General features: G+C 40.5%; 4 protein-coding genes and 1 long non-coding RNA gene across 7 annotated transcripts in view; 1 reads left to right on the top strand and 4 right to left on the bottom strand.

Moving 5' to 3' along the window:
• The window catches only part of crtac1b (cartilage acidic protein 1b), a 21,343-nt gene extending 10,970 nt beyond the window's left edge, over positions 1–10,373 (bottom strand). The window contains exons 1-5 of one of the 2 annotated variants that reach the window (XM_067610099.1): positions 9,827–10,373; positions 6,456–6,646; positions 5,097–5,293; positions 4,595–4,731; positions 1,608–1,764 (exon numbers count right to left, since the gene is read on the bottom strand). In XM_067610099.1, the coding sequence (XP_067466200.1) occupies positions 1,608–1,764; positions 4,595–4,731; positions 5,097–5,293; positions 6,456–6,640 (676 nt within the window). In that variant the 5' untranslated portion in view covers positions 6,641–6,646; positions 9,827–10,373. Of the gene's footprint in view, positions 1–1,607; positions 1,765–4,594; positions 4,732–5,096; positions 5,294–6,455; positions 7,858–9,826 lie in introns of those variants that run through there. The other variant, XM_067610100.1, reaches the window with a different exon arrangement.
• A 12,754-nt stretch (positions 10,374–23,127) lies between these two features.
• Positions 23,128–46,335, bottom strand: loxl4 (lysyl oxidase-like 4). The gene is made up of 15 exons (XM_067610095.1): positions 46,259–46,335; positions 44,713–45,048; positions 43,466–43,767; positions 43,154–43,368; positions 36,405–36,443; positions 36,100–36,313; positions 35,816–35,993; positions 31,778–31,932; positions 31,517–31,684; positions 30,882–31,044; positions 30,543–30,786; positions 29,400–29,515; positions 28,948–29,084; positions 26,101–26,212; positions 23,128–26,011 (listed from the first exon to the last, which is right to left on the bottom strand). The coding sequence occupies exons 2-15, from the start codon at positions 45,026–45,028 to the stop codon at positions 25,941–25,943; spliced, it is 2,430 nt and encodes an 809-aa protein (XP_067466196.1). The 5' UTR covers positions 45,029–45,048; positions 46,259–46,335; the 3' UTR covers positions 23,128–25,940.
• LOC137197032 (uncharacterized) lies at positions 44,928–67,696 on the top strand. Its single transcript, XR_010931342.1, has 3 exons — positions 44,928–45,017; positions 47,674–47,802; positions 67,617–67,696. It is a non-coding gene; the product is annotated as an uncharacterized lncRNA (long non-coding RNA).
• On the bottom strand, positions 49,297–60,062 carry zgc:123010 (uncharacterized protein LOC641500 homolog). Of its 2 annotated transcripts, none has more exons than XM_067610092.1 (16): positions 59,859–60,062; positions 56,676–56,758; positions 56,492–56,572; positions 56,304–56,360; positions 56,010–56,219; positions 54,601–54,714; positions 54,037–54,082; positions 53,743–53,833; positions 53,497–53,638; positions 53,264–53,368; positions 53,000–53,093; positions 52,799–52,832; positions 52,522–52,599; positions 52,226–52,328; positions 52,012–52,133; positions 49,297–51,906 (listed from the first exon to the last, which is right to left on the bottom strand). In XM_067610092.1, exons 1-16 carry the CDS (start codon positions 59,914–59,916, stop codon positions 51,771–51,773), a joined length of 1,554 nt encoding a protein of 517 aa, XP_067466193.1. In that variant the 5' UTR covers positions 59,917–60,062; the 3' UTR covers positions 49,297–51,770. The 2 variants fall into 2 exon arrangements, with proteins under 2 accessions (XP_067466193.1, XP_067466194.1); XM_067610093.1 differs by having other exon boundaries at positions 52,522–52,596.
• On the bottom strand, positions 61,134–70,833 carry pyroxd2 (pyridine nucleotide-disulphide oxidoreductase domain 2). Its single transcript, XM_067610096.1, has 16 exons — positions 70,634–70,833; positions 70,119–70,138; positions 67,677–67,770; positions 66,478–66,551; positions 66,177–66,332; positions 65,843–65,996; positions 65,682–65,743; positions 65,499–65,596; positions 65,246–65,387; positions 64,996–65,130; positions 64,851–64,923; positions 63,695–63,848; positions 62,826–62,977; positions 62,412–62,518; positions 61,912–62,032; positions 61,134–61,676 (listed from the first exon to the last, which is right to left on the bottom strand). Exons 1-16 carry the CDS (start codon positions 70,761–70,763, stop codon positions 61,606–61,608), a joined length of 1,743 nt encoding a protein of 580 aa, XP_067466197.1. The 5' UTR covers positions 70,764–70,833; the 3' UTR covers positions 61,134–61,605.
• Positions 70,834–71,633: the final 800 nt, after the last annotated feature.

Here is a 71,633-nt window from a genome sequence, read left to right as displayed (position 1 = left end):
CTGATTAACGGCGGTTTGATGACAAAGCCATCTACCGTTTATCACTCACAGCAGTTCTGGCCCCGGCTCACTCTGCCCCCCTGGTGGATCAGATGACATCCTGCATGTTGGAGGATGATGAAGATTGATTTTGCTACACTCAAATACAAAGTTATCACCCATTACCAAAGCTTACTTGGACAACATCAAGGACTTTTCAATGACTGGTTACAATAAAGCATCATAGAGCTTTCTTTTTTTTTTTACTCATGATTGTCTCTCTTATCAAAGACACAACAAATCATGGTGAAACTGCTCATATTGTCATTTATTGTTGTTCTTTTTCTTCAGTACCAAATCAGGTATCACATGTTTTTTCTATAAAGATGTGAAATGTTTATTCGAGCAAGGAAAGGCGCTGAGGCATGTTGAGGAATTTAAGGGCTATTTTTGAAGTAAAAAGAAAATCAATTTCAAGGTCATCTATTCAGTTTCAAAAGCATTTAAATGGCAACTTCAGTCTTCAATCTTTTTTTCCCCACAAGAAGAAATTATTTTTGCAGCAGAACAGCTTAAAAAAAACCAATGAAAACACATTAAACATAAGACAGTAAAAGGCATTAAAAGGGTGAATACTATAGACACAAAAGAAATTACAGTAGAAGGTCAATGTGGAAAAAAAATGGCGGTGAATAAGCATAAGTTAAGGTCCAAGGCTGTGTGGGGTTTATTTGAATTAAATGTGTGTGGAATGCATAAAAAATGACATGTCACATAATTTTGAGAAGCTTGTATCTCTTACTAGAGAGGAAAATGTAAAACTCCGTAAAAAGAGGATGTTGTGGATTGAAGATAGATTTATTTGTGTTCTTTCTCAACTAAAATAGGCCACTCCATCAGTGCTGTCCAGCTCATTTCTTTTTTGCACATTTAAATCCTCATACCAACAAATCACTGAGTTAGTCATAACCAATTTTAAGACAAATCTGCAAAATAACAGCATCCTGTCAATGTTAAACCATTTAAATTCTGCAGAAAACACAGTTTCTGTTGCACTTTCTCTCATAAACTCTTCACAGACTGACTGTGAGGGCTAGTTGTACATAAAGAACACAGAGCTATAGTGGCATCCGCATACTTGGACTCCATATCACGGAGTCTGGGGGAACCATGGTAGGCTGTGATAGATGCCATCTCTGGACCGTTGAGCTGGTCTGATGTATGTGTGCGTCGCCCTTCCCCTTCTCTTCCCTGTGACTTTGACTGGAGTAAACAGCTGACAGAGCCAAAAGAGCCCACTAACACTCTCTTTCTTCTCTCACGCTAACACTCATCGCACTCTCTTTCTTTCTTTCGCTTTCTCTTTTTTTTTCTTGCCTGGCACCACTCCAACTCTCTCTTACTCACCTCCCGTCTCTCTTACCCTCTCCTTTACTAGAGTCCTATATTTCAGACTCTGTGGGTACAACAAGCACATGCTCCCCTGCAGATGTCTGTATAAATCAGACTGGGGAACCAGTAGTGCGGGGTGATCATAAAGCGATCGTCTGCATCACCCACCCACACACACACACACACACACACACACAAAGTAATTTCTTCACAAATAAAAAGCCACTCACACCTACCAGTGAACTTGTTGACTCCAGCCTGTTCTGCCACATTGGAGAGGGCAATGACGCCTTGTGAGAGGTCGCTCGCAGTCTCATCCATTTCTATGAGTGCGTGGTCACCCACGTTGCCACTGGCATAGTTAGCTATGTAGATAGCATAACGGCCTGTACCCTGGGGGAACAATTACATTTGTTATTACACTTTATAAAAGTAGAGTCATAAGAAACCAGAAACATTGTCAGAAAAAACTTTTAAATGATCTATTCACCCAAATTACAAAAAAGCACTTTCTCACTGAGTCAGTGGTATCTAGCCGTGTCTTGCCCTTGTTTTGAGATATTTGTTTCTGAGATTTCTGCTGCCACCCCAACACAATGGAGGACAGTTTATGATGTATGATGACAATTTCATTTGTGGTGTTCACAGAATTGAAAAAAATAGAGTTTAAAGAATTCAGCAGCAACATTTCTGTCCAGAAACAATTTCTTTGTTGCTCTGTATAATCCACAGATGTCAGTGTCAATAGATTTCATTGGAACTATTTTCAACCAAAGAAATAGTCCCCATGAAAACTGTGTAAACAGGCCACATTGTTTATGGAAAAACAAATTGCTGTTTTTCTTTTTTATGTAATTCTTCCAGTGTTGTTAGCACCATAAACAACATTTTATTCATCTCCATTGTATTGGACTGGAGGCAGAAATCTCAGAAGCAGATATATCAAAACATGGACACATAAGACCAAAATGATTTACATGGCTCCATATCATTAGCAATAACTGAGGAAATATGTTTTTTGTCATTTAGTGAACTGATTCCTTAGAGGATTAGGCTGGTGATATTTTATATTCTTCTTAAATGTCATGAAAAGACCAAAACCAACAATGTGTCAATGCGCCTCTTAGTACTTTCTGACTTTCTCAGTCTGTGGCTCTAAGCCACATATGTTCCTACTGAAGATATAAAAATGTGTATTTTTTCATTTTGAAAGGATAAATCATTTCCTAAAACAGCTGGGCACTGTAGTAAATGTTACTCAAACACAAGTAAATAGTGTATTTGTTGGGGACTATTTCAGCTGCAGATTTGGTGAGTATTTTTGGCTTCAGGATGATATATTTAGGATTGGCTCAAACTATAGTGCTCATGTTCATCATAATGAAGGAACATGTCACCTAGTGCAGCCATGATGTTCATTCATGTATTTGTAGTAGTGTTTGAAAAGCAGTAAAGCTATATCATAGTTTCACCTTTTCCTAATCAAACAGTTTCTTTCTCCTTTATCTCCCCTTACCCTGTTTCCTACCCTTTACCCCCTCTTCCTCAGCCTCTCCCCCTACTCCTTTCTCTGCCTCCCTTTGGAGATTAATTTCACACTCCATTATCAGTCAGAGTCCCTGCAGACACAAACTCACAGACGGAACCACGCTAATAGACTACACACTTGATTTCAATGAGCTCTCCTACCAGGCCCAACATATTTCAATCAATACCACATAATAACACATGCAAAGGGACACACATACACGCCGTTTCACCATTTGTGTTAACCTTACTATATTTATACAACACGTGAAACGTAAATGAGACCGGTTGATGTAAATGTCATCAAGCATCACGTTATTGCTCGCCGAGGTGGGAGGAGTGGGTACACACACACACACACACACGCACACACACTCAGTACTTGACAAAATGAGACTGAACTAAAATAAAAAAGGAACTGAAGGCCACTGGCAGTTACTTAACAAACTTAAAAGTCAACGATTTTTCAATAAGTCTTCACCCAAGGCTAATTTCTGTCAGTGGAATTGGCGCTGCGAGTAGTGTGACGTGTATGCCTGCAAAGTGCATGCAGGGATATAGTACTGCATGCCCTTTACATCAGCTATCACTGAGAAGGGCTGAATAGAAGAAATGCTAGTGGCCATCGTGATTTCTTTCATTTTTTAAGAAATTGTGTATTTTCTCTTTCATCACAGGTATTTCAATTAGTCTCTAAACCCTCTGAAATCCACTTTTTTTCTGAAATCTCCAGCCTGCCTGCCAGTGCAAGGCGAACCTATCTATCACTTCAATGTGAGACCTCTCAATATGTCACCTTCATCAGTTTGTGTAAGACTTATGGGACGTCGCTTTCAAGGAGAATAGGAGAAAAGGTTGGATGACTAATTATCCCTCTTTTAAAGTGATAACACTTTATTTATGAGTAAACAAGACCAAACACATTAGTTACGTCACCGATTTCACAACTTGCCGATCCGGTTTTGGCCTCTGTTGTTGCTCCGAATGTGTTCTAGTAAAACTTGTTCAGTAATAGGAAAATGTATTCACTTTCTCCACTGGAGCTACCATGGAAGAATACACATCAGGGTTTTGGCTTGCTCTGAAAGTATTATGCCATTAAAAGTAGATATCTTTCCAATCGGTTTGGCAGCTGCACAACCTATCAGTGCTCACTGAGATGGGACTGTGGTTTTAAAAAAAAAATCCATTGTAAATCCCTACTGTCCTCGCCCCACTATTACCTTCTTTATCCCTGTACCCTGATTGGAAGTGAGAACAGCATGCGTGTGTGTGAGATAAGAGACAAAGAAAGAGTGCAGGTGAATCAGTCAGTGAGAGAAAAAAACCAGAGTAAAGGAGGTGGAAAAGGTGGAAGAAAACAATGGAAAAGGGACTGAAAGAGAAAGAGAAAATGCTACTGGCAGAAAAGCAGTAGTGTGCAGTCATCACTCCTCCCCTCGTATGCTGTTCTATAAAACAAACGAGCCCTGGCTTCTGTAATTACACTGGTGCGATGGACAGAAGAGAGAAAATGGCACACCATTCCCCCAAATGAACTGTCATAGCACATGCTGAGAAGGGCGGCGTAGGCAGGGCATGAGTTATCACTGGTAAACAAACAGAAGCACCCATGCATGTACGCACAAGACACTCTGGGGAGTTTGTGCGTGTGGATATACATATACTGTAGTGTACGTGCGCCTGTGTGTAGTACCTTTCTGTCCACACAGGCCACTGAGCGCCCAGCCATACGGTTGGCTACATCTCTGTGTTCGTTAATGTCATCATTCAGCAGATCTTCAAAGCGTCCATTACGGAACTTAAACAGCTTGTCAGAATACGTAGCCCGACCTTGATGCAGAGAGAGTTCAGGAGAGGCAAAGATTGCGAGGAGAGAAGAGAGGTATTATGCAACCACAAGAACCGTGGGTGACAGGAAACAGTGGAGCGGGCTTCTGCGGCTGAAAGTGAGAAATGTGATACAGGAGTTTTTTGTAAAAATGATAGAGGTGAGGTGTAGCGGTTTTGGCAGTGTGCGCTCTGTAGCTCTCAGATTGATTAATAGCAGCACAAAGCCTATCTGTTATCTGATGAAGATGAGATAAGCTTAATATCTGCATACTGATTCACTGTCTCTGTGCGAGAAAAGAGGTGTAACCCCTGCGTGTGTGTGTCTGAGTGTGTGTGTGTGTGTGTGTGTCCAGCTTGTACTGTACCAGAGAAGGCGTTATTGGTGTTAAGGACATAAATCTCCTCCCGACCATCTCCGTCGATGTCACACGCTGTCACTCCGATGGCGTTGCCTTGACGGTCTCTCAGGGCGTAAAACGGGGAGCTGCGGTTGTCAACAGCTATGTTGACGAGCCTCCTCCTCTGCTTGTCGTACTTCAGCACCAGGTTTGGGCCGTTGTAGCTGTCAGCGGGGAGCAAAATCAAGCAGATACATCTCTATTATATAAGACTGTCAGAAGGATCTTTGAAGCCTAGATTATGCAGTGCTATTTTTTTAACTGGTGATGCTGCCTAAAAATCCTGAAAACAATGTTTATGTCGCTGCATTTGTATATGAACTTACTCAAGATTCAGTTCTTCTCAAAATAGTGCAAAACAGGAGCAACAGCTTAATTTTTAGTAATCAAAAATCATTTGAATGTTGCACGTTTGGATATACAGTACAAAACCCTTTGAAACTCTATTTGATTCTTTTTATACAGTCTGACAACGAAAGTTAGAGTGACGTGGAGAAAATGCCATAAAAAGGACATAAAATCAGATCTATCAACACTTCAAACACTCCTCTCTTGTCTGTCTGTTAACCTGAGTGCCATACAATCTAATTATGAATGAAGTCTCTGTTAAAATACAAAATATTTGGACCACAGTGATGACTTGTCTCACATGCATCTATTGTGTGTAAGACACCTCAATAATAGTATAACAGGAATTCAAATAATGATAATTTTAACATGCTTTACTTTAGAGCTGAAGGTCAACAACTTCACCGTAATATAAACTAAAACTCTACATGATAAGATTATTCTAATCCTCAATGAAATCACATCCTCTGTGAGGTTTCTTGATGCCCTCTTGTCCAATATACCTGCTGAAAAGGATGTCTTAGCGAAATGACATTTATGAAGCAGGGTCATTTACGTCCATCTATATTCTGTTAAGCATTGAGAAATTCATTGCTGCTTCATTGGATAGAGGCAGGCTTGCCAAACTGTTCCCATCAATGGCGCTCTATCCAATCACATCCATTTTCATCAGTTGAGTGAGCCTCGGGGCACCCTTACCGTCACTCGTCTTTAAGACTTTTGCCTTTGTCTTCAACCTTTAGTTCAGAAAAATGACAGCGCAGTTTTTATTTTAGTTTCCAATTTAGAGTTAGATATCACTCATCAGTTAATTATGTGTAATGGAAAAATTAAACAGTGATTGTAACACTGTGAGGACAGTAAAGGGGACATTGTGGATTTAGGAGCAATTCACAAAGCTGAAATGATTCTAACTTTGTTTAACGCTGTAGGATTTTTACACAACCTGTCTCCCCCGTCTTTCTCTCCCTTTCTCACCCAGCTACAAACATCTCCAGGTCTCCGTCCCCGTCCACATCAGTGACAGCCACGCCGTAGTTGAGCTGACTGGGGTTGTTGTCGTAGTCGGGAGGAAGGACGGTCTTGGTTATAGCTGAGAACATGGGCTCTGATCGCTGAGCCGAGGAGAGCGCGGGCAGGAACAAAACCAACCACAACAACATCCTCACCTAAAGGGAAAAACACACCGTTTGCAACAGCAATACTGTATATAATGCTGTATATCTCATTTGCATCTTGTACTAGTACTGCAACTAACTTGTATTAGTGCTGCAAAGTTAACCGCCTTTTCTTTCTCAAATTTCAAAATTCACATGTGCAGCAAAAGTGCAGCAATGACTTTAGTTTGAACTAAAAAGTAGAACAATGCAACTGCAGAAAAGCACACACTCTACCACACCGACAGTTTCACACACAATATCCTTCAGCTGAATTACAGCACACATTTGTCCCGGCACTTCAGGCAAACGAGAATCAAATAAAAACTATAAGTCATACATTTGCAAACTGCAACACATGCCCGTGTTGCTAATTCTCCGAATCCATTGTGGGCCAAACATCAACGGATCATTGGCAGAGATTTCTGCTATACTCAGACATAAAGATGAAGATATACCACCGCAATCATCAGCGTTCTGCAGGGTTAGATCTGAACAACCCATCACATGCAGACAGGCTGAGGAATTACAGGACAGAAAATCCATACATGGAGCAGGGCGTTAGCCAAAGGCCAAGTGAACACAGGGGGGAAACCAATATGACTCGATATAACAGACCTGAGGAGCTGTTTCCTCTGGGACAGTGACCAACCCTAAATTGAAAAAGCTTTTTTTGGATGAAAGGACTGTGTGATGTAGAATCGTTCTTTTAGTGGTCAGTAGATAAAAGGTGAACACAAAGGAATTGATCCAATCGACTTGTGAAGTGCAGGCAGGTGGAGGCAGGGCTTCTGATGCTCAAACTGTGAGGAGAGAAGAGACACAACCCTGAGAGAAGAAAGGAAAGAGGAAGGTCACCTCTTTAAGGCTGAAATAAAACACTCATCACTAACAGCACTGAAAAACTTTAAACACACACACACACACACACACACTTAATGGCGTTTACAAGCTGACAACTTGATTTGCTCAGCCGGTGGATTTATGAACGCAGCCTTCGTCATAGTACTCATTCCATCTGTAATGCCACTGAGCCATTCCCATCTCCGCTTCCACACTGCTGCAGATTCTGCCTTTCTGCTGAGTGTCCAGGTGATGTATGGCTCTTTAACATCTCTTTCAACAATTCAATTTAAGATAAAAACCGCATTGCTGTTTGAGTAATACTCTCAAAAGCACAGCAGCAGAGAAAGGAAGCACCTCCACTGACACCTGCAGAAATATAGCCGGGGCTGATGTTAGCTCCCCTGGCAGGCAGCGCGGTGATAACGCTGTTTGGAAAGCTGGTAGCGATGTAGACTGTGGCTGTTAGCAAGAAGGGTTAATTAACAACACTAGGGGCTCAAGATTAGGCAGTTTCTCCCCGTTAGAGCAGGATGTAATGACAAATGAGCGGAGCAGTTCCAGACCACAGAAGGCAGCTTTACAGACTTGCTCATATACTCTTTGGTAGATAGGAAAAGGAAACTTGAAATGAACAAAAGTAAAAAGAAAAGTGAGTTGGAAAAGGGTATAATCTCTAGGAATATCTTTTTATGTGAAGACACACTTAGGGAGTCAGTTTTAAATACAGTTTTAGAGGACAAAACTTACTTTTACATGGTGTGCGGCTGAACTGTAAAGCCCATACAAATGAGGATAAAATATAAGACAGCAGTACTGCACCAGTCCGTCCTGAAAACAGAGAAAAAGTAAAGGGTCCCCAATAATTCAACCCTACAAAGTAATAACCTGATAGAAGAGAAAGGTAGACAAAGGACAGATGAGTGCTTCAAACCATTGGGGAGCGCTATATGATAAAATGGTGGGCTACTATATTATCCAGTCAAGGACATACAGTACACTTGCCCCAGATTCACTGCAATAAAACTCCAGAAACAAGACACCCCAAGTAAAGTTACAATGTGATCTTTCCAGGCGCGAGACATTACAAAACTGTCACAAATTGCAGCACTCATCGGGGGGTTTTTTAGAATAGCATCTGCAGGGTCAACAACAATCTGCCCCACTATAATAGGAGGAGGCATCAAATAATATCGTTTGTAGTAAAACAGTCAAAGACCATGAAATAGCCCTGGAAATTTTTTGTTGTGTGAGGCAGAGAAATGTTTTCCATTTGGTTATTTATGTTGGCATTAAGAGGCCATTACCACAGCGTGCAACATCAGCATGTGCTTTCTGGAGCGTTCAAGCCCAGCTCTGATCCTGATAACACTGCGACAAAGAGCCAGCAACATCTTCAGTTTCAAAACACGCTTCCAGGAGCTCTTCCCTGTGAAGGACACCCCCACTGCAGAACACACACACACACACACACACACAAAGTGCTGTACTACTCCCATTGAATTACACTTAATATTCACTCTGAGCAATCAGCAATTACCTTTAATGTTTAGCACCAATTCATCCATCATTTACCACAGTGAATATCAGACTGTAAAACACCTCATCTCAACAGAGACACACAATACAACCGCTGACTATAAAACCTTGTGTGCTTCACAAAAAAAGTGACAAAAAACATTTTATACTTAATGGGGGAAACTTTATGATGGAGATAATTTGGATAGCTGTTTTTTAAGTGACACACAAGTCCCCCTATATCATACATACTACATGCCTTATTAAATTAATGATGTATAATAAAAGTGGTTGTCTGACTACCAATCAATCAGTCTACTTTTTTTGTATTTTTCAAACAGGAATTTAAATGCACAACTCTAAATGCAACTAATTACAACTCTAAATTTAAATGCACAAAATATTCAGAGCACAAAAGCAGAACGCAATTCATAAAAAAAGGACGAGTATAGTTTGTAACGCTAACAATAATTTCAAAAAAAGGATAATTGTTGCAATAAGTAACTGCGGTCATCTCCTCTTTTACTATCTGCTCATTGGCAATTACTTATTTTTAGGGAATCCACTTAGTGTGTGAAGTATTCGTGCCAGTTATTGCAGGTGAGGATAAAACAGCATCACCAGCCTGACTGCACCTGATTGAAAACTGATGAACAAGCGTCTTAATACTTGTGACTTGTGATTTATTGCGTTCAAATCAGGACGGAGATCAACTTTCTATCGGCTGTTTCTGCAGCAAATCCCAGCGGAGCGCTACAGTTAATCCTGAACCCAGAGCCAGACAGGCAGCAGCAGCAGCAGCAGCAGCAGCAAGTAAACTCAGGTACTCACAGATGCAGAGACGCTCCCAAACTCCCGACAAATCCTCCAGCGATTGACAGCGAGAGAGAGAGAAAGAGAGAGACAGTCGGCGGGTAATTTCGCTGAGGATACCGCAGTTATCTCAAGGGTTTTTCCCACTTATTCCCTTTACACAACTTCCAAAGGATTTGCTTTATGAAATCACTTGTGTGAGATTTGAGCCAATCACCGGGCAGCTTGATGAATATTTAAACGTGCGGCCAATAACGGAGCTGAGAGCGCGTGGGTGGGCGTGTCCCCAGGTGTTCATTATGATATGGCGGCGGGGCGCAGCTGGGATCAGCATGCGGAGTTTCATCGGTTCAGTTTGGATGCTCTGACTCCTGTCTCATGCATGTGCGACCGCATCCAGGATATCTGCCTTTTTTTTTTCTTTCCTTTTTTTTTTGTCTTGTTCTAAGTATTTTTGTGCACACGTGGACTGGTTTTAGTGTGCAGTTTGATTAATTAATAGTCAATAATCGTTTAATTTTTCCAATAATCTTATGCCCACAAGTTCACTTAGAAACTTAGTTTCTTTTTTTATTTGTTTGTTTTGTTTTTCTTTCTCAAAATGTATCATAAGAATAAGGAATAAGTAGTTGGTGGCTTAAATAAAAACCATCAAAGCAAAACTTAAATTTCGTGACAAGTATCTTCTCCAGTCTACTGCTGGCAGCCAGTAAAAAAAAGCCATAACTAGGAAATGGATGATTAAAGAACCCCCAACAAAATTAGAGTGGATAGGGACTGTAAAGGAAATTTACAGAATGGAAAGTTTGACTTTCTCTTTGAAACTTTATATGGATAAATTTGCTAATTATTGGATGAAATGGTTACTACCTCTTAACACAGCAGGGGATTAACAAGAAATTTAATTTATGCAAGTTTCCTACTCGTGCATGTACTCCATCACTTCTTTTTTCCTTCTGTGTAACACCATAAATGTAAGTGTTGAATTAGGGGAACTACATGTCAAGACTGATGTGTAAGGATCTGTTGCTTGTAGTTCAATGAACTCCACCCTCCTCCCACTGGAAATGAGGCCAATGTGAACTGTATGGAAACACATGGACAGTCGTGACCTTGACCCCCTGTGCGCTTCTCTGTGGTGCCTATCTGTTGTACCCCTCTCCTGGACATCTGTGTGGACTGACCCTTACTTGGATTCTCTTACCTTTTTTTAAGGACACATAGACATGTTCTCAGACAGGGAGATATGTCTTGAGACATTATAATTTGATATATTCTGGCTCTGTGTACCGGTTTTCTCTGAAATTAGTAGAGCTACCCTTAATGCTTCGCAGTCTTATAACCACTGTATATGTGATGTTGAACTGCACCCCGTAGACCCGTCTTGTTTTATGTCTGTGCCTGTTCTTGTTCATTCTAAAACTCAATAAAACATCAAAGCAATAGATGTCAGAGGTGTCACAAATTTGTACAATTTTAAAAATAGATTATTTCTATGGGCTTCACTGTAACCTCAGGTCAAACGACAGCAGGGTTTTTGTGGTTAATGCAGACGCAGCTGTGTGTTCTACATCTGGATTTAGCGGGTCACTGACGTGAACACCACCTGAATGATTATCAGTGCAGAAACTTTTATCATCAAGTCAGGTCAAATGCTCAGTTATAAATGTGAATATACTTATTCATGTAGACAAAAAAAGTACTTTAAGGTTTTGAGTTTGAGGTATCAATGACCTGACTGGAGGAAAAGAAAGTACTTAAAGTAATTAAATGTACACTTACAAATAAAATATCTAAAATTGCCTCTTTTACGTTATCTCAGGAGAACCAGAGGGCTGTTTCAGCTTTCTGTGGGGAATGAAAGGAATAAAGCAACAGCGTCACATTTGCCTTGAGTCTGAAGCATCAATAGCAACGATCCTCAAAAGTAAAAAATAATTCTGCTGAGTGATGAGCAAAAAGTTAGCGTTCTGTCTCAGTCACAAGACTCGGTGTGTGTGTGTGTGTGTGTGAGAGAGAGTTTGCAGGTTTACTGCTGCCAGATGTATAATTCTTATGTCATGCTCCACTGAGTCCAGCCTCCCAGAGACCCCCAATGAAATGAGTTGTGCGTGTGTGGTTGTGTGTGTGTGTGCAGCCTGCTGAAATGAGATGTTCACATCCCAAGGACGTCTCCCACCATAATTTAAACTCACTGGTGCTGGAAGACTTCAAACTGAAAGTGCTGAAGTCATAAACCAGTGCACTTCTGTCTTCACTGTTATTGTCTGTGATCTACTGGTGTAAATCCCCAGGCAGGTGGCCGTGAGTCAAACAATGTAAATACTACAGACAGAAACGTGAGCTTTTTCCATGTTATGATTACTGCATATTGGCTCCAGGCTATAAAATTAAGTTAAAGACCCAAACTCAACGCTGCTTTTATTTATTTTGATTGCTCTCCTGTTTCACTTTATCTGCACCGTTGGATTTACAGGTTGCAGAGTTCTTGGACACGGTCACAAAATAAAAAGGGATAGAGAGAAAGAGAAAATCCTCCAGGCTTGACATAGTGCAGCGCATGATACCTTCAGCTATTTACTCCCTGATCTACAGTCTCTCACAGCAGAGACCAGGGTGTTTTTATTTATGAGGGGACAAAGAGACATCTATCAGCACACAGCTGAAGCCAGTGACAGTGTATGTGTGACTTTGAGGCGGAGAGTGAATTGTATTCCTTCCCCCTTGGGGCTCACTGGGACAAATCCCAGACAAGATGTTGTGGTTTGAGACTGTCTCCATCAGCTACACGCACTTATCCAGTGATTCTCACCAACTCTCACACTTTCAGCGCCAAGGTCGTGCCACCCCTCCCTCCTTAGACGCAACGATCTTAAAATAGAGCTTCTTTAAGTGAAGATGAAGAATGTATAAAGCCCAAGGGACAGAACGGGGAAGGGAGGGGGCAGGACTCTTGCTTTTACTACGCTGTGAAAAAATGTCCCCTTTCCTCTTTAAGGGCTGTTGAAAGATGTATAGTGCTACAGCATCCTGATGAATCCCCTCCGCGGTGGATAGGAGAACACTTCTCATATCATTAAGCTTTAGTAATGGTCCCAATGCCGTGTCCCCCTGGCAGGATTGCCTGGCGTTCACTCCTATAGCTAACAGGCCTGCTGCATTGCTTGGTTAGATTTACCCCGGCTTCACTGCTGCTGCTGGGCTACCTCAGATAGAGTTGAGGAAGAGTCAGGGGTCTTTTCACATTGACTGTTGTCAATTCAAAATGTGAAGAGAAGCTGCTTTTCTTCAATTTAATATCATATTTGATGCTTTAATTACAAAGTGAAATGTATTCTTTTTTTTCTACCATTATAATAAGCAGCTCAGGCATTTGTTTGATAGAAAAAAAGGCAAATTTGTACAGATATGAGCCCTCATAGATAGTTAATGATTCATTAAAAGTGTGCCTCAGGGATTTAGTATTGTACTTTCATAAAGTTGGGAGACTTGCAAGATAAAAAAAAAAGAACAGTCATAATTGATCCCACACTTCCCATTATGCAAGTTATCCCCAGTCTGTAAGACAAGCTCTCTGTTAGAAATTTGAAGTCTCCAAGCCCATCTCAAAATTATAATAAATCTCAAGTAATTTTCTAAGACTTGATAAAACTCCTCCAGAAGACTATGACTAGTCTTTGTCTTCAGTCTTATTGTGCAAGGAGCAAAATTTGTTTTCAAAGCCTGAACATGTTTGTATCTGACATGAAAAACATACAGATGCAATACATTGGGCATCTGCTTATATGTACATATAGATACAGTATATACATGGTATTCAGCAGGGTGTATTTATGCCAGAAGGGATGAAACCTTACTGCTAAATTGGGCCCTCTTTTATTTTAAGAGTCCTGTATCTGTGTGAAATGTAGAATCAGTGGAGAGCCCCTTTAAATGTAACCAAAGATCCTTATATTGTGCACTTTTAAGAACTGCAACTCCTTCCTCTACTGTAGCTATTGAGGTTGGCAGATTGAAAAATATTCAGGAGGAAAATAGATTGTGTGAGTTGTGTGTTCTTAGGGGAAAAGGAAAGTGAATCTCATTTTCTTCTGTATTGGACATGCTGTTTTGTAGTATAATTTAAATCCCATCTTATGTCTATTTGTCTCAAAATATCACTTAAAACTTAACTCTAACTTATAATTAAATATACTTTTTGTCCCGGAAAACATACAGTTTTTTTCAGTTGAGCAGTTCATCTCCTGTTGTTTACGCTGTTACTGTTTTTATTCTGTGTCTGGTCTCCTGTTCAGAATGAAAACATTTGATTTTCTGTGTCGATGAACTCCAGCTCTGATCTTTGAACCTGTGCATTGAAACTATTCTACTGTACTTCAGCCTCCAGGGTGTGAGCACATGGGTTACAGCATGCGTTAGTGTGACTGCACTTGTCCCCAGCACACACACACACACACACACACACACACACACACACACACACACACACTCACATATACACACACATTCACATGCTGGGATATAGGTTTAGCCAGCAGGGTCCTTCATAGATCAGCCTCCCCTGACAGCTCTCTTAAATGTCCTTGGCAGCCCCCCAACCCCCAGCCCTCGTTCCCTCTCTGTTCCCGCACCTTTTCCACTCTGGCCGAGCCTCTGATGGATGCTGCCATATTTCTCTGCCTCTCTCCTCTGGAATGCTCCCATAACCACTGGGCCCTGTAATGCATGACACAATCTGTATATATCCCATTAAGTGTCACTTTGTGAATGAACCTGTTTCTCCACACTCAGTTCGCTTCACAGAATGACATACAGAGGATAGAGGCTGGAAGCTGACCAGCTCCTTTAAAGTAAAGATAAATGTCACTTGGACAAAGAGTTACCCTTTTAGACCTTCTCACAGCAAGTGTATCTTCTGTGACAACTGTTCAGTAACTTTGAATCTATGAGTTTTATTTACATGATCTGCTTCTGTAGCTGCAGTCCCAGCAAGTGTCAGTTTCCTCTTTACCATAGCAACAATTCATCTCTTATGTCCTCACAAGACTGTGAAGAATTACACTTGGAAAACAATATTTGTTTTCTCTTCACCCTCCACAGTCCCCAACTAATATTTGTTTGTTTTTTTTTTCTTACATCATGAGGTTTCGTACAGACTCTCTGCATTGCTATCAATCACATTTTTAATTTAATATATGAATATGTGATTTATGTTGCCCAGGCAGAAGATATAAATCTATTTTGCGGAGAGAGGGGGGGGGGCTAAGAGCGCTGATGTTCCCTTATTGATTGGCTGGCTTAATAGTGTTTGTTCTTTATAGCTGATCTCAGGAAATAAAGCAAATAAATAGTTGAGAATGAGTTCAGTCACTGCGATGCTCACGAGGATGAGGAGAGTGATGGCGTGAGGAAGAGGGAGTGGGAATAGAAAAAGAATCAAACAGCAGGAAAACATCTGAATGGCGGAGTCATCAGAAAACATAAAAGATAAACATTGTTGTTATATGCATATTTTAAATTTGAGGTGATGCAGACAGATGAATTCAGTTCATCTACACAGAAGGAATTAATTACTTCAATTCACTTTTCTATCCTTTGAGTCTAACTGTGAAACGAGGGCATGAAGTCACATGATGTTTCCATCACTTTCATAAGAAGCTGGGTCAGAGCTGAAGGCGGAGATAGTTCTGGTGACTGTGTTGAGCCACAATACACTTTGCTTCCAGGTATCGTTGTCCTTTGTGTGTTTAAAATGCTAACCTGTATTGACATGTTACCGCAGCGTCATAAGTGACAGAACATGATGTTTTCTTTGCCAACCCAGAAGCTGTAAGCCACATGGTTACATGTCAGTCTTAAGTCACATCTCATCTGCTAATGCGGTGTGTCAGGCCATTATTTGCTCTGAGTCTGTTTTACAATTCTCAGAGGATTTGTCAAATTGATTTGAAAACCAAACTGTGGTTATTGCACGGTACGAGAATCTATGGAGGAGTGATGAATAAAATGTGCCTTGACATGTCAAGTTAGGGGAAAGGAAAGAAATGACTTTAGGTGAAGTACTTGACTGAGTTATATAAATGCATTAAAACTCAGATTTCACTGCTTATCACAGGAACAAATAGGAATCTCCTCAGTTTCTCTGTAGCATAGGTGTTGCATAAGCATCCTGTGTCCAAACACTAAAAAGACCTCAGATCAGTGACTTCACCTTCTTCTAACTTGGTCGACACTGAGAGGAGGAGAGGAGAGCATAAATCCAGCCCATTAGCCCTCAGGTCTCCCAATGGCAGTTCCCGCCCCGTGGCTGATGTAAACCAAACTTCCTTTTCGAGAGATGAAGAAGCCTGTCAAGCGGCTGCAGCCACCTCGGCCCCTGTCACCCTCCCTCTGTGATGCTCCGGCATTAATAGCAAATCGATTCTAAATGAAGGACAAGGGAAACAAGTGATAAACAAAAAGATGCGTTCATCTCCGGCGGAGGGATGTGAAGAGGGAGATGCTTGAAACCAGTCATGTTTGTGGGAGATACAGGAGGTATTTTAAAAGCATAAGAACATTACAGACATCCCTGTCTTATCTGTTTAGCCACTAAGGATAAATGGCAACTTCAGTATTAGCTCAAGATTGAAAGCACATGTGGGTACATAATCCTCTAAAAGGTTGCATATTGTTGCTTTCTAATTAAACCAACTATCAAGCATTTGGGACATTGCAGAATGCAGAATCCCTGTAACGTCTGTACACATCTTTACTGCACTCTGCATCCTTGTTTGATTATTGTGTTGTTATGCTGTTCATCACTGGAGTTCTTGCCATTTGCCCAAAGTCTACAGGCTTCTCCAAATGACCTGATGATAAGAGTAATGAGCACAATTTCATCTCATCGTGCCTAATAGTGTATTGATCTCAGCTTGGGAGAAATGACTTCTGATCTTCTCCTTAGTTGGCCTGTGTCATAGTTAACGGCCTCAGACTTGTTACATTAGATCTCAGCCATTTAACACTGAATGCTAATGAATCAAAATGTCTTTTCTTCAAGCTGTAAGATGGAACATTAAAGTCACAGATTTTAACACATGTACTGTATGTCCCCTGGTGTGTAGCTGTAAAAAAAAACTTGTTGTAAAGCTGCCATCGCACTGACTACCAGTCAACCTCAGTCTTGTACTGCTTCTAACGCTGCCAAATGCTCAGTCAAGCACTATCCCTCCTCTTCTGTTTCTGTCTCCTCAGTGGGGTAATCAGCCATTCCCCTGCAAGGTAATTCCTGCTCAGGAGTGCATGTGGCCGACACTGCGGAAATTCATTTTTTGGTTTAATTTCAGGCCTATTGATCGTGGAGCGCTTTACGACTGCATGACATCCATAATCACAACAATGGTGTGACAGCACAGATAAATAATGTGGCAAAAGCACAGAGAGAAGGAGGGATGTAGGGATGAAAGGGAAACAGAATTGGAAAAAAAAAAGGAAGAGCTTGGTTCCACCTCTTACAGCATTCTGTATTAATTACTGAACTCCACCCTATTACACCCTCCCGACCTCAACCCCCTTCACCTGATTGATCTCCCCTCTGAGGCCATAAATTAGTTTTCTTCCCAAACTTATCTGAAATCTGTTTGTTTAAGCATCCATTAAAGGATAGGAGCCACTGCTCTACAGTAATTACCAAGGCTACTGTAATATCTATAATTATTATGATTAGTGGAGCAGAATTAAGTTACTACTATAGAAACCACAAGGGGCCAAAGCCACAGCGTAATTATGAGGTTTTGCATATACTAATGCTGTAGTCGAGAGCAAGTCGGGGGAATGTAGCTGTTAAATGAATACAAGTTGATTGAGGCAACAGTGGATGCATACTGAAAAGCAAAAACTATTGGAGCAAACATTTTATATTAAAAACTTAGGAAGATAAAATGAATCTGTCCTAGTGGAGCATGTTGACCAATATGCAACATGCCACCGGTCGTTTGGTTTAAAATCAGATATTTTCAGATTATTTTGTACCTTATATAAGGTATTTGTGGAAACATGAGGATACTCCCAGCATGCTGATGATTTTCTCCTCAGTAAGTGGAAACACCTATCTCAGACATTAGTAAGAGCCAGTGTTTGTGTGGGCTAAATATTAAATAGTGGTTTAGTCTAGCAGAGGTCACAGCAGGTCTTCTGCCCCAACAAGGTGTGTCCACATAACTGTGTTTATGTGTAACTTCACCACAACTTTTCTCAATTTCACCTGCCTCAGCTCAGGAGCAGCTTTAAAGCTACTTTATTTATATATCAGATAATGAGATGTGATAGATTGGAGACCAAAATGTGACCTTTTGTTGTGTACATGCACTTAAATAATAATAATGGAGTCTAGTAAACAGCGGTACGGGTGAGGCAGCAGTGCATAAAGCATAGCTCCTCTTGTTGTTGGAGTCTGAGGGGGCCGACAGACTCCTGCTCATAAAATGTCTCCAGTCAGAAAGGCAATAAGGATGCAGGGTTAATGCGGCTTGGCACACAGTTTTATTTGTGCAGAGGCGGAGAAGTCCTGATCTTCCACTCCTTCTGGAGAGGCGTAGAGCGGAGTGGATACTGTTGCAGGACAGGAAGCAGTGAGGCGATGGAGGATGCTTAGCTGAGATAGAACAAGTAGGCGGGAGAAAGAGGAACCGACCGTTTTGTTTATCACAGCTTTGAGAAATTATATTATGTAAGACTTAATCAATGCATAACTTAGAGCTAGCCAATAATTCAATACTGTAATTTATCGTCTTTCACTAGAGTCTTAAAATCATGATATGATCTTATCATTTACAAAATGTTGTTGCTCAGATGAATAATAAAAAAAACGAATGTCATTAAAGATAAACAGAAATGGATTATTGAAGTTTTTGATTTATATTTAAAGTTTTTGTGGTGTAATCCACAACAGGTGATCAATTTTGTGCACTGAACAGCAGTGTTTGTACTTACATTTGCCACGTCATTGCTCTCAGAATAATGCTTTTATTAAGGGTTTGCTGACAACCAGTTTACTGGTCTCTGGGACTTTACTCAGCCTCGGAAAACAGTGCTCTTTGGCTCTGGAGGAGGTTTGTCAAGTCTGAGAAAATAACCCTGATGATGTCATTGCAACATCATGACATCATCGGAACAAGTAGGCAGGGGAAAAAGAACCGACCATTTCATATCACAGCCCTTTGAGAAATTACATTATGTAGGACTGAATCAATGTCTAACTTGATTCGCAATGATGTTGATGTCATTGCGACATCATCAAGGTTACAAAGAAAAGCATAGAGTTTAAAAGACTCAAGAAAGACATTTTGGCCTTTGCTAAAATTATTCCTTCTTAAATCTGTTTCTGTCTTTAAATCCCTCAACCTTATTATTGCCCCTTTAACATCACAGGACAGTAGAAATAGATCAGTTACATACAGAGCTCATATATTAGTATCATGCAGTGACAAAAAGCAATAAGTTTACAGTGCAAGTCACTGATCGTAAGTTGATTTTCAGTCATGTTGCGTTTAGTAAAAATCTCATCATTTGGTTTCTTTACCCTGAGCAGCAGGAATCCTCTGCTTCTATACATGCATTCATAATGAAAATGAGGCTCAGTAACAAGCTTGTTGGTGTTCGGGATGAGTGCCAGTGGGAGTGAATTGTACTACAAGGCTCCACACTAGTGAACAGCTATAGCTATTTGTATGTGAGTCAACAACCAGCCTGCTGTCTTTTTAGGGAGGGCCAGTGACCCTATCATGGACACAACCTGTTAAGAGAAGCAGCCTTTTCTTATCTGCATGCCCTTGGAGTACGCACCCATTGATATGCCACCTTGACTCTATCTTCATGCCAAGATGCTTCCAATTATGCAAGCCGCTGGAGTGAGGCGGAGCATGGGTTTCTGTACGATGAAAACTGGTCCATGGTTAATATGATCCTGCTGCTTTTTCCCCCCACAGGGATGGTTTCCACTCATGGGGGGGGGGGTTAAGAGAACAGCCATTTTGCTACTCAACACTTCCCAGTTCACCACTTTTTACCACAGCATCATGACCTCATAAGGTAGACTGATCTCTTCAGTAAATGGCTCATCACCAGCGCCTGAGCTTTGCAACAACCTGCATCTATTACATCCAGTTCAATTCATCATACGTGGGGATTTCTGCTGCGACATTACTTCCAGTGTTATAAATCTTTCTTTTGGATGCGTGCTGCCTCTTTTTAGGCAGCCTGATGTCGGCCGGTTTGAGGTGAACACACAGGGCAGCCCTCTGACTGACAGCTGACTGTCACTCAGCTGAAGTGACAAGCTCAGTGTTGGACAGCCAACGGGAAAGTGAGGCTGGACGTATAGAGACTGACTGTTTACAGCCTGTGGAAGCTTCTTCACCTACCAGGATATTTGTGTCAAACATAATTCTGTCTTTTCATGTCTGTCTGTATTCTTTGTCAGGCTTCCAGAAATCTCTCTCTGCTTGTTCTGTTATCTCAGCGTCCTCTTCTTCACCACAACTGTGGACACTCTGTTTAAAAAGGAGATCTACAGGCTTATGTCTTTAAACTTCAGACTGTTTTCAGTGAGGAAATGCTCTGGTTTTTAATTGCTAAAAAGTTCTCATTCACATTTCATTTATTTCCTCACTTCCAGAAGAGGGCAGCACTTCTTTACCAAATGTTACTGTAAATTCAGCCACATTCACTATTCTGGCATTTAAAGCTCTGCCGTGTAATTTATTGAGGAGAAACTTCCAGACATCCAGAGGTCATCTTTTAGATTTTTTTCGCACAAAAAAAAGTCCAGAGGATGCTGCTCATTTCCTGTATGCGTCTCATCCCTTTAATCACATCATCCACCACTTTACTATTTTGAAAAGGAAACTATTCAGACTAAAATGAAGCCTGTTGTATACAGAACACTGTGATTTATATAAAATGTGAACGATACAATTTACAGCACTTCGTTCTGTCTCTCTACCTCTCAATCTCTCTCCCCTTCTCTCTCAACTCGCCTCACTTTTTCGTCCCCCCCCCTCCTCTCTCCCTCTTTGCCTCTGCTCCACCCTATAATCACGCCGGTTCATGGCTCTCATTTGGAGTGGTATATATAGCAGTAATTGTCAGGGTGCAGTACGGAGACTGGGCAGTGCATGTGTACTCTCTCACAGGGCTGTTTTGCAGTAAATCTCGCAGGAGAGAGGAGAGGATTGGGGTGGGTTGGGGGGGTGGCGATCGGAAGGGGGGTGACGTACGTGAGCAAGCACATGCACACACATAAAGACACTTTCACTAATAGACAGTGTGCAAACAATACCATAAGCACATACAGAGGTAGATAAAATTTTACAAGCACCTAAGAAAAGGCATTGCGCTAATTTACAAGCATCCTCTTTGCCTCTGTAAGTTATTATATCTCATTGTCTGTTCATTTACTCTCCCAATGGGCCTGACATGAAAATTGAATGTGTCTCATAATGTGTTTTTCTCTCAACCGAATGGGACAATTATGCAAATGCATTCATTATTCAGCAGAGCATCTTCTTATCAGCCAACAGTCCCGCAGGTGATGAGTTAGGGTCTGATTTATCCCTACGTCAGGTGGTCTGCTTATGATCCATAAACATGTGGAAACACACTCACATACTGAGCACATTCAAAATAACGAAAACAGGTAAATAACTCATAATTGGAAGTAAACACTAACGAGCGTTCTCATCAGCTTCTCAGATTATGCAGCAGCAGCAGGAGCTCATCGCCCTACACGTGATAAAAAAAAACGAGTCATCATGAAGGCAACACAAAACCAGACAGTTTGTATTATCAAAGCTGACTTGTGGCTTTCAGTGAAGACATTCCTCCTCAATAATCTGAAGTTTGATCACAGAAATCCCTCCCCATGTCTGTCTGCCTTATAAACCATGGAACACTGCTTCCAAAAGAGATGACGGCAAAGCCTGTTATGCAGTCCACTTGTTTGTATGTGTGCGTGCGTGTGTGTGTGTGTGTGTGTGTGTGTGTGTGTGTGTGTGATAGGGTGGGGGTTCATTGCAGCTTGTATGGACAGGTCTGTCATTCAGAGAGTGCACACAGTCTCCATTGTAGAGCCGTCTGTGGTCCCCATCGGGTCAGGGTGGGGTGGCAAGGGGCCTCCCGAATAAAAACACGTGCTGCAAACAGGAAGTGGGCCTGTAAGGATAAAATGAGAACTGCGTGGCTGCAGTGTTTATGAATGCTGTTTTCCTCCACTCTCTCTCTCTCTCTCTCTTGTCCTCAAATTGCTTTCTCTCTCCTATTCTGATTAATCTTGATAGAGTGATTTTCACTTTGGATGTGCTGGATGTCCACACATGTCCAGACTGCACAAGAATGAGCCTTCCTGGAGATGTAATCATTTCCGACGATTCCTTATTCTCTTAAACATGTTCTAGACACTAGTATCTAGTGTCTGGCTGTGGGATGAGATAATTTGAACTCTTCCAAGGTAGTGACATGTTCCAGAAAAGCAGACCTGCATGAGGAGCACGTGGTATTATCTTTGCTACACCTTGCATGTTTTTTTTGCACGCAAAAAAAAAAATTGACATAAACGTTAAGACTTTAATATGAGTCGAGATAACCTGTGGAGTCTCCTGTACATGGGTTTAGTATATGTGTTTATAGGAATATGGTATGCTAAAAGTGAAAGGATGCTGGATGTGTGTGAGTACGCTCTGTGTAACCAGGTGCTCTGCTTTCATCTGCTCCTTTCCTGTTTGCCCAGCAGCTGTTTCATTTCAGCGAGCGACCACTTCACAGCTCAGCTGTTTTCTTTCTGGGTGGATTTTGTCAGTCGGGATCAAATCAAACTTTTGTTAAGAGTAAATTTCCTTTCCAGACGTAGCTGATTATTCCACCCATTCCCACTAGGTTTGATATGCTTAAATTTAGTCATTAATTCCTGGACACTTTTTGTGTATTTTTGTTACAGAAACTTCTCGGTTCCCATGAGAGCCCATATTTGCAAAGGATTAAGTCACAGAAAATCTAACAGCTTGAAAGGGTTGACTTTGGGTAGTCTAGTCATTTTAAGGGAAACCTTGTAAAACAGAGGTCCAGTATTCCTCCGGTCTGTAAGTGTCTAAAAACCCAGAAACCAGACTGACTGACCAGATGGGGCAGATTGGATCTTCCCGCAAAATGGAAGGAAAGGGAAATAATACTGTAATACTGCATCTATAGTCATCTATAGAGAAAACAGTTTGAGCCACTTCATCATCAACAAATATTCTGCAGAGTCATACATTTACAACAAGAAGGAGGCAGGAAGCAGAGGATAGCTTAGTATGTGATGAAGTTTTATTGATTCACAGTAATGATGAATGAATGGATTGTGATTTGTTCTTTAACTGATATTTGCGTCTGACCCAGCCAGTGTCTATCCACAGTCATCCCAACATTCCTCAAGGAAAAATGCAACTAAGCTTATCACCTTCATACCTTACATTTTTAACAGCAAAATAAACATGTGGGTACAGATTACTTTTGTAAGAGTGCTGTCAAAAAACAAACAAACAGCCCCAGTTCATCTGGCGTCGTCATGTATGCATCACAGCTAAAAGTAACTTAAATCACATCACATGAAATGTTCTTTTTACTCTGTAGATGAGGTCAAAGTCCCTGAGAGCACAGCTTTCTATGAATATGATTGTAGATAAGCACTCACACTCTCAGCTTTAAAGACAAAATATAAGCAGGACTGGCCATGGAAAACAATATCCCAATACTACAGCATGGGTGCACATACAGTAATGTGATGAGTGTAGTGAATATGAACCAACTTAAGATATGGAATGGCATACAATTTTAAATAACACATAGAACAGACCATAATAATATGTCAATAGCAACTGTACACAAGCACAAAACAACAGAAAAGCATATCAGCAAACACTCCAGTTAGACTTTCAACATTTTTTTTATCATTTTTAGTGATGGGGCTGAATTTGAAATGCAGGTTTTAATGCTTAAAAAAGCTACAATTCTTTCTAAACCTTATTCATGGAGTCAAAGTTAAGAGGGTCCAGTGAGGAGGACGACAATCTGTGAAAGGAATTAACGTCTACAGTTGTCTTTATGAGTGGCGCGTCTTTCTATGACATGTCTTTGAAACTGTCCATCAGAAAACCATCTTCAACCGCATCAAACACATGAATAGACTAAAACAACATGATTAACACAAGTTCCATGTTGTAAAGAAATGCAGTTGCATCATTGTTTGATGGGGAGCTTAAAAGTTATTCAGCAGAGATGTAGAAAAACACAGTATGTTTTAGCAGGCCAAGGGTTTAGCACAAATAAGGCCCCTGTTTACTGTGTTGGTACATGGATTGAGGAGTTTATTTTTTCTCCCAGACAAACATGTTGTTCTCTTTGGGGAGCTGAAAATGCCTGCCTGTGGTCTACAAAAATGCAGCTCTGGTAGTAAAAAGTGTATATCTGCATAAGTCTTTCTCCAAACTTAATCCCATTCTTTGTCACTTTCTAAGTCTTTCTTTCATTCACTGTCACCCTCAACTTAACCTCTTAGAAACTCAGAATCTGTCTTTCAGTTTGCGTAAAGATGAAAGTGCAGATTCTTTCTCTTTCCGTGCTTCCATAAGCAACAATACCATGGTGTTTTTTTTATAAAGCACATGCTATAGTCCTAACCTTAACCGTAACCTTAAGTCTAACCCAAACAGACATAATTAAAAGGCTTTTTATATGCTCTCAAAACCCAGCCTGCCTGCCTACCACAATACTGTGGTTTTGTCAGGCTGGTTTTCTCTCCCATCAGGGAGGCTGAAAGAGAAACGACTGTACACTTACAGTTGTTTTAATAACTAAAATAAAATAAATCAACAATTATTCATCTGCATCATGGGGACGTTTTCTAATTATATGTTCTGTAACTATGAAATTATTTTTTCTCCAAATTTAATTTATGTCAGAAAAAGAAAAAAAAATCAGTCTTTTTAATGAAAGTTAAACTCTAGCTGACACTGAGTATGCTGTGTATGTGTGAATAAATAAATAGTACATTGCATATGAAAACTTAACACAAACCTTATATTTCACTGTCTGACATGTCAAAACAATAATGTATCATTTTTTGGATAAACATCCTAAAATGTGAATTCGGTGGCTAATTGGGAAAAAAAAAGAAGTACGGGGCAAAACTAGAATACTGATGTTAAATAGATAAAGTGCTTTGTTCCATTTGAACTTTTCTTACCTAATCTAGATGAGAAGCAAATCTTTGCTTTGTAGGATGACTACACTTTCATAAAACAATGATTTTGTTAAAGCCAAAGCAATAAAAATACCTGATTAACTGTTAAAAAAAATACCCAAAAATGCATTGTACAACACTGTTTACCTGAAACTTAGTGAGGTTTATATAATAACATACAGTATTCACAAGGTGCACCGATATTGAAGTAATGTAAGAGTACAACCTTAACAGATGATCCAATAAGTATAGAGTCTGGATAAAATAATGCCTAAAAATTATACTAGTTTTTTCTGCTTGTGCATTAGATTAGTTGCTGTTTTTTGCAACAGAAATTAAGTAAACTCATATTTTTATACTCATTATTTTATTTTATTTTTTTCAGTTTTTTTATATCTTTTATCTTGGGAATACGATTTCCCAACAGCACCGGCTTCCCCATTGTCTTTGCGACAGATTAGTTATAGCAACTTTAAGGTCTTTCATGCGTATATGTTTTGAATAACTAACTTAAGTTACTAGTAGTCCTCATTCACAAAAAAACATTATAGTTTGAACCAATATCCAATATACTCTTACTTATCTAGAGTAAAAAAAACATGTTGAGCTGACAGGCACCTGCTCCACTCTTGTTGTCATTGGCTGTTTGAGTTGAGAATGGAGTCTGTGCGATGGTCGCGTCTGTGATGTGATGTGATGTGATGTGCTCATGAATATTTTATCCACATCTGCCAAGGAGATGGACAGGCGCCATTTTGCGTGTCCTCTGATATTGTGGGTCTTAAGGTCCCAAGAGCCTGGGGCCGTCAACCTCAGTCCACCCTGAGAAGTGTCTGGGCCCCACTGGAAGGCCTTCGTACTGGGCCCAGGGACGGGCTACACAAAGTTGTTGGTGATTTGCCTCTGGTGCTCAAACAGGTCTTCAATCTCTGCACTGTATGCATCTCCTTTAAGGGAAAACAATGTGGTTGTCAGTGACAGAGTTAAGGTGAAATTGAGGGAAATTAAAAAAGAGGAAAAAGTTTTGTGTTCTCACCTGCATGACATCCGTACATGTAAGCTCTGTGGCCATCGTACTTGCACCGACATCTCATGACGTTGTTCATAAAGTCAGACTCAGCCATGTCCATTGAGGGGTTGACTTCCACCTGAAAAAAGGACACAATCTCTGCTGACACTGAGGACTGATTTGATATCATTAACAGCAGATGTGTCCGACCTTATTACTTGCAGCTGTTTATATCATCATCGCAACAAACGTTAATTAGAATACAGGGAGAATTTACAACTTTGTTGTTCTCACTTTTATCTAATTGTATATCTCCAGCTGGACAGGAACATGGACAAACAGGGAATGACTCCTCTCTTTACACACTGAGAAAGCATTTTGAAATAAAGAGCAGTTGGATGTAAAATTGTTAGAGGGCCTGTTATTAAACTGACTGCACTGGTGGCTGGTATTGTTTTTATAGTCAATCCCTAATTTATCTATAAAAAGTTGCATGACTTTTCCATACAGTATTTCTGTTGGAAATATAAATATGCTATACAGTACAGTACTTTCTCATGAACACAACGTTGGAATGATGTTCACTTGCTAGTCTGCAGCTGAGCATATGGAATTGTATTTTGCACTGCACGAAACATACTGGTAGATACTTAAGGAAAGCCCATCGTAAAATATTTTATGTGTGTATGAAAACATGTAACAAAGACACTGCTGCCCACACAAAACATGATAACTGGCTGCATAAGAGGTTACGCAACTTTATAGCTGAGGCTCATGGAATGTGGTTGTACCACATTTTAGGAGAAATCTGCTCTTTTCCTCACACCAAACATTGGTATGCAATAATAAGAACTAAACTAGCCTGAAATTGAAGTGTGTTGCAACAGAGTAGTTATGCATAAGCATGTTTATGCGTCTGAAATCAGACTTATTCTGAGTGCTGCTATACACTGTGCTAATAGTCTGTTATTTGCAGAGCAGCTCTATAACTGCTGATACAACCATTCTCCTAATCTGGTCTGGTGATAATATGAGAAGCCATTTACTCTAATAGCTGCTCTGTAAACTGCTACACCCATTTTAAGTACAGGTTACAAACGGCTACAGCGAGAAAGGACGCAAACTACACTAAGAAAAAAGGGGAAAACTTTAAAAAAAACTTTGTGAAAACTATCTCTTAATTTTTCAGGGTAAATTACAGTGTTGGACTTGAGTGTGTGAGGCTTTTGCTGAGGTCTCACTGAGTGTGTTGCTCAGTGAGAAAGTGGCTATAAAAATAAAAACAGGGCATGAGGAATTCCTTGGTGGCAAATTAGCCGTTCCTAATGGAAGGGGGACTAGGCGCTGTTTCACTAAAGGGAGGCAATGGTTATTGGGTAATTGGTGTGTTTCATTAACACTGGAAGGTTCAAGGGTAGGCTGGCGGAATCTTTCTGTAAAGCTCAGGATCAGAAAGGTCAGGCATCATCTGCACTTCACTAGTTAAATGAAAGGACACAGCAGAGAGAGACAAAAAGCTGCTGTGAGTGCTCTTTGTATTTTTCCAATTCTAGCTAACTCTCTGCTTGGCGTACTTTCCGCTTTTCTTTTGCCTCACTTGTTCCTCTTAGCTAAGTGTGGTTAGTTCCTAGAGTGCTGGTCATCTCAAATGTCCCTGACCTTTTAACCTTCGGTAGTTCTTCCATCATTCATTCTTTCTTTCCGCCTCTACGCTGTGCGCTGTAGCAATGTGCCATTTAATGTCACTCGGTTCAACATGCTTAAAATACATCCAGTCTGCACACACGTTTAAATGTGTGTCTGGTATGTCTATCACAAGTAAATTAAATAAATCCATCTTCAATAGAGAATAGAGAGGTGTAATTACAAAGATTGAGTGTGACCTCTCAGACAAACTGGGTAACAGCAGTAATTATCAGACAGTGAGTTAGACTGTAACCAGTCTCCCACAGCTGGGAGGTAATTGGCAGCATGCTAGGATCTGAAGACTGCTGCATACCATGGTGGGATGAGTAGTCTGGACTGAAGATGGAGGATAATGGGAACTGTCCTTGATGTGTTTTACTCTAGTAGCCACAATGACTCGACCGATTGACCGAGTTAAAATAATGACAGACAGAGGGACAGTTGAGGTGGACTGTGAGGACTGAGGGAGGTCAGGATGTTTTACTAAAATAGACGGAGACCAGACAAGGGGAAGTCCACCTTCAGAGCCTATGACCGTCTTTCTTATAAATCTTTAGCCTCACAAGAATAGTCTGACATCCTGAAAATACGCTTATTAGATTCCCTGCCAAGAGTTAGATGAGAAGATCAATACCACTTTCACACTGTATCTGTACACTAAATATGAAACTACAGCCAGCATCCGCTTAGCTTAGTTTAGCATAGACACTGAAAACAGCAGGGAACAGCTAGCCTGACTCTGTCCCAACGTAACTAAATTTGCACAAACATGTTATATCCTATTTGTTTAAACCTCTCAGTGAAGACTCCAGGAAGTCAATACACCTAGCCACAAAATAGTCCAACACATAATCCTCCCTAAAACCACATCATGTCGTTTTTACTCTTTGGTTTTTTTTATGGATTTAAAAAAATAAGTTATAACATCTCATTATATGAGTGATCTTTAGAGGTGCTCGTGGGTGGACTTTGTTAGCTTTGGACAGAGCCTAGCAAGCTCTGACTGCTGACTGGAGCTTCGTATTTGGCGAACAGAAATGAGAGTGGTATTCGTTTTTCTAACTCAAACAAGGGAATACGATTATTTTTTTAAACACAAAGTTATTGATGTTTGATTTAAAGAAAAAAAAAGAATAGTTTGAACTAAAGCCAATCTGCAGGTGTGAGAGAAATAAAATGACCTCTCACCTGGAAGATGTAGTCTCCTGGCCGTACATCTGTCACGTCAACCCACTGACAGTCGATGTCGTGGCGATAAGTATCCCAGCAGCCCACAGAGATACCCTGGTCACCCATGTTGTAGCAGGAGAACCGCTTCTGGAGTCCTAACACACACCACAACGACATTATCAATCACATCATCAAACTCATTTAATGCTCAGCACTCCCTTTTAATTTTAAGAGAATTTAGCTTCCTGAATTGCATCAGACTACATATGAGTGCTGCTTTTTCATATGAGTTATTTCATCCATGATATAACAAGTAAATGGAGAGTAAACAAACAAAAACAGTAGCGATCTAATACATTAACCACAAAGTAAAAATCTGAATAGCTGTAGCTGAAATATTGATATTAATTTCCTGTCACTAATGGAAAAGAGTATTTTTTCGGGGATTCATGAATGGTGGTGAACATTACCTTCAGGGCAGTAAGTGTCCTCCAGACAGAAACTGGCCTTGTGTCCCTCTGCAACCCTCGTGCCATTCAGAGTCAGCAGGTCGTAATGCGTGAACACCTCGATGCTGTGGTAGTGCCTGAGACGACAGAGGGGGAAAGCCCAGGTGAGAGTGTGTGTGTGTGTGTGTGTGTGTGTTTCCGTGAGTGTGTGCATTTACACTAAATGAACACTGGCTTGTCGCTCAATGACCTCACTGCTTGAACATGAGCGTGGGTGTCACCGTAACACCTCTCACAGAAACTTGTTTTAGCGCCAGCTTGGTTGAGCTGTTTACTCATTCTCAGTGAATGGAGGGCTTTGAAACACACATCCAAAGCTCTGATGTGTTGTTGTAACAAACTGCGGCAGACCTGACTGTGCGTGGCCTACCCTGTCCTTTGTATTATGCCCGACCTGTAGTAAATGGTTTGGTTCAACAGTCATTTCCACAGACACGTGCTGCAGGGCTGTTAATGGATCTGGAGAGATGACAACACTGTTTCGGGCCACCCGTAACTCACTGGGACACATCTCACACTGCCAACACTGTGGGCTTCAAATGGGTCATTCTTCTCTCGTGACGACAGGCCTCAAAGTGCTCTCGTCATCTGCCAAGAAACTAAGTAACTGAGCAGAGCGTACTGAGAGGTAGAGTGGAATGTGTTAAGAGTATGCCAGGTGAGCCTGGTGACAGACAAAGGCTCTTATGTTAAGCTTGTGTTGCATGCTACCTGCCGACCCCTCATAAAACCGTACGTGCACTGGAACAAAGATCACACTTCAATATGTTTTCTTTCCAGATAGTAATTGAATGCAATTAAATTAAATATAACTCAAATTACTCAGTGTGGAGGTAGTTATATCACGAATGCAAGTATAAGAAAAAATTGTATGAGAATCAGGTGTTTGACAGAATATTTTTGGCTGCCTTTCATGCCCTTTGAAAACTACAACTCACCTGTATCCAGGACACTCTATACCACAGTTTCCCCAAACAAACTGAACAAAATGACCACATGTGTAACCACAACACCCCAAATATAGTAAGTATTTAAACAGGTCTCTCCATTGCAACATACCTAAGCAAAGTAACACAGCCAAAAAACCCTTGTGGGATTCTCTACCTGTGACACTGGTGCCATGTCCAGCTCTCCTTTGATGCTTTGGGTCTGAAATCGGATCTGCCCAAGTTCATGATGCGTGAAGAGAAGCGCAGCAGGCGTCGATGGCCATAGGGCCAGTTCATCCTGGCAGCGGAGGAAGACAGACAGTTCTCTTCATGTGCACAGGTCAGCAGGTGGAGGGGTCTGTCTTCCAGGTAGGCTGTCTCCTGGACCAGCTGGGCATCCAGAACAAGGTCAGGTGCCGCTGAAACAGGACAGATGTGAGAGGTTATGTTGGATTAAAACAGGTTTTGAACCAGAAGAGGGGATGGAGAGCTACAGGAAGACGGTTCGGCTTACTTTCTGAGCAGCTGACCCCAGCAGCTTTAGTTCCACCTCCCCGAGGGCAATGGACATGGTTGTTGCGGCGACACTGTTGAATCGAAAGCTCTGTGCCGACACAGTGAGTTCCACTGAGAATCACATCAGCTGCATTTGGGTCACCGGACCAGTACCAGGTCTCCTGTTGGAGGCAGAAGCGGGGGTGGGGTCACAAGACATAGACAGCTTGTCAGGGTTTTTTTTTTTATTAATGAGAAGCATTATAGCTTATTGTCCACCACACTGACTTCAGGGGCTGTGACTATGGATTGGCCTCCATCTGTTCATTTGTTTGATCATCTGTTTGTTTGTACTTTCATCAATAAGTCAGACACTGCTGATAGGATTTTGACAAATCTTGGAGGAATGATGCCTCTGACCACACTGATTGGTCTAGAGGTGGGAGTGCTATATTGTTTGTTCATTCAGGGCATCATGTCCAAGATCTTTAACAGTGATGATCCAACTTTGAGGAAAGTTGTGGAGGTGTACTCTGGCATTTACTAAATCACCCTGATTTGCTGCAGGGGTGGTGCCACAACAAGTCAAAATGACAAAATGCTTGCTGCCACCTTGTCAGTTATAGACTGTTGTCAGGTGGATTCTTACAGTACCTGATGTGCACTGGCAGCGAAGCCCAGACCCAGCTGTCTGCACACCACCATGGCTTCATCGATGCTCCAGTTCTCACTGCAGACAGAGCCCCAACGCTTACGGCCCCCAACCTCCATCAACACCTCGACACGGCCTTCCGATGGAACTCTACCACCAGTCAGCCGCACCTGGAAATCCATCAGATTAAAGGGATTAAATAAGTAATGCTTTATCAGTTGAAGCTCATACATGTACATGGTGTGATGGTGTAGTTTTTATACCGTGTTCTCTATGCCAGTCTTAGGGACGTTACAGCGTACTGAGGCATCCTGGCTATGTTTGAATGTCCACGGTTGGACTTCCTGGAAATAGCAGTCTAGGATGGAGCGCTCTGTCCCCATACACTGGACACTGTTCATATGGATAGGTCCTGTACCTGGAGAGGGAGAAGGAGATGTGGGAGATTTAAAGACTGTACTGACAAAAATAAAGCAGGAAAATACCACAACACCATTGACATAACTGAAGGACAATATTTCATGTGCCTTGTTTGGGGCCACCCAACGTGGACACAATGGCATTAGCAGACTTTATCACGCAAAGGACATGCACACACACAGGTGAAAACATCTGTATTTCTTTCACATAAATACGCTTTCTCTACCTCAGCGTCAAACCAACATTAAGAAGTTCCTATCTCTCATGACAAAATGCTCCTGCCAGCCAAGCCACAGTACCACCACCATCTACTCTGGGGATCTGTCACACCTCATTACCAACATTCTGTTGCTTTGGGCCAAACAACAACAACATTGTGCAGAGTCCACCACCCTGGGTGATCAAACGAGGCCAAATCTGTGTCAACAAAACAAGACTAAATAAGACTTTCACTTGTATTCGTTTGTCGTTTAAAACAAGATAATCTCTGAACAACATAGGAAATGGTGGAAAGAACACTAGAGATTTTGTGAAAGTAAACAGCTGATGTCACAATGATGGAAGTAAATGAAAACACAGGGCAAACTATGGTTTCTGTTTCTTAAAACAAAAGACATAAACTGTAAACTTGGGAGTGTGGCAGCATTGAAATAAATACAACCATAACCACATAACCAGGGGGAAAGAGAGAAAAACCGAGGAAAAGGAGTGAAAAGGAAGATGGTTGAAATGGCAGAGACCGGATTGCAGCCTAATTCAGTCTGTCTCTGTGTTGGTTTTGGTAGATTGAAGGCCTGGTTCCATACTGGTCACCATGCGTGGGTTCATACTTAGGAAAAGACACATCTAAACCACTTCCGCCTCTATCTGTATGGTGAAGGCCACAAGCTAGATCCAAACTCCCACTGTTTAAGTTATCAAGACAAACACAGGGCCCCCTCAAGGGATCTTCAAAATGAACACTGACATGTTGTATTTAAACTTTAGTTTGGGAAATCCACGAAAACCCAAAATAAATTCCAAGGAACCGGCCACACAGACTTTACATGCACACAAACACACAAGCTTTTTGGGTGTTTTACTCCCTTATGTACAGTATGTATAGCAAACTGTACTTCACGGGTAAAATTACACGGTAAAATAACAATGTTGGTCAAGAAAGGAAATAGAAACATTGTCCCTGTAATTTAACTCGCTGATGGTGATGATAAATGCAACGATGATGGGAGTTAGATGGTTGGCAGATGGAGTTTGAACAGAGCTTAGAATATTTTCTTCACTTTCTTCTCCCTGACATCAATCTCCCAAATGATCAAACCATGAACTTCAATATAACAGCAGATACAGCTATGAGAGCAATAATGAGGCATAATATAAATGTGGTATCTTAAAAGTAGTATTTACAAGAAATAGGTCGAGCTTCATTACCGCATAATTTGAACTGGCAGATGACACTGATCATTTGGACAGATTAGAAAATTGACTTTAAGGGATGGAAACAGGGTAAAATCGGTCACATTCTTGTTGAGAATAGCGTAAATAGTTGGTTAGTGGTTACGAGGGAAACCCTGTTCTTTTACTCTCTGAAATTAAACTCCATTTTAGGCACATTAATGTTGTGTCCATAGTGTTTTTCTTTCCATGCTACGTCTCTTTCTAAGATTTGTAAGCAACTTTCTGTCATCGGACAAATCTGTTTCTTCGCCAAGTGCTAAAATCACGTCAGTTTGTAAATAGCTCTGCCTGTGGGCGTTCAGATGTTAGAAGCCAGAATCAAAATCGTGTGTCTTTGTCAACATGATTTCAAAGCTGATGCACACGTTGTAAACTGATACTTATACTGTTTATGAGTGTGTGTGTGTGTGTGTGCCAGTATACTGCAGTTGCAGGTAAGTGCATATGTGCAAGCAAGTGTTTCATGCTTTGAATGTGGCCTCACCCATCAAATCTGATGGGTGAGGCCACATTCAAAGCCAGAATCTCTGCCACCCTCTCTGGTCCACCAGCCAGTGAACCACGACCTTTATCACCTTATCACATTTGATCATCATAAATAATTCAATGCTCTTCTGTGGGGTCTTGTTGCTACAGACTTCTGGCTGAAAGATTTGATAGAAATCATGGAGATTTTCTTTTCTCAAGTGCTGACAGAAAGCAAGTGAACCTGAGTGTTATGCAGTGTGATGTGAAGACTGTATTGCTGGCTATCTCAAAATATTGATGCTTTTTAATATATGATGATTTAAAATAGAAATTAACTGTGTGTGCAAATAAAATATGTACAAAACTACATTTAAAACAATTTACTTTTTCAGGACTTCTTTCTCAGTGAGAGTTTGTTCTATTAAAGAGTATAATTTCGGCCTTTTTCAATGATACATGGACCTATGTTTATGTGGCCTTCAAGCACATGGAAAATTATATGTCACAGTAAAATGTCTAACAGGCTGCATGTTATAGAAAAGAGGCTGTGAGACGCCTTTGATGTCCAATCCTCCTGCAATGGCAATGTATATGTAAGACAGAAACAGACAGAAAGTGAGAGTACTGTGTGTCTGCATGTAGGCGTGTGGGTGCCAGTCTTGGACTGAGAGCAAGAATGAGAGAGAACGTATGTATGTGCGTGCATAGTAAATGTGTGAATCACCAACTCAGGAAACACAGTATAGGAAACCTGCATTTCCAGGAGCGAGACAGGAGTAATATGAGGTGAAATTAGAGGGTAAACCTGCCATTTGTCAAACCAAACTACAGCTGCAGAGCCACATCTTAATGTTATAATTTTGAGACTGATTTTATTACACACACACATGCAAAATATACATGCTGGCATGTGCACGCGTGCACTTACACAAATGCAGCTTTGTGGGCAGGAGAATCTATTTTAAGGTAGAAAATTGAACGCTTTTTGGCTTTTTGGCTCCTCCCTGGCAATTAAACACCTCTGCTTCAGACTACTGGAACCATGAACCATGAACCCGAACCCTGAACCGACGAGTAAAGGTACTGACTGAAACCAGACGATACGGTTATATGTTTGTAAAATCTCCTTAGAAGAGCCAGCTTTAGTTCTGTTAGACTCATCAAAAAGGAAGATAGCATAAATGACATCATCTACAGAAAACCCACTTTAAGAAGTTGAAAGGTAAAAGGGACTATTCCAACACTTACAAAAATATCCTCTGTATGATCAAGTGAACAGCTAAACCAGCAGATTGTCATCCCACATTTCATCTTGATCAACATGATTAGAGAGTACACCCTATCCTGAGGCCTGGGTAGGCTGTTCTCACATCTTGTTAGGGTGGGGACACCACTGGCGCAGCTGGATACAGACTGAATCTGTGCGTCACCATAGCTGGAAATTTGAAATCGAAGGAAAAAGACCACAGCACTCAGTGAGTGAATAAAAAGCTTGCTTGAAGCTAGCAAGATTATGTCTGTTACTTTAGTTACCAAAAGCCAATGTAAACCACTGTGGCTTATAGTATTACATTTTTTTTGTGTAAGTGTGTGTATGCACATGTGCATGGTGTTTGGGCAGCTGGTAGCCTTGGCGAAGGACTCACGTAATCACAGCTGGAGATACTGCAATCATCACATTTGCAGTTTCACAAGGTAACATACAGAGACAGACAGACAAACACACATGCCCATACATTATCTGATCCGTCAGAGCAGACGGGGTGCGGTGTCTAAGATAAGCAAAAGACTGGAAAAGTCTCCCTTTCGTCTCCGGAAGACCATGACGCACGATAAACACATTCAAACATCCACATTGCAGATTCCAAACAACTAGATTAAGTGGGAAGATTTCCAGAAACTCAAGCTTAAGTTGTGCAGAAGCCTTTGTCCTGAGCACCAGCAGTGATCTCTCTCACCTTGACCCATAAAGGCTCCATGCAGGGCATCCTTGGCAGTACCGAAGCCCAGTTCTCTGCACACCACACTGGCTGCAGTTCTTTCCCACATGTGGTCCACAATGGTCCCCCACTTTCCATCTCGGAGCACCTCCACACGACCTTCACCCAGCCTGGGGCCGGCCTTCAGACGAACAGGCTGAACAAAGCAGCAAAAGACAGTATAGTTGAGCTTATCTGTAAGAACAGTACATGCAAACACTGTTTGATTGGGCTACTGTAGGCCTAATTTTGTTATATCTTACCACAACTGGATAAGGGGCCTGGGGTCTTCCTGAGGACATGCGAGCGAACTGAGGTCCCGGCACACACTTGACCACTGCATGCCTCCCATTCTTACAGGGGGTGGGGCTACGGGGGATTGACAGCTGAGCATGGCACTCTGACAGGCTGTTCTCGCTGCCCAGACAGTGTACTTTCTCTACCCAGAATCCCTTCTTCTTCGCCATAATGCTCAGTCTAGAAAAGAGCAGGAAGTCCATTTTTGGTCAAACATTCTTAAATAAAGTTCAAGTTCAGAAGGTCAAATAATGTAAATAAACATGACTACCTTGTTGAAGGATCTGCAACTTTGGCATCCCATATTTTCCTATAAAACAACAAAGAATAGATGGATGTTAGTTCTATCAGGTCTGTGTATTTACTGAGGTTTCTGGGACACACACAAATCACCCTGTGAGGTGACTTGAGCAACCAAACTCTGATGCAAAGAGGGAGTGACTGTAAGATATACTGTAGCATCTGCTGTTTGTTTTATATGTAACCTGGCCAAACAGGAGAATTTTCTGCCACAGTGAATCGCTGTACACACACACACACATATACATAGACTTGCTTTTTACTTGAGTGCTTGGTAATTATCTAAAATAGTTGCTGCTCAGACGCTGACTTTATCAAAAAAATGAATCATACTGGTCTAAATATAATTTCTGCGTATAAAACCACAATGAGCTGTGCATGTGGCTTTGTGGTGAGTGTTAAAATTAGGTGTATTGATGGCAATGACTGGCAAAATTCAAGAGAATTCACTGTGCCTGTTCCCTTTCAGTAAGTTCATTTTCTGTCTCTCTTTCTTGTTTTATAAGTTCAGTAGGCTGTATTTCCATCAGGAATGTGGGCTGTTTGCTATTTGCTGCGTTTATGTTTAGAGAAAGTGACCGGTGTGTCATATGTCCCTGAGCTATAAGGCAACGGTACAACTCAAATTAGTTTTTGCTTTTAATCTAACATGTGCCCTTTTACTACACGACTTTTGCATTGCTTGTTGTAACATAACAGAGATTTGTACATAACTACAGGATGTAAGAACTATAACAAGATAAACACTAGATATTTTGAACTCTGTCGTTAACCTCCAAAGCCACAAACTAAAAAAAAAATCATGACATTCAACATCAGTGATGTACAACATTTCTGGGAAAACAGGGTTTGACCAAGCACGATATGCAAACAAAAACTCTGGCACGTCCGAGAAATACCAGAATAGAGATTTATGCACCAAGTCGGCTGGCTGACACGGGAGAGCAGTGGAGAGGAAAGCCTTCTGTTCTCTTGGCAGACAAACAGCCAAGCAGACATGCCACACGGACCATGCCAGGGTGTCCTTAAACCATCGCAAAATACACACACCATTGTAAGAATTCACATCAATTACACCAAAACACACGAGATACATATGATACACTTGATATAGCCTGACTGATGTTTTATTGGCCAATATCACCAAATCTTTCCAAGTTTAATTTCCTCTTTGGAGCTGTGCATCAGCATGGCATCACAAGTGTCGGAGGATTAAATGGTTCTTTGTTGTTTTTCCTACTGACAAGGTGAGAAAACTTGACTAAAACATACTCCAATGCTGATTTCAGTGGTATTGCCCTTTAAAGAAACAAACATTTCTGAGTATATTTGTTTGAAAGCACAGGAAAGTAAATGTTTGTATTTCTGACATGAAACTGCAGACTTTCCCGAAAAGCTAAGTCTTAAAAATAAACTGAGGATGTTGAAATCAAGAGACGCATTGTCATTGACGCAGTGTTATATAGATGATTGCGTGAGGTCATGGGCTGCTGACTGTACACTCTCCAAAATGACAAAATAACTTGTTTCCTGATGTTGTAAGCACCAATGGGCCAGAAGAAACCTCCTCGCTCTGTAGTTAAAAATATAAACAATCCCTCATCAAACATATTAGTATTTGGTAAGGAAATATACTTACTAATTAGTTTTAGAAAACGAGCACACTTTCATTTCAGCAATTATTTAGCAAATAGAGGTGTTTCGCAAACTGCAGATGCTATTTTTAAATGAAACTTTTTAAATGGACTTTAGCTAGTCGCTGAGGCCCATTTGAAGTACAAATGCAGCACTGAAAAGCTCAATGTAATTTATGAACATCTGTAAAAGAAATCTCAATTGCTTAAATCGTCTTGCTTACTACCACTAAAGACTATATCAAACATTTCACTTGATGAGGCAGAAAAATCCCATAAAGGCATACATTATAAATCACGTGCATGGCGCTAAATAAAGCCATATGTGATGTCACGAGACACATTGTATAGAATTTAACACTTGTTCTTTACTGTGTCTTGAACTACACTTGTAAAATATCTTCAATGCGTCTACCACATGGCTCTGCAGTAACATATCATCGAGGACAGACACTGAGGAGCATCCACACACGTACAAACACATTTTCCCATGAGGCAAATATGACTTGTTTGTGACCTCACCACAGACCGATAAGCTAACCATTTTCCCTCTTCAGAAACAAACAGGCACTAACAAGCTATAAATGATACCTTCAGGTCTTTCATTTAACTAAATCAAAGCACTGTTTGTTGATGTTTCATTTCTTATCAAGATAGCAAAATGCATACAAAGCACTTTGTTAATATAGAAAAAAATATAATTAACAGTTCAGTGTTTCTCTTGGTTATGAAGAATATAATTGAGTCTATATGACTGCATGTATTTGTAATAAATATCACAAGCAGTATGGGAACATTGGTCCACAGCTGTGTGCTCATGCAGTTAACAAACAGCCACAGTATTAGTTTTCTACCTCCATAGCATTCATCAGCCTGCTTAACCAAACATTGCCTGCTTAACCAGCACTTGTTGTGGAGCCAAGAGAACAGAGGCTAATGATAGGGAATCCCACCCGCCTCTTAAAAAGACAAGTATTACAACACTGTTTGGGTTTCATCACCCTCACACTGCTCACTGGCTTTAAGTCTTACTGTGTTCTGATGTGTTAAAAAATAAAATCACTGGTATGTTTTAATCAGAGATTGGTGAGGATATGTCTCAAAAAGCAATGATACCAAAATCAGGGAGCAAAGATTATAAAAAGAACTAACTTCACATCAACAGCTTATTTGCATTTTTTCCCATTTGTACTACCAGAGGAACAGTCTGAGCTGTTTTTGCCAAAAGTAGACCTTGTTTACTCTAAACTGCGGTGAACAGCACAAAACACAAGTTTTGGGAGCTTGGAGACATAAAATCAGGGTAAAAAGTATAATGTTTTGGTTTAATCTGCTTCTTTAAAAAAAAAAAGTGTAAAATTGAAAACAATGAGCCTTTTATGCCCTATATCAGGTGTACTAAATATGCTAAAGTATATTACTACTAAACCTTGGTTTACAACAGGCTTATTCGGCTCAGCAGTTAGCATTAAGATGCTTGAAAATATGTTCTGCAGTCACATCAAGAAGTTATCTCCATAGTGGACCAAATACTCAGCTACAGAAAAATGAAAAAGAAGGACAAGAGAGGGAATTTTATTTCCTTATAGAGCATAAGTGAAGCCAATCTGAAAAGGATCTTGCAGACCAGAATGAGCTGATTAAATCACTCTGCTTCAACTTGGTTTTGAAAGCCGGCTTCCACAGTCTGTTCCAAACCACAAAAAGAGCCCATGGCATGAATACAGAAATTAAAAGATGGGAAAATAAATTAGAGAGAAGGTCATTTAGGAAGATCAGATAGGAAAACCAAAGTCGGTCACACAAAATGTCACCCAAAGGCCTGAAAATCATACCCTCATCGTTAAAAAAATTTCAGCTAAAACATAATTAAACAGAAAATGCCGGGTTAAGTCCCCAAATCACTACGGTGACAGAGGAAGACAGACAGCTGCTGACACAGCGGCCCTCACTGCAAACTGCAGCTGTAATTGGACATATTTCACACGAGCAAGCGAAAATCTGGCTCATCTGACTGCTGCTCTTGTTCTCTGCCTCCATCTCCTTTTTCTCTCGTTACTCTCTTCCTCCACCTTTGCCAACTCTGTCTTACTCTCTGTCACACACACGGCTATAATTGGGGGTGTTTTTTCACTCTCAGCAGAAACCCCAGAGAGCCTCAGTGCTGACCAACCTGTAATTACAGCATCTCCAGAGTCTCATCCAAGAGACACAGGCGGCCGAGAGACATGCAGGGTCCAGGATTTCTAAGAATGGACTGAGAGACTTGGAGCAAGGTGGAGAAACAGGGTGGAGTGTCACTGGCTAAATTTGGTCTAAATTTGCAATACAATACTAAGCTTTTCTGGCACCCGTTTCAGTGGAAGGTGTTACATAAAAACTGAACACCATATAGTTTCTTGGTGACTCTGCTCACATTTTGTAATTATAATTACAGCGGTAATTTCAGTCAGAGTGCAGTCCTTACAATTACCCATGAATCCAGGCTGAAACAGCATTCCCTGTGCTCTAAGTATTCTTTTGGTTGTTACTGCCTGTCAGATCTGAACATCCCAATACGATAACACAGACAAGGATTCATCCTGACATTAGAAACCAAATACTGTAAAATAACTTGAGTATAACACTGGCATTTAATATTTTGAGACATGTGTACACCTTGAACCAGTCTGAAGTCAAGAACAAATATGCATTTGTGGTGCTAGAAAACAGGTACTGATTTGGACACAAATACATCATCGTGGTTCAGACCAATATAGCGCCTGAGGCTACAGCAAAACACCAGGTCATACCCATGATGGGCAAACCAAGATGTATCAAGTCACAACCGCTTCATGCCAGAGCCTTATAGTTTAAAATATAGAAAATCAACATAATGCTTTCCCACACTTTTCACTGTACATGTAGAAGATATGCTGCATAAACAGTATCATCCACATTGTTGTGGCTTAGGGCAGAGACAAAAAGAGCTTGAGGAGTGCTATTATTTAAGATCCTTTTCTTTAGAGGAGGATTTCAAAACAACACCCTGAGACAGTCGGTGAGCTGCTTCCCTGCAGGCTTCAGTCCAAGCCCTTCAAGCTACAGCAGCACTGTCCTTCTCTGTCATATCTCTCTTCTTGGTGAGCAGTTAAATCTCTTATGTTGCAGCCAAATCTACCCATCTGACTCCTCACTCAACTATTACTTGTGCTCCCGTCTCCCATTCTTGGCATTAAGTGGTGAATCTGTACTGCGATAGAAAATCGAAGAGAGTCATCACACCTGCAATGCGGGGAAGCTGTGCTCTAATAAATGATCCCATACAGATGGTGTACAGAGTCAGGCTAGGTTGTTCAGCGACAGCTCACTCTGAGGACCTTTTATTGCTGTAGATATGATGCCTGATGATGCCCTCCTCCAACAACAGAATCAAGTTATAGCGTCACTGTGTTCCCAATAAAAGAGTTCAGCGGAGATAGCTTTACAGCGGAGATACAAATTCAGTTTGTAAAGTGAATAAAGTCTATAAAACAAATAAGTTACCCCCTCAACAGGAACAAGGTTTCAGCAGCAAGAGGAATCCAGCACCTACAATACAGAGCAGATGTTGCGGTCTGTCGCCAGTTGAGTCACACTAACCCTGGCCAAGAGAGAAAAGGAATAGCTTAACTGTGAATCATCTAGAGCCAACAGCTCTCCAGGAACCAGATCCAACTGGGTCCCCCATTCACTGAGGACAGCGAATGGTCAGACATTATTCATTCTTATAATAGCACAGGAGTAATCCTCTGCTTATGTGTGGTCCTCCCGCGGTTTAAGAGTAGCACCCTTCCAAAAACCACTGTCACAGTTTTCAGCAGGAGAGGAAGTGCAGATTTGTGTCAAAAGGGCAAAAGGAGAAACTTAAACACAATATATTAAATACAATGCGGTGTATGCGCAAGAGTATGCATGTGTACACGCTAGGGTTGGGTATTGAACCTTAACAATGTTTAAACAAAAAAATTACCAAAAGTACACAAAACTGGGATTGAATACTTGGTCAGATTCTTATTCTTGTTAAGTTATTCATAATCAAATACTTCTTGCTGCTTTTTTGTTTGTTTGTGTGTTTTTTGTGTTTGTGTTTTAGTTAGAAATAGTCTTTAATAGCTGCCTCATGTTCAGACTAAATCAAACAGATGACCTTAAGAGGTTTAGCTTATAAATAAAAACATTATTTTTATTATTAAATAAAAACTGTTTCTATGTTCCCTGAAGTAAAGTCTTGAAAGGAGTATTGTTTTGCTACTGATACAGTTTGCTACTGTATCAGCAAATTTCAAATGACAAGCCCTGTTACACACACAAACACACACACACACACACACACACACACACACACACACACACACACACACACACACACACACACACTAACACTGGCAGCATGTCACACACACTGTTGGAGGAAGATGTAAAAGTGAAGAGATGCATGGCTGACTCAAGCCTGCAGAGGCTGTCCTGCCAATAAGACGAGTCGCTTCACAAAGACACTCATCCCGCTCTCCAATAGCTGCCTCAGTTGCACACCATGGTATCAATGGGACAGTTACAGCACAATCAGCGGTGATATTACACCTCGGCACAGGAATCTAAAAGTAAAAGTGGGGCTGTTTGTCTGGGAGCTGCATGCTGAAGATAGCATCGGAAAGAGACGAAGGGAGAGAGTGAGAGAGAGGCAATGAGGTGAGCAGAGGTGATTTACCTAGAGAGAGGTGTAAAGAAAGGGCAGGAGAGAGGGGACAGAGATCCCTTTATCATCATCCTGAGGCTGAGGAGAGGACGGGAGGGGAGGGGGAGAAAAGGGGAACATGGGGAAGAAGTGGCTGGGGGAGGAAGATAAGCTCGACAAAAGGCCTTTATTCAATGCAGCTTTAAACGGGGTGCCACTGTTGTTCTTTTTTTATTTTTGAGGATGTGTTTTTATTCATTTAACAATGGGATGAATGGCATAGTATGTTGCCCTTCTGAACTACAGTGAACAGCCAATCTCATAACTTGAGTTCATGAAGGTCAATTGTGTTGTTCTCAGTGGAGCTTGCAGGAAAAGATTCATACTCACTTGTACGTTTTGACATTATGCTGGACAGCCTCTGGAAAGCCAAGCATCCCGCACACAACTCTGCTGCTGTTGAGACTCCAACCCAAGTCACAGACCTGCCTCCATCTCCCAGCATGCTTCACTTGCACCATACCCTCTGTGACCAGGCTCTTCTTCTTGGTAGCCATGAGGATGGGCCGAAGACGTACCTCCTCGATTTGCACCTTACTGTGACCCTTAGGGGAAGAGAATGTCACATCTGCTGTTATAAAAGAATAGCTCACAAATTCAGCTACCTGTCAGGTGGTGTTTATCAGAAGAATGCTGCTGTACCTGGAAATGGTGATGTCGCTGTAACCTGGGCACCTCATATGGATGTCCATTTCCATAATTGCCGTATCCTGGATGCCTGCGGGTAGCCATGAGGCCTTGCCACTGTTGTGCAGGGCTAACATTGGGCCTGATGGCGTTGGTTTGGCCTCTGCTGTGTGTCTGATCCAGCCTTTGCTGAGGGGTGCACACCACTCCCAGGTCTTCAGAGTGTTTACAGTCATTCACACCCCAGCCATTGTGCTTGCAGTCCTTCAAGGAGTTCTCAGAGCCGTCACAGCGTACATTGTCCATCCATATTGGGCCTTGTGAAAGGATAAACAATTCATTACTACATTCATTGGGATTTTCATTGATTTTTCAATAGACAGACTAGGCATTGCATCTACATGAGGGCCAAATCAGTTCTTAAACACCTAACAGTTGACTTTTACTGGCAGACTGATTTAAGGGTGCACCTTAGCGGTGTGTTTAGCAGTAGATACACAGTATTTTACAAGGCAGGGTACAGTAGATCCTGCTCCTTGAATCCACTCAACCTTCTCTTTAATTTGGATTTAAAAGCAGCAGTAAAGAATGTTTATGAACCACAGCGAGTGTTGCACAACTCTGGCAAGCTTATGCTGTCATTATTCTAAAACAAATGCCCCTTTTCAGCCCATATATTTGCTCTGCCAGCCTGCCGGGCGACCTTAACGAGATGTAGGCTCCAATCCCAAAACAAGTTATCTTTGTCACTTCATGATGCTAGTTATTTTGGATGTCTTAATTGGTGGTCTGTTCATGAAGTTATGCACTTAGTGTGTTGCTGGGAAAGGACAGTGTAGCATGAAGTCTTGGAAAAGACAGGTTTGTATAAACTGGTCAGATATGGCTGCCTATCATAGGGATATTAAATCTAATAAACTGACTATGTGAGTCTAATGGACCTTTTTCAGGACAGATATTTCTTGTAATAGCATGAAAAGCGCAGGTGTAGCTAACAAATACTATAGAATAGGCTATCTGTAAGCCTTGCACAGTGGTGGGACCCTGAAACTAGTAAACTAAATGGAGTGCAGCCCTTGTTAAACTTGTGGTTTTCCTGCTACCACATGTCAAAATGTCTGCAGTGAAAACCTATCATTTTGTTAACACTCACATTCAGCCAGTTTGGCTTTGGCCTACCAGTGTCATTTGACCTTCCTCAGTACAGTTTCTGACTACCAGAAAAGTGGCTGAATTGAATTTGGCACCGAAAGTAGTCTCACCCGTTCCTTCTCCATACTTGGCGCTGTGCGCCCACGTTATACCACCCTGGAAACCCAGCTCTCGACACACCACGTTGGCGAGTTTGATGTCCACTTCATCATCACAGACAGTCCCCCAGGTGTTGTTGTGCAGGACCTCCACGCGCCCCTCGTTCGGCTCTCGTGCAAAGTTGCCCGCCAGACGCACCTTGGCGGCCGGTGCGCGAGCCGCCCTGCGCTGAGAAGACGTCGTCCGCCGAGGTTCAGCACGAGCGGGACAGGAGAGAGACAGCAGCAGCAGCAGGAGGCAGCAGCTCAAGCAGAAGGTGCGGGTCATCGTGACAGAGAGGAGGGGGTCTGAAGGGAAAGGTTGAAAAACTGTTTGATTTAATTTGTACCACTTTTATTAAATCAACCCGTGTTCTAATTGTTTTAATTCATTTCGTGTTCAATTGACAAGTGAAGTCTTTAACTGGCTTGTCAATTAGGTATTCAGTTAAAAATTCAGTTAAACTACAGGCTCATTTGCCTGTGATGGGAAACATCTATCAATTTTAGATTCATCCTGAGACAAACCACTGCGCATTAAGACTGAGTAATTCTCTTCAAGTTAAGGAGCCAGCCCGCAGGGAGAGAGAGGCCTGGATATTTAACAGACCAACGGTGACATCGTCTGGACAAAATAGTTCAGATTGTCAACTCACTGACAGCCACCAGCATCCTCACTCTTATCAAAGATGACTGATGTGCTGATACAGTGGCAGTTTATCTGTTAACAGTCAGAGATAAAGCATGACCGCTTTTCTACACCCACATTTGATTTCAGCCAATGCAGTAATCTTGCAGTGATGCAAGAGAATGCATAAAATGAACGCTCTTCACTCATGTCAAACATAGGCATATAATTAGAGATGCAGCAGTGCACTTTTGTATTGCAATTCACGTGAACAAACACCCCCCAAGGCTAACAAACCAGACAGAAACACAAGGCAGGTTCTAACTGGAAGTTAACAAGAACCAAACAAGAACGCAGTGGTGGAGACAGACACTGACTGAAATATTAAATTACCGCAGGCCACAGCACAACGCTGGCCGCAAAATGCACAAAATCTTAGTAGTATGATGAAATTATAAAGGAACAAACCAACGACAAGCAAAGAGACTATTCAGACTGAACCTCAGTAAATCATATTGAGAAAAACAGAGCCCAACTCATATATCATACAAAGCCATATGTATTTGTTGTTACAGTGTAATCCAGACACTACACTAACCAGTTTGAAATAAATTAAAAATTATTTAAAAATTATTTATTCATTATTTAAAATATTTCCTCTAAATGTTTAAATATTGGCAATATTATTTCTAATTGACTTTTTTCAAGTTAGAGAAAAGATTAACCGATCCATCTCAGCCCTTGAAACACCTGTTACACTTGTACATAGCTGCATCTATTAAAATAATATAATAAGAACAATATTAACTAAGCATTTTAGAAAAGATAGAACAAAATCTTTTATCAAGAAAAAAAATGTAAAAGGAGAAGTTAGGGTGAAAGTTCACTCACCTGGCAGGCAGCAAATGCTTGCAGTCGTGGACGTCACTGACTAGGAGAGAGTGACTGAGTGAAGGAGTGTGTCTACTAAATGTTCTCCCTAGTCAATCCTCCCTTCTTCCCTCCTTCTCCCTATATCCCTCCCTACCTCCCTCCCTCCTGCTGTGCTCTCTTTCCCTTTAGGTCTCTTTCTCTCATATATGACTAAGAATTGACTAATTAAAATAGTAAAATGTAAAGCTGGTTTATTAGATTGCAATCTAATTGTCACGATAATGATCCAACAATGTTCAAAATCTAAAAATATCTATAAGCAGTGGGTTTCCTCTGCCACTTATCATTTTGACTGAGCCTGTGTTTCTGTCTGTGCTGACATGTGTATGATTGTGGGTGAATACTTTTAAACAGGGCTGAATGAGCTCTTTGATAAAACATGGGATTATTGTTTGTCACAGAGAAATTAATCAGACGGTCAATCTGGTGTCAGATATTTAACAAATAAGTCTATGGCAATACTAGACTGACCAGTTTCAGCAAAAAAAATTGAGTTCGTACATTACAAAACTCATTTGCATTATTATATCATGTGATTGGACGTCTTACCAACTCTCCTCTCTGGTTGGCTGATCATGCTTTACACAACTGTACACTCAGAGCATTGCACAACAGTAGGGGCAACGTGTGTAAATGTAACCAACAGGAAGGTCTTGGTTCCAGAATAGTTTCAAACATCAAGTTCCAAGTGTCTTAAAGAAGCTCCTTATACCACAGGGTAGATATTTCCTTGTTGAGATGGCCGCAAACCACCAACACTAAAATAGGCCCAGCCTCACCGTAGCCATGGTGAACGTGACTGATGAGAATATACCATACCACCCCTGCACAGGAGTATGTTACTACCTTCAAACCTATCATCATTGTATAGAAAGTATAAAGAATTTGACTCATCGGTAGATCCAGATAAAAAATGAAGGAAAAGTCCTGTTTATGGCTTTCTAGCAAAGGTCACCTCAGTGCTCGGTCCTGATCCGATTTAGGATTCATCCAAATGACTACTAAGGTCTTTCTACATGTTTGAAAGATGTTTATTTTTTGAGTAATTTTGGGAGGATTTGAGACTAAATTAGCTACATGGAAAAGTTTGGCCTCAGGGTGTTGTGTTGATAAACTGTATTTTCAGTTTTCAAGTGAAACCTCAGTGGGCACCTTTTTTGAGGCAGCAAGGTTTATTCATAGACGTGAAAAATTACAATCATGACAGGGGAGGTTCGAACTGCAACATCAACCACAACCGTAAAAACACTTACTCATATGCAGATTACCAAACAGGGTGAAAAAAAAAATCATACGTTACATACAGTATGTGTCTATTTGCGTGCACACGTGTAAAACTTTGAAGCTGTAATTGAGATGTTTGTGTGTGCCAGTGATGGTGTGACTGGGTGGCAGGATAGTGGTCCCTCCCTGACTGGTAAACCCGAACAGGAAGAGCAGACCCCCTATTAGCGGGCCAAATCAGAGGATATCCGAGGCCGACAGGGAGAGGAAAGAGAGAGGTAAGAAAAAACAGCAAAAGTAAAATGGGGGGTGCTAAGGGTAAAAATATACCTATTAGTTCTGTGTGTGACATCACTCCATTGTAACTGATGCTGCACTGTTGCACATCAGACTAATTAAACTAGACTAGACAGGTGTTCCTGCCTGTGAGCCAATACTTAACAGCTCAGTGGGTGTGTGTGCTAGTGAGAGTGTGTCTCAGGGCTCTCTCAGGGTTCACAGGACTGAGTCTCCGAGCGAAGCAGCTCTCTGTGGCAGAGCACTCTTTCTCTCCACCTCTCTAATTAGGCTGACTGAGCCGGCTCTGCCCTTACCCACAATCTGTGGAGGCATGAAATAAATACTTGCTCTCCAACAATAAACAAGTGCCTTTTCAAACGACAGCACCTCCTTATGCTCACCCCCACTGCCTTCTCTCCGGGCTTTCATAATGCTTTAACTTTCATACAGGCTATAGGAGTATGTAAGCACATACTGTATAGAGGTTATGCTGTACGGGCAGCAAAGACCTTTCCGAGTGAGAGGTTGACTTCATTAGATATAGTATCAAAGGCTATCGTTGGCTTACACCCAAGGTGGGCTAAAATCTGACTATCAGGTAAAAATCATATAAAACAGGGTTAAAATTTAGATTGTTAGCAGTGAACACCTTCCCACACTCATTTGAATCTGATATATAATGATAGAAATTCCTTAGCAGATATTCATGCACCCTAAAATCAATAACTTCGAAGGATATACATCCAATTTTATTTTGGGAATTTTAAAAAGTATTGCGAGAGGCTGAGATGTATGTTCCCCCCCCTCACACACACACACACACACACAGCCAGTGGAAGCATTGGTTTATTTTTTCAAACTTTGGAGGGCTTTACTGTTTTCACATGCCGAGTCGAAGTACTCCTTGTGATGAACTTCATGTGTAACGAGTGCCCTGTTAATTTTGCAGTATCTATTTGCATGGATTGATATGTGTGTGTTCACAGGTGAAATCAGGCCTCTATTCCCCTTTTAAATGCCATTTCTGGCATAATGCGTGTTTTTCTCACACACGCTCAGTACTGTTAATCTTGTCTTTATTTCCCACTGATCTGGATGGTTACAGATTCCCTACATCATCTTTCATGCTGGCCACACAAGTGTATCCTACTAGTGATGACAGGGTTACCATATGTCCACCACACCAGGCTGGTCTGCTTTGATTTAAGTCTTTTGGGTTATAAGCATCAGGAATTACTTAAAGTATCATCTTGCATCCAGGAGATCAAAAAATACAGGATTAAATATGCATAGTATAGGCTGGTTGAGTTAGTGATATGTTTCAATGCCAGCTTTGCATGTACAACACTGCCACCTTGTGGAAGGCAGGAAAACCACACACACAACAGCCAGAAACTTTTTTTTTTTTTTTTTTACAAGTTATCAGCATTAAAACTGCATACCAAATATCCCCCGCCCCAGTTCTTGACATTACTCACATAGAGACTGAGAAATAGGTGGTTCAAATACATTTATTAAATATAAAAGACTCTTTTGCAGTGCAGTATGATAATACAAAATATTTGGAAGATTAACAAGATTGCAGTGCTCAGGTTATTAATGTATACAACATAATTAAAAATGCATTTTCCTGAAATAGCAGTTTGAATAGGGGTAAGAAAATTAAAAACACAGCAAATTACTAACAAACCCAGGGAAACCTCTTGTCCAATGTGGAAATATGTATTAGATTAAATTAAAAGATGCTATGGTAACAACCCATGAATTCCATTGATGACTACAAAATTAAATGCAATGTGTGACCACAGCAGTTAACAGCACCAATTACATAAAGGAACAAGCAAGTTTGTTCAACAAGTGCAGTCTTGAAGTTTGGTGTCTAATTCCTTTCTCACAAGTTTAAGCCACAAGACAGAAAGTAATACATGAAAAGCAGAAGTAAGGTGTGAGACAGTGTTCACACCAATTACTACAAATAGCAAACACTTTCTTGCCTTCTACGGCCAGACATAAACTGGGGAAAACTGTATTTGTAGAAAATACATTTCTTTAACCTACCCTAAAGTGAGAAGAGAAGGCGGCCAGTAAATTAAAAAGCAGAATTCAGCTCCCAAGGTTTGTTTTTTTTTGTAAAAAAAATGTTGAAAAAAATCATAGGTATAAATAGGAAAATAAATACTGTCACTATGCTGAGCATAGTACACTAATGAATGTAGTGTAGACTTAAACCAGATGTCATTACTGTAATTCTTGTCTAGTGGATGATACATACCCATGCCAATGAGTTTTAATACATGTCTAGTGTTGTAACTCATGAAATAACAAGGCTGTTTTTACTTCAGAGCCATCAGATGAAGCATTCTTTGGTTCACTGAAATACTGAAATGGAGGCCCTAGGGTCAAAAACACTGCTTTTCAAGAGTTCTGTAAGAGCATCACCTTACACACGTGACTTTGTGTGTGCGCACATGACTGAGCATGATTTTTTTGTAAGGCACTGTCTTGTAGTTTGAATTAGTTTATCAATGTGACCGGCATGTCGGTCATAGACAACAACAACCTATAACCTCGGGCAGACTTGCATTTGCCATACGTGGTAGGTGTGAATGTCTAAAACAGAACAGACAATCAAGTCGCTACATTTCTTTTGCATAGACAGAAAGCACTGTGATGTTTACTATGCAAATGTACCAAGAAATTACATGGACTATTATTCTAAAGCTATGATAAAAACTTATGAAGGCCATTCATTTGCATTGGGTGCACAGATATATGCCTCAGCTCATCTACAGGCCACAAAACAGGGAATGAAGACTGAAGAACTTGATAAACCTGACACATCATGCAATCCAATAAAACAAAGCCAAAATCTATGGCCTTAAATTTACCATAGAGTTAAAACAATACCTCTCTGACACAGTCCCGACAAAACCTGAACACTACAGCCTTCATAAAGGTAGTATTTATTCTACTGGATTGCATGATATCGTCAGGTGTTTCTATTATTTCTTCTACATCCCACAAGCTTTTTAACAAAAGGGCAGCCAATAAGTAAATAATGTGAAATATGGACCTAATCCAACATAATCAAACATACAATTTTTCCATCCTTCAAGTCCAATTTGTGGCACATACATCCACTTATTCATGTATAATCATCTAAACTGTAAAAGGCTACATAGCACAGTCCAAAGGCTCCTCACTGGGCCTCTGTAGCTTATTGGCTAAAAGAGAAAAAACATATCTAGGTAGGGGAAGTACTAAAATGTCAAATGTCAAAATAATCTGTTGGTAAGTCTTTGGTCTGGTGGAAAATCTACTATTTTTGGCACAGAAACAGAGACTATGAATGGAAACATCAGTCTAAACCATAGACTGATGCGAGAAGTGGTGGATGCACAAACTACAAGTGAAAGTATCGGCCAAGTTACTGTACATTATAAACAGGGAGAAACACTGCTGTATATTGGCATTTCTAAAGGATTAGAGTCCTTTATCATTTCATCACCGCTGTACAGAACGGAGGCAATCTTTTTTTTTTTTCCTTTTTTTTTTTTAGTATATTCAACAATTCAACTTCCTCTTTCTGTAGTAGGCCTGTGACGTTATGTTGTATCCCTTACAGCGGGGATAGATCACCATATGCCAAGAGCGGCTGCGAATATGAAGGTTTTCATTCCAAACAAAAACTACACCGGGTGTTTTCTTTGCTCCAATCTGCTAAATGGTGAACTGATAATCAATATCATCCAGTATTGTGAAAACCATCACACTCCCAGTCCTTTGTGGCACATGTTTGACTATCCCTGCTTTAGAGCCTTAGAGTGCTGGCTCTGATCCTTTGAATATTCTGGTCCATTTTGCCATAGTGAGTATTTTTAGCCCAGAGAACCTGGTCCATTTAGTACCGGTTCCTTCCGCTCTCTGTGCATCCTAGTTTCCTGCACACTACTGAAGCAAACTGAGTTTAAGGCTGCCAGGGTTTCCTGTCCTTGCCTTTCTGTTCAGGAATGTGTTTGTAGCGACACTTGTCCCCAAAATGGCAGCCGGTGGTTCTCCAGAAGTAACACTCATCTCCGTTCACTGGGCCACGCCTTCGAGGTCTGAGCACAGAGAAGGATGACATAAATTAAAAGACAAAGACACAGCAGAAGCTGTGATTTCAGTGAACTGGACAGTCTATACAGTGAGGCAGGAGTGCTTCTTACCCAGCAGCTGCTCCTGCCTGCTGTGTGACAGGAAGACAGGTTTTAAGTGGGAAAGGGATGACCCTCTGAGTGCGACGGTCAGGATAGCGCACCACTAAACGTGTGTTCTCAATGCAATAACCCTGTAGGGGGGGGAAGCATATTTGCAACCATGAGTCCAGAATACTGTTATTTAAAACAGCTTTGACAAAGAGGGGAACCAACAAGTACTCACATTTAGTTTCTCCATTGCACGAGCTGCCATGTTTGCATTCTTGAAATTGACAAAGGCACAGAATCTCTCATGCAGCACACGGATACTCTCTATCTCACCATACCTACAATGCAAAGTCAACAACTTAACAGACAAGTCAACAACCATCTTGGTTAAATATTAATGTCCATGTTTTTGTGCAAGTGTTTAAAATGTCAGTCCAGTTATTGAATTAGGAACAAGAACATTGTGCTTATATGGACTGATTTCAACTCATAAATTTGTAGATCAAATATTTGGCTGGACTAGGGTCATACATTTTAAAAAGGTCCCATAGGTGTTTCTCAGTTAGCTCAGTTGTCACATTTCCCACCCAGAGAGATGGGCAAGGGCTTCTGAAGGAAAGACAGAGAAAAAACATGACTGAAAGCAATAAAAACACAGTTCAGATATATCATTTGTTCATATTTCTCTGAAGAACACTAAAGACAACCTGTAAAGATAAATATGTAAACTCAGATGAAAAAAAAAACATTTTAACCACCACCCCTTCTGGACCCCAAGCTTTGATAAGACAAACAAATAGTGACCTACCCTGGCTGCACAACTGACTGATCTTGGCTCCCAGCTGCAAAACAAAAAAATCTTCAATAACTGAATATATAGAATAAAATCTTCCAAGCTGAATGATTTTAACATATGGCATATTCTCTATATCATTGCTTTCCACTGTCACAAAAGAGAAAATGAAGGCCCTTGTAAAATATAATATTGAATATCTGCATGTGATCTTACCCCTGGCAGCATCTGAACAAGATGCCAAAACAGCCTGCACAGTTGAGAATTTCTCCAGCAAAAGGACACTTTGCACTTCATCAAAACCAAGCTCCTGATGAAAGGGGGCAGAGAAAAAAAAAATATAAAACACAAATATAACAACATACAGTCAAAGGAATTAAGCTATAAGAGTCAAGAGTCAAGAACAGACAGTTGAGGTTTGACAGATTATTTTCACTCGCAGGCTTATGAGAAAGACACTTTGTTTACAAGTGTATTTACCATTAACTGCAGCACTTTGCAGTTTAACAGGTCGTTGACGGCCTCCTCACAGTCTTTGTCCAGTTTTAGCACCTGCTCCATAGCCTTCTCTGCCTCACTGTACCGCTACAACGCAGATAATCAGACACAAAACCGTCAGTGAGTCTTATCACACAGTAAAGGCCTGTGAGAAGCTATTCAGTAGATATTTCTTCCGTTCTAATAATACTAGGGCCACAGTGGCCTGTTCCCACCTTCATGCCCATTAGAGCACTGCCCTTGCGGAAGTGTCCTTTGGGCCAGTCTGGTGCCAGCTGAATGGAGCGTTCAGCATCTGCCAGGGCCTGAGGGTACTGCTCCAAGCAGTAATAGCAATAAGAACGATTCCCAAAGAACCTACAGGAAGTTGTTTTTGAAAAGTGAAAAATAATGATGTTACATGTGTCTAAAATGTCTCTATCCCCTTTGTAATAAACAAGTCATGATCACAGATGATGTACCTGTAATCCTTTGGATCACATTTGATGGCTTCTGTAAACATACTGACAGCTTGCGAGTACTGCCCCTCTTGCACAAGCTTTATCCCTTTTTCTACAAGAGAAAAAAAAAAGCCTTGTAAATAATTCTCTGGTGAGTCGGTAGCCCAAGGGCTCACCTGACCGCAGTGCCGCACGCTGACATGTTTGTACAAAGGAATGGGTAATCAATAATTTCCTTTAGGGCTTTGTGTCTCTGTCAATGAATAACCTAGTAAAAGAAGTTAAATTCCCTATTACACAGATATCATTCTTTACCTGTCAGTGATGCGCTTTTCTTAGTCATGGTGTCAGTTCCGTTTGTCTGTAAGAAAATTATTATTTTCATCAGTTCATATTCACAGCTGTGAAAATGTATTCAATGATCTACTTCTCAACATTTTCAGTAGACAACGTTCTAATTGGGTTTGCCTTTTCAAATCAAACACATACAATGTGCGTAAATAAATTTACTGCTGACAAAAGTGTGTATATATATTATATACTTTTTCAAAACTACAAAAACAATAAAAACTGCCTTTTGTTGAGGTTTTGTTTTGTTATTGACGAATGCCTAATGTAATGCATTACATGACAAAGGTGATGATTCATTCTACAGCTGAGGTAGAGTAGGTCAACACACACACACACACACACACACACACACACACACACACACACACACACACACACACACACTCACACAGCTTTTAAAGCTTTTGCAGTCCAAAGTGTATTTTCCACACATCAGACTTTGGACCTATTAGAGGAACACACTGTTGTGGACAGTGGATAGTTATGACATGAGCTCTGATCTCACAGCGTCTATCATTATCTATTCACCTCTCTCCTGTCCTCGTTCTCCTTGTTTTCTTTGGACTTGCGACATGATCCTTTGGGTTTGATATGGCTAGCAGCATTAGCAAAGAAGGCACTGCTCACATCCCACTCTGGCTCCTGTGGAAAACAGGAAGACAGACATTGGTGATTGTTCAGTCATGTGCCATTAAAGCCTACAAGTATTAAGGCTTTGATTTCAAACCAATACTACAGCAGCTGACTGACAGATTTGAACAAGAGGTGGGGTAATTTATTGGTGACATCTTCTACTGTCGTGTTTGGCCAGAATTAAAACCTGCATGCTCATGAGTGTGGATGGCTAATGCCTGGGACACACTGCCTACCTCTACCTGAGAAGCGCATGTGCATCACTGAACTGCTGCGGCTCGCATGCATGTGGTGTCCACACAGACAGTGTTGCTGCTGTGGCGCTGCTACTGCCATCTATCTTTCTACATAGAGTTTGACTTTGATCATGGTTATCGATAATAGAATGTTTCATATCATTTCATTATAAATTTTATTTATATTTAGCTTAGACAGAAAAAGGTTAAGAAGCGTGTGCTCAATTGTGAAAAACAAAATAAATATGTGAGGAGAGAGCGACTTTCTTTCTGACGGGCACGGTAGGGTCTGGTTGGGGCTACTTCTTTGTCGGCTACATGCACTACTCACACAGGACGAGGTTTGTTTTTTTTTGTTTTGTTTTTTTTTGATTATATTGATTATTCTGCCGCTGTTATCACTCCAAGTGAAAAAATTCCCTCCAGATGACAAAGTTCCCCAAATGAGCCAAACACACTCTACAAACAAACCTCCAAACTGACTGTCGGGGGAAACTGACAATAAATAAGGAAAATAACAACACCAAATCTCCGTCTGGAAGCACGTAAAACAGGCAGGAGTCGCAGTTTGAACTAATATCACAGAAAGTGAACAGAAGTCGAGAAAAGAAGCTCAGTGTGTCAGCGACTCTTTGCGCTGGAGTTCCCTGCCAGAGAGGTTCTCTGCGCGCACCACGCAGGCTGACCCGCAGTGCTGACACATTATATTGTTTTCATGTCTGTGACATATTTTACAGATATAGACATTGAAACTATAGTGAAAGATGTAATGTTGCTGGTTTGATGTCAACATGGTTATAAACAGATCAGTTTCACCGTCTATTTTTGTTAAAAACCGCGCAGGTCACACAGAAAAAAGTAGGCGAGACTTTGAATCTCTAGATGACGTGCCGCTGCAGCTGTGCGTCTCACGCAGGCTGTGTGGCTGCTCTGACCTGTTAACATGGACGCCAAAATATAAAGCAAGAGGTTCCACGACGCACACGTGCTGCTCACCCAGGTAGTGTATCTCAGGCGTAATGACTGAAAAAGCAAGCGAAAGAGGATTTAATTTATTTTCGTCCTCACCTCTTCAGCGGACCTGGCTTGGGTCTTCTGATGCCCTTTGATTCCTGAGGGAGCCATGAGAGGAGCGGTATCGTACTTCTGTGAGGCGACTGATTTTGCCTCCTTTTTCTCCTCTTTCTGTACTTGTTTCTCCTCTTCAGCGTTAACCTCTGCTTCTGACTCGCTCTCATCCAATTCAGACTCCGCGCCTCCGTCTTCGTCTTCATCATCCTAATGTGAAAGACCACATAAATATCCAGCTACTCAAAGCAAAAGCAAATGTAGGACGCTCCCAGAAGGAAATGTGACTGTTACCTGTTCAGCACTCTCGTTTTGCTTAACCTGTTCCTGCTTCTTACGTTTCCTACGGCGCTGAAACAGATTCGGTACTTTAGACATGAGAAAATGAATGACTGCACCCATCATACGTAGCATAATAAACTCTACTTATTAAAAGGTGCAACAAGAAGGATCTTTAAGGGGTGCAGTGTTTGTGTGCTTACCTTCCTCTTGGCTCTGCGTCGCTCTGCCCTCCGTCTGACCTTCTCCTCCTCACTCAAATCCTCCTCTCCATTTAATGCATCCTGAACACACACACACACACACACTCAGAATTGCACATGACACTTTGTACCTTCACCCTTACAGTCCTGACAATGCCCTGTCAGCCCGACCTCAATTGTTTACCTGTAACAAAGTGGCATCATCACTTGGTTCAGGGGTTGCGGCACCACAGTCCATCTGTTCCTCCTGCTGCTGAACAGGGGGGCCTGTTGGGAAGTACACCTGATTACACCGGCTTCTGCAGTCTTCATTTTTTTACATTTTGGGAGCAGATATGTTGTCAGTTGAAACAGCTCTATCCATCTGTAATGTGTAGCTGTTCATGTTTGGCTTTGTAACATATCTTGACCAGCACATCTTTATCAAATTAAATTTCACTACCCCGCGCACGGAGGGGGAATAACTCTCCAACACAAATTGCATAATGCTTGGTGCCTATGAAATATGAGATGAGAAGTATAAACATTTGATTTGATGGCATAACTGGACCCATTTCTTTGCTTCTGTGTCCGATGCAAATCTCTAACTGGTTGTCAATTGTGAAGAGAAATCACCGGCAGCAAGTATCCTTCATAAAAAGAAAAGAGGAGGTACCAACAGTTCAGAATTGGCCTTAATAATAACAATTATGTAATTAAAAAATGTCGCTGTGTATCAGAGGAAAGTGACTGTACATCTGTGAGAGAACCAGGAGTTTTTTAAGTACCTGCCCACACAAACAAAGGAAATATTGGTTATCTGGATAACAAACAAACATGTTCCTTCTTTCCCCATTCACATTCAAGTCTAACCACTATGACCTCTGATAACAAAAAGCATAAGTCTTAATGGCAATGGGTGGAGACAGGAAAGATGATGTAATGGTTTCTCCTTAAAAAGAGCCAGGAAAGCTCAACATGGGACAAAAACGTGGACCGAACAGAAAAATCACTGAGATTAATTCAAGTTGTTTCTCTTAGGTTTTAGAAGGAATGTTTACTCTTCATTTTTTCACTACCAAAAGCCTTACATGCAACAAACAGCTGCTTTCGGCTATTGCTTTTTGAAAAAATGATACCTTTTTTTAGAAACTTGGTAAAAAAAAACGAAATAGAAACAAAACAACCACTGCCCTGAATGTGGTTTGTGTCCGTGTGCATGTGTGTGTATGTTGGAGGAGGGGGGGGGGGCGTAGATCAGATCAAACCAGAACGCTGTAGTTGACTTAGGCCCAATGGCAGCAGACAAATGACAAGACAAAAAGGAAGCAAAACACTGGACCATGCGGGAGCTGGTGTGGTGTCAGATTTCAATTTGTTCAGCAAAGGTTTCCTGAGTAGTGACAAATTCATACTTGGTCTGTGACTCATGTTGTGACTCGCGAGGCATGGGATTGATTGCAGCTCTCCTACTGTTCATTGCAGTTTTGCTCTCTAAATGCTGTCTTGCATAATACATTTCTTGTGGCAAAATGAGATGACAAGCAGCGACCGAGCTTCCTCATTCTCTCTCCATTTATTCTCTAGGGCTCTCTATAATTACAACAAAAGTATCTAATCCTTGATCCATGTGCATGCCAATATATTTCTTTGTATCTGTGGATCTATTACTAGCTGGCTTTGGTTAAGAATCTACCAACCTACCATCGCGAGGAGTTTGTCTCTTCAAACATGCATAGAAAGTGGAAGGAATTTCAGCTGTCTGTGTTTGGCTCACTACTCAGATATCAAGACACCACCACTACTAAAGTGCAGCTCCATCCCATTTGCTGAATCTGGCTTTTTGTTAAATCTTTACTATAAAGGAATGTTCTCTTAACAAATAAATGATCTAAGATCCGTGGGCAAAAGCAACAAAAGAGTCTCTGTTTCTCTCCTTGAAGGAGACTGCCTAAATTAGCGTTGAGCTGAAAGGTGAGCTCTTTCCACAGGAATGCAAAATACAACAGTGGATCATCATGGACTGGAACTTAAACCATGAAATCAGCTTTGCAGCTCTTTTTCTTTGCTGATCATCAACACGGCATGACCAAAACAGAAAAAGAGAACATAACCTTGTCATTAAAACAATCACTACAAAGTCTAGTCAGTGGTTTGATTTTTTTTTAAGTCATTTTGTGAACTGATACTCGATGAATCACCAGTCTTCCTACAACAAGTGCATGGCTGCAAGGTACAACGGCTGTGGATGTAGTTCATTCTTTATTTAAAAAAAAGGGAAGTGGCAATTATAGTAAACATGGCATGGCCAATTTGTGACATGACAGCAGTTTGTTACTAAAAAACCCCACAAAGCAAGAGAAAAGTATTCAGTCTATTCTCTGATGTGGTTTAGCCTAACCACATTAATGTGTAATAATCTGAAAATCTGACATTAAAAGAAAACAGAAGCAGTTGTAGGTTTAGATTATAGGTGCAATTATTAGCTGATTAATCGTTTAGTGATCAACAGGAAATAACTTAAGGCTCTCAAATGTAAGAATTTGCACATAGTAAATGTAAAAATCCTTTTTGGGCTTTGGATTGTTGGTCAGACAAAACAAAACACATAGGGCCCTTGGAAATTGTGATTTTCACTGTTCTCTGATATTTGAATCTAGAAGATTGTAAACAGATTAATCGAAAAGACTCATTCAGATACACCTTAAATTCCCCATCAGATGTGTTGACGCCTAATAGGATGCTCATCCGCCTCTGATGTGGTTTTAAGTTAGTAAACCGACCTGCTCTACAGTTTGCACTACAAGGAAACACGCTTACATGGAAAAAAACGAAGAGGAACAAAAGTGTGGGCACATGACTTCTTTTTAAAGACACATACTTAATGCTCAAATAGCCTGAGCTGTACCACTTAGCAGATTCTGGGCTACAGAGCTTTTGTCACCTATTTGAGGCATTGCTATCATACCAACATGTACCAGGGAATGTACTTCACACTCTCTATAAACTGTGTAAGTTTTGGATTTTTGTGAACATATCTTTCTGCATAAGGCATACTCTGGCTTGTCTGCGCTGTTATTACTTGTTTCATGAATTAAAAGTATGTGAAAGTGTCTTTCAGATACGTTAATACACCAACTTTATGGCACCGACTGCGCAAACTTGGAAGTGGTGCAAGCAAGGGTGTAACTGGCAAGAGGGGAACTTTCATTGTCTGCCCAAGAACACAATTTGACGACAAATGACATTTGCGATATAATCGCACAAACAAACGTCTAACAAACCACGAGTGAGATTATTAACCACAGTTTCATTGTCACACGCGGCTCATTATCGATTTAACTTATGGTTGAGTTTAGAAAGTTTTGAAAAGTGGGACGTTTCTTACCGCTCCCGAGACCCAACAGCCTGCATATGTCTCTGGTGAATTTCATGAGCGCAACCATCCAGCATTATCGTCTTCAATATCCCACCAAAAATATTTAAGCAAATATTTAGGTTAGTGTGGACACGTTTGTAACATCGGGACTATCGTTATCGAATCTGCGGGAATCTTAGGTGGTTTAGTCCACTTCCTGAGCGTCAAACGCGACGCTGGGTACACCCTGAACAACGTCTTAAAGGCACAGGACACCGTTATCGACTGCGTCTTAAAGGCACAGGACACCATTATAGATTACATCAGGGGTTTTAAAGTGGGGTCCGGGAACCCCCATGGGTCCTTGAGGGGGTTCCCGGCAAAAAGGGGAATAATTTATTTTCAATGTAATTCCATCCATAAGTAACACAATGACAGACTGTATGACTATTTTGGTATAGATTTCATACACTTCCTGTAATAAACATCTAAAAGAAAAAAAAAATCTTGTCAGAGGGCGATCTGTGGTCTGATTTGTGTCAGTTTGGGGTGAACCACGGGATCACACTATGTAATTTTTGTTCCTGGGTAGTCAAGTGTTATTTCCTAATTGCTTATACCTAAAAAGTATAGAAAATGCTATTATTCGATTCAAACTTTGCTTTTGTGACCTGGGAATTGATATTTTGAAATTTACCTATTTCCAATGGGGAAATGAACAAATTTGCACATTTTCATTCACATAAAGTCATAAAAAACAACATATAAATCAAAAGTAACATGTATTTATACTAAGCTCATATAAAAGTGACCACAAAAGATTTAGGTGTAGTTTTCAAGACATACAATTATACTGTAAATCACTACCACGAATCAGCCCCCAAATTCAGTCTCCCATCATCATATCTCATAATTCATATGTTGTTGTTTATGTGAATGAATATGTGCAAATTTGCCCATTTCCCTATTGGAAATAGGTAAATTTCACAATATCACTGTCCTGGTCACAAAAGCAAAGTTTGAAGGGAATAATAGCCATTTTCTACACTTTTTAGGCATAAGAAATTAGGAAATAACACATACTAGACTTGAAAAATTGTGAACCCATCATTTAAGCAACTGTCTTGTGTTGTTTTATGTTTATACTTAGAATATGTGAACTGGCAATACTGCTCTGCAGACTCATGCTTTATATAAATTACATTTCAATCACCTAAAATGTCACATCAGTCTCAGTAGAGAATGACACACATAAAAGCACTGGTACCACAATCACTTTGCATGGTTTAAAGGAGATGCGACACATTTGCTTGAATGCATTTGAATTTATTCATACAAAGTTGTAAAAAGTTGCACTGTGCATCAATTCCATCATTACACTATCAGTTATGGCTGTTAATTTCATAGCGACATGTTATTTTAAAAATGCATCTATGTTGTGTTGGTATCACTGATTTTCTGCTAGATGACTTCATAAGTGTTGTCACACCTGGTTTTTGTGCAGCAATATTGTGCTAATGTTTAATATTAGGAATGATGTCCTCTTTTTCACTAGTTAGATTTTGGTACGGATGGCCTGTAAAGATTATTATTCAATCTCTCATCGTCTCTACCATCCAATGTCAACTCTGTTATTAATTAATCAGACACCCTTACATACAGGATGCACAACATGACATGGTGCATCAGATAGATCAGATAGCTTAAGTGAGTGTTGAATGTTATCGCTACAAATAGTCAAATTCAAACAAATCAGACAAAGGAGGGCTCTAAGATTTCAGCGACGTTTCAGGTCAGCCATTACAGTAAGTGCTGCGTTCCAGCCGGGAGACCCCATCACACCACCACCTAAAGAAACAAATATACAAATGAATTGGTCTCTTTCTGTTTAGGGAAATCATAAACTGTTCACTCAGCCACTTGACATCACTAGGTGACTTAATTTCTTAATCATCATCAGAAGCCAGGATAAGATCTCATCCAAAGGTCCAAAGGTTCCTTGTGTTCTTCCAACACAAAACAACATAACATACATGATTATACTCATACTACAGTACACTATACACAAGAATTAAAAGCAAACCTGGATGACCGCCACTGCCACATAGATACAGCCCTTTAATTGGTGACCGGTAGTTTGAGAGTGAGGGCAAAGGTCGTGCTAGGTAGAGTTGGTCCAATGACATCGATCCATGGAAGATATTCTGTAAAGATGACAGACCCAAATGTTTCTTTTAGTTTCATGATATAAGTACTTTTTGTAAAAAAAAAGCTGCCTGCCATTTGTTTAATGATGCCATCCTCATAAAGTCATAACCAACAAAACATTAGCAAATACCATACAGTGAATAGTGTCACTTGCTGATGTGAACTTTGATTCTGACTCACTTGTTGTGGTAAAACTCCCTGTAACCATTAATTGCTTATAGAACAGGTCTGTCCCTAAGTGGATAGCGAATGAAAGAACATTGTCGAGGACGCAAATTACTTCCTCATCCAGTGAACATTTGATTGTGTCAAACAAATCAGCTGTAAATCAACATTCAAATAGCTGTTCAGTTCCACAATGTCTACAGTGTGTACCCCTCCAGTGAGCCCAAAGATCCTCTCCAGGTCAGGTGGAGTCAGGATGTCCCTTCCCACCACTGACTTTTTGAACCCAGGGGCGTATTGCTCCACCCAGTCAAAAGCTAAAGAGGCAGACAAACACATACAGGTGCTTTATTACTGAAACAAGTTTATCAGTTCACATTTAAAAGCTCTTTCTCTGTGTTTTTGGAAGAAGAAAATACTTGAATTTGTCTGAATTTCACCAGTCAACATAAAAAAATATGGATTAGAGCTCAACCATCAGTTTTAAGATATTTACCACACTATAAGTTGAGGAGTTTTAAATTAATGGGTGAAATAAATATCCTAAAAATATGTGTAGAGGTAATGTACACTTTTGGAACATTTTGTCCTATTAGTAGTCCTGGACCACTTTGTTCTTCTAACCAGTGTCTGCGAAGGCCTCTCTGTCCTGGTCTGTCCACTCCCTGCCTTCGATGTGGTACGGGGTGAATTGGGTGAACAGTGACACCACATGGCAGCCAGGGGGAGCCAGAGTAGGATCCAACGCGGAAGGAATGGTCATCTCCAGCATGGGCCTGCAGGAATAGAAGATAAGATGAGACAAGATGGTGGGGAGTGAAGGGTGGGTGAGTTGTTGACAAAAACTCACAGTGAGAGAATCTAAGTTTCAGAGGGTTGAAACTCCAGCTGTTGAAAATTCAAGATTCATCAAGTGACTTCTGATACAACTTTTGGGTAAAGGTTACATGGTCAGCTGCCAGCAAGCAAACTATATTAACTGAAGTATGAACATTTTCAGCAAAAGATGACCTCTTGTTCAGGAGGATTTATTACTTATTCGAGGCTTAGTGTTATCTATGAGATAATGACATGTGTACAACCCAGGCTGTGGAGGAAATATCTACACACATACAGTACAAAGCACTCTTATCTTATAGTTTTAATACATACATGTTGTAAGGAAAGACATTTTGAGCTAAGCACTCAAAGTTTTGTTTTATTAACTGCGATAAGTGGTATCTTTTTGCTGCTGTGAGGCTTATCTCTAACTATAATAACAAGCACCCAAAACTTACTGTATTCGCTACAGTAGGGAAAGTATGATTAGATTACATTATTTGAAACATGTTTATCCATAACATATGTTTACTTACTGTAGTATTTCTTTCATGGTCATGGTCATGTCTGCCATTTGTCATAAAAGTAAATGTATATGGTTGAATTTTATATGAGCAGTTACATTTTATATGTTTTAAGTGCTCACGTATGTAGAGGTGTGTGGATATGTGCACCTTGCTGAGGGACGTCCATTCATGGCCTCTTTGTAAGCAGTCTCCAGTACGTCCACACTTTCACAGTTGAGATGAATGGAGCACTGATGGTGGGGTCCTGGTTTATCATCTGGTGTGGGAGATGCTAGGAAGTTTGGTAGCTTGTCCACTGCCACTGTTTAGAACAAAACAAAGAAAATGATAAATGAAATCAGACATTCAACACCCTTGTTTTGTGTAAATGTTTTAGCATGTCAATGATTGTTGCACTATTTTCTTGTTGTCTATGGTATTTCTTATGCATTTGTCAACTTCCAGTCATTTCTTACTTACTAAAAATTAAAAAACATATTTTTCACTATTTGTCACTGCAATTGTACCTAGTCAGAAAAAGCACCTGCCAAATGTAAATGTACATTACAATTATGACAACTCTCATTCAGTATGCTGTGCTTAATCCCTTTTACCTTAAAGCTAAGAATGTGAAAATAAATTCTACCAAAGCATGAAGACTATCATAAAGTCTAAGAAGCAACACGCCAAAAAAGATCTGTGGGGAGCAACGACTTCCTGAGTAATAAAGCCCTACAGCTCAGGCTCTACTGTAATTAGTAAGCAGGGAGCTACAAATGGCAACACACAGGAAGCTGAAGAACTCTCAACATCTTAGCAATGTGTACTTTACACAGTTTTATAAAACCCCAAACTTTGAAACTCGTGTTTTCATTACCAAGAGCTTAGGCAGTGACCTAATCCTACACTGTAATAATATACTGTACACAGGAGTGGAGGGCTTAAGAGCTGGTCCTTCCTGATAGACTACATCTGTTTGTGCCTCAGTGCTGAGTCTCCATTGTCTTACACCTTCCCTTAACAACAGGACAACACCAGAACAATAGTGTAAGTATGGATAAACAATGCATCTACACATGGTTAGCGTATGGGTGGAGAAACAATGCTTGCACTGAGCTAAGACAATGAGCCCCGCAGCTTGTAGCCTAAGAGGCAGCTTCTTCTAATCTAACAGTCAGAACCTTTGGAGGATAATAGATAATACATTTATTTATAACAGTCATTTTTAACAGTCAAAACAATTACATACAACAACTAACAGCTACAGAACTTTTGCGTAAAATCATGATTTGAGATTAGCATGACAGATACAGAAAAGTTTTACCGTTGATCTTGGTGACAGGTGAGGTGTAATCTATCTGATCAATAGCTTTGATGAACTCTGGAGAAAGAGCACCCTACAAAGAAAACAGGAAGTTAGAATAAATCAAAGCCTAGTGCAGTCCTTACATGTGGTTTTTTTTTATTACCTGTGGCATGAGATTCTTGAAGGTGATGTATGGGGTTGCATTTGAAAGAACAACTTTACTATGGATCTCAGTGCCGTCTTTAAGCACCACTCCCCCAGTAGCACCATCAGGGCCAACCAGGACCTGTCCTACATCCTGCCGATGAGACACATTTTATATGCATGAAGACTAAGATGCAAATAGAATGATGTTATTTCAGTTCAGATTACATTTATCCATGCCATAACATATATAATCAAAACCACATTACCTTCTCAGTGAAAATGTCTACACCATAGGATCGAGCAGCGCTGGCAATAGCCTGGGACACGCCTCCCATCCCTCCCTCCACATAACCCCATGCTCCCTTCTCCTTCTCCAACTCTCCCATCACATGGTGCAAGAGCACATACCTTCAAAGTGAGGCCATGAAATCACACTTTTAGAGACTTCACTTTAATTCTGTGCAATATAATCTATTACAACTGTTTGTTTGTCACAGGATGCCCTAAAACGAGTCTCACCCACTACCAGGATTATGGGGACTGGTCATGGCTCCAATCACAGCGTCAGTAGCCAGCGTTGCTCTCAGTGGCTCTGACTCAAACCACCGATTGAGGATCTAAAATTACAAAACATGAGTTAGTCATGATGCCATCAATAGACAACAGTATGTAATGTCAAACTATGTGTTAGCTATAACAAACCTTCATTATTGGTGCAGTTATAATCTCATATAAGTCTGGAATGTTTCTGCCCAATTTCAGACCTAGCAAGAAAAAAAATGAGTGCATGATGAATAATTTGTTTATCAGACATATAAAGTGAGTTTAAAGTTATTTCCATAGACATGCATCCTCCAACACACCGCATTTGACAATAGGCATAAGTGTTTTAGCTGCAGCCAGCCTCGTCCTCAGTGATCCAGCAGTGACACCTGGAATGTCTACAGGAGGGGCATCCAGAAGAGGGTGGATAGCTGCTGCTAGCTTGTCAAGGTGTTCAACAAAGCCTGGAAAAGCCTGGGTACATGTCAAAAAAATGTGTCAAGATGTAGGTGAGAGTAGGAAAAAGGGTGGAATAACTTTACTCTGGTGGAGAAATAAAGGAGAGGCAGTGTGTTTTTTGACAAGAGCATAAATCTATAAGCACTGGTGTGTAAAATGCAGACTCCTACGTGATATACAGCATGTCTAAATCACCTTTGCATCCTTCTGTGAAAATTTACCAATCTCCTTCTGGTTCATAACAAGATCTGAACCCAGGGTGAGAGACCTTGGTGGGGCACCCTTTACCCCCTCCTCCAACATGGGGGTGAAAGCATGGGGGTCCCTCATATACACTTTCAGCCCATGTTTCTGAGGGCAAAGGCACAACGATAAAGAAAAGTTACAGTGAACATTAAAAAAAATTAAGAGCAGCAACAAAGTAATATCACAAATTCAGCTGAATTAATAAATTTATGCAACTTTGCTGTGTGATCTTATTTTTTTCTGTGTTTACCTTGAGCTCCAAGTCTGCGTATATATGTGGTCTTAACAAACTGAGCAAGTAGGAACACCTGGAGAAGCGGAAACCTGCACATGAGAGTGTTATTACTCTTACAGGGATAAAATAATGTACATTGCTTTTCAACATCGCTTGACACAACATATAAAAAACAGTGTGTGAAGCAATAAATGTAAAAATGACAAAACTGTTTATCTGCCAGATTGCACAGATGGTGTTCATTCAATCTCTTATAGCTTCTTTGCTTGTAGCCGATATACAAAATCAAATCTCCTCCACCATTAAAGAGTGAGTTCACCCACGTATTTCACGTATTTCTGCACTTACCTTTATGGTATCTAGTCATGCAGATAGAATTGGTTTTACCAGTATGTTGCCAAGTTTTAAGATATCCATCTCTGAGATTTGCCTCCACTTCAATACGATAGAGGTGAAAGGAATTTTGTTTATGTTGCTCACAGCACTGGAAAATTATACTTAAGCTTCTTTCACACATAGTTCCTGGTAAATTACTGGTAAAATCTTTCAGGCAGCGCTAATGATTTTCACTATTCCCACATACAGCTACATTCAGGAACATTTCCGTCTTGTGCCTTTTTGTACATGCCGTGGCAATGCTAGAATAGATGGGGCAAAGGAACGATCCAGCAGATGGCAGCAATACAACACTTAAAGATGCCAACTGCCATAAAACTCAACAGAAGAAGAAGAAGATTGGGCAAGGCCGGATGTAGGCGTACATGGCGGAAGATGTCTGTTATTATTTTCAGGAACATGATGGGCGAGGAGCTCTTTTTGTCTAGTGTCCAGACATTCTTGAAAAAAGGAACTTGTGTGTAAACAAAAGAACTGGTACTGCTTTTCAATCATGAAAGCATTGACAAGAAAACAATGCTTTCATGAGTGATTTGATAGGGACGTGCTGAACATTTCAGGGATAGACTGCATGTGTACATGTGTTTAGAAAATTCAACAATACATCTTTCCAGTGTTTGTAATCCTAAGAACATGCTGTAAAATGTTTTCAATGAGACTATTTAGTAGTTAGAAAGTGGTTCTCACTGCAGTAACTACATGGCAAGATAATATTGATACTAAATACTATTACTAATACTAATATGTATCTAATTTAGGTGAGCCACCCCTTTAAGACTTGGGTTGAGCCAAGATTTCCCAGCCAGAGGCCACCATACCAGGGAAGAGCTCCTCTGACACAGCTGCTCCTCCAAGCAAATGTCTGCGCTCCAACACTGCTGTCTTCACTCCTCCCTTCTGAAGATAGGCAGCCTGTATACACACACACACACACACACACACACACACACAAACACCACGTGTCTATTCCAGAGAGCAGGTTCAACAAACTCTGAGCCTAACCTTGAACTTTGGTTTAATGACCCTTGAGATGAAAAACTGAGTTTTCAGTTCCAGCTGATCAGTCAGTTCAGTCAACTCTGAGTATGTTCACTCTGAGTTAAGTGCGTGCATGGTGAATGAAAAAAAAACATCATCAGTGGAGCTTTGATACTACGAGTCACCATGGCAACAAGTAAATAAAGGGCAGAGCCTCCATTTTAATCCAGTGGAGGTAGATATATTAATGTGTGTGTATGTGGACGATGACCATTTATCTTTAAAAAAGATAACAGAACCTGAGTCAGAGCAGGGAAAAGTGTCAATAGGTTCACACAATAAAGTTTTATTCCATGTTGTCCATTAATTCACCATTTACCAGACTTTAATTTACTTAATGGATGATAAAGAGGTGGAATCTGACTGTGTATTGGGCTATAGCCTACATTGCATTTTTACATATATTTATTCAGCTTTAATCTGATGGAGACAAAAGACATGGCAGCAACTGAAGATGAAAAATATAGTTGAAGATTAAAAAAAATATAAATCAAACAGATAAGACACATGTTGCATAGAGACAGGATTGTAAGCTCAGTCTGAGCCAGTAATAATGACTTTGGTGATTAGCAGTTGAAGATTCAAACTGAGAGTAAATGTTTAGACGTCTATTTGGATGTTGGCTCAACAGTATTCAGTGACTATATTTCCACTATTTCAACAAATGTAGTAAATTTAAACAGCATCACTGAAATGCTGTTAAAACACGTGAACACTATATACATCCTATTTAAAAGACTCACTTTAAAACTACATTGATTAAAACCTTAAAGTCCACAGGTGCACCACAATCCTGCTCACTCAGAAATATGAACATAATCTCCGATATGACATGAAAACTATGATAGGAATGTTCAATCGGTACGACCAATCACTTCATGAGTGATAGAGATAATTATTCATTGATCTTATGTGTCTAAAGGTTCATACTGATTCTTTTAATTTTAACTGAGATTACACATTATGTGCAACAAACATTTCAGTGCAGAAATTGCTCTAACAACCTGACAGCTGCCTTATAAATGCGCACAGAGTCACAATGTTATAAAAGAAGAGCATGCAGAGGTTTTATTCTGAGCTGAGGGTTCACGCTGTGTAATATTTGAATGTGAGGGCAAAACCTGATGTTCAAAGAAACGACTGACTACCGCATAAAAGTGGTAACTTAAGATAGGCCTTAAGTAACAAACTTTAAGTTTAAGTAAGCTCTCTTTCTGGAACTGAAAACCCAGAGTTTCCCTCATCTAAGGGTTATCAAACTCAGAGTTTTCACTAAACCAGCTTTCTGGAATACAGCCTACATCACCTTTACCCAGCGCTTTACCATTAGGCAAGCTAGGCCCATATGAAACATATAAAATTATATTACTATTCTAACTCATTATACCCTGAAATTACTCACAAAAAACCCCAAAAGCACATTTAAAAAAACTGTCAATGTGCAAGTACAAGTAGCAAATACTTGTGCAAATGAATTAAGTTACTTTGCACTGGCTGGTTCAGTGAGCAGTTCATATCAAAGAAGAAGAGGAAAAAACTGGTTAATGATTACACTTATGGGAACCATCAACTCCCATATGCTGAAAAGTAACCAAGTAAATTTACACAAGTATTATGCTTACAGTTATGAGGTATGTGTACTTTACTTTAATATTTCCATTTTATGCAACTGTATCAGCTACTTCTACTCTACTTCTACTAGGAGGGATTCAGTTCCTTCTATTTCAGGAGGAAACACTGTACTTGTCATTCTACTACATTTATCTGTCAGCTTGTCACTGGTTACTTTACATATTAAGATATTACACAAAAAGTATCTGATTAACAAATAAAATATGATGCATTATTATCGATTAAATTATCAAGCAGTATATGAAGCAGTTAAAATGAGCTCCATCTTTAACAGGCGTTAAGTAAATTTATGTCCATTGTGCTAATAATACTCCTGCACTTTTACCTAAGTGCATTTTTGAATGCAGGACTTTTGCTTTTAACAGACTATGTTCAGTGTGGTATTAATAGTTTAAAGTTTTGGGTAGGCTACTTCTACCAGCACCAATACCGACATTCTTACTTAGAGAAAGCATGAAAATAAGGCATAAAGGAGGCCCCATGACTGAGTTTGCCTCGGTTCACTAAAATCACTGATCCGCTCCTGCCTTTCACCCTGTGGCTGAACCATGGACTCACAGTGTATGTGTAGGGAAAAAAAAGGAACTCACTGCCACCAGTCCATTGTGTCCTGCAATGAAATAGAAAATGTGTCAGACAGTTTCTCTAGAAATGTAAATTCCCAACAGAAACTCAAATTACTGAGCAGCCTAAGGCTCAACTTCATTTGCAATTTGTTAAAATTCAAGTTTCAGTAAAATTTTTGTTAAGAAAGAAGACTTGCTTGCAATTGTTTTATTAAAAAAAACATGCATGCAATCATGAGTGAAATAACTCTATTAACTTGTGAAAGCTGCTCTGCAGTCATTTTTAAGTTGAATGAGTCCAAATTTGATCAATTCATGGGTAACTGTGATCTTGCAAACCATTTAAATACATATCAAGAGCCACTTGATAAAAGGGAATTTATCGAAATAAGATAGACAATCTTACTAATCACTTTGATTGTAAAATACATATAAAATAGCTGGGAAGTTTTGTTAACATTGCAGAGTACGACGTGGGTTGTTATGGCATAGCTGTTGTGTTTTCTGCACTTGTTTTTTCTGCAGTCCACTGATCTCACCTCCACCGATGACTAGCGCGTCATACTGGGATTTGAATGCGGTGTGACTGGAACTAGATTTGGATCTGGTCACTGTCCCCACAGCAGTCACAGCCCTCCGTCCTCGATCCGTCCACACCGTTGCAGCCATGGCAGAAGTTTGAGCCAAAGTTCCACTACAAACCACAAGGTCCCTCCCATTTTGCTCCTAGAGCCGCGTAAAGTAGATCCGAGTTTCTTTCATCGAGGACTGGCACCCCCCACCGACACCCTCCACTCTAAACTCTTAAAAACACATACTTCATGTACATATTCGTGCGTATAGACTGTGTAGTTTAGTGGATCCATGGGCCATTTGAAAGCATATGGAAACATCAGTTGCGCGCAAATATAGCCCTATGATTTTAATGCAATATTTCTACCAGATACATCAATTTCGAGGTATTTATAGTTTATTTTAGTTAACATGGTGTTTCCACCCATTCCCACTTTGTTTACTGCCAATTAACGCGAGTGTTTATTAATTAAAACGTCTCAATTAATTAAGCAGTCTTTCAACAGGAGGCCCCTCAGCCAAAGATTAACATTGTCACCTATTATGTTTGATTACTTGCCATCATGCTGATTGTATTTCCCAAAAGCAGAAAAACACAAATATACAAGGCAAATGTTGTAAACATATGTGTTATTTTAAAATAAAGTAACAGGATTCAGTAAAATAGTTGTCAAAATATCAGTAAGCAAATTTAGTTTTAGCTGTTGTGTAAAATTTAGTAATATTCTTGAATTTAGAGTGAAGCAGCCTGCTTGTCGTTAGCCAGTTTACCACTTGGTGGCACAGTTGTTCCATTAAATCCAGCTGCAGAAACCGCTCATTCAACTTCAGGCTGCGTCACCAGCAGTCAGGTCTGTCAAAACTCATCGATTCAGTCTATATTATATTTATATGTAGTGTGACGTGTTTTTGTACTGGCAACAGCTTACAGAACAGATTCACAATTTTTCAAGTCTAAACAACAGT

The sequence above is a fragment of the Thunnus thynnus genome, chromosome 14 (assembly GCF_963924715.1).
Source record: "Thunnus thynnus chromosome 14, fThuThy2.1, whole genome shotgun sequence".
NCBI lineage: Eukaryota > Metazoa > Chordata > Actinopteri > Scombriformes > Scombridae > Thunnus > Thunnus thynnus.
The sequence above is the reverse complement of the archived record's forward strand: the minus strand, read 5'-3'. Positions and strand labels throughout refer to the sequence as shown.

Excerpts from the sequence above, each read along its gene's own strand:
- zgc:123010 (XM_067610092.1), bottom strand. The coding sequence starts at position 59,916 with ATGGTTGCGCTCATGAAATTCACCAGAGACATATGCAGGCTGTTGGGT. Across the intron at positions 56,220-56,303 it reads AAAACGAGAGTGCTGAACAG|GATGATGAAGACGAAGACGG; the intron begins GTAACAGTCACA and ends CTTTCACATTAG. Across the intron at positions 53,834-54,036 it reads GAAAAGCGCATCACTGACAG|AAAAAGGGATAAAGCTTGTG; the intron begins GTAAAGAATGAT and ends TTTCTCTTGTAG.
- pyroxd2 (XM_067610096.1), bottom strand. The coding sequence starts at position 70,763 with ATGGCTGCAACGGTGTGGACGGATCGAGGACGGAGGGCTGTGACTGCT. Across the intron at positions 67,771-70,118 it reads GACACAATGGACTGGTGGCA|GCTGCCTATCTTCAGAAGGG; the intron begins GTGAGTTCCTTT and ends GTGTGTATACAG. Across the intron at positions 64,924-64,995 it reads TCAAGAATCTCATGCCACAG|GGTGCTCTTTCTCCAGAGTT; the intron begins GTAATAAAAAAA and ends TTTTCTTTGTAG.
- loxl4 (XM_067610095.1), bottom strand. The coding sequence starts at position 45,028 with ATGACCCGCACCTTCTGCTTGAGCTGCTGCCTCCTGCTGCTGCTGCTG. Across the intron at positions 43,369-43,465 it reads AGCGACATCACCATTTCCAG|GGTCACAGTAAGGTGCAAAT; the intron begins GTACAGCAGCAT and ends TCTTCCCCTAAG. Across the intron at positions 26,012-26,100 it reads CATGTACGGATGTCATGCAG|GAGATGCATACAGTGCAGAG; the intron begins GTGAGAACACAA and ends TTTCCCTTAAAG.